Source organism: Falco biarmicus, chromosome 7 (genome assembly GCF_023638135.1).
Source record: "Falco biarmicus isolate bFalBia1 chromosome 7, bFalBia1.pri, whole genome shotgun sequence".
NCBI lineage: Eukaryota > Metazoa > Chordata > Aves > Falconiformes > Falconidae > Falco > Falco biarmicus.
The window spans coordinates 9,485,119-9,547,037 of NC_079294.1; the positions used below are offsets into that span (position 1 = coordinate 9,485,119).

Sequence of the window (61,919 nt, forward strand, 5' to 3'; positions counted from 1 at the left end):
CCCGGGATGCTGTCCCCTGGGATGCTGTCCCCCGGGGCTGAGGGGGCTGGAAACCCCCTGCCAGGGTCCCGGCGGCGGGGGCTGGCAGGGGCAACGGGCTGGGTGGACGGGCAGGGGGTGCCCGGGTGGGCGCGGGACAGCGCACCCGGGAGGGGCGGGCAGGACCCGGGGCAGCCCCAGCACTCCCCGCCCGCTGGGGATGCACCGGCCACCGGCCGGTACCGAGCAGCCCCGGGGCGGCCGGGGTGGGGAACTGGCGGCGGGGCTCCGCCGCGCGCGGGGGACACCGAGCGGCCCCGCTGCCGCCGGGGCCGGGCACCTGCTCCCGCCCCGCGGCGGGGCCGGGGCGGGCGGGGGCGGGGCGCGGCGGCGGCGGTGAAATACGGCGGCGGAGCGGGGCGCGCTCCCATGGCCCGGCGGCGGCGGAGGCGGCACGGCGGGGCCGGTGGCCTGGCGGCGGCGGGGCGGCATGCCGGGGCGGTAGCGGCGGAGTCGGTGCCGGCGGAGTCGGTGCCGGCGGAGTCGGTGCCGGGAGCGGCGATGCGGCTGCTCGGTGCCTTCCTGCGGCTGCTGGTGGCCGGGACGCTGGGCGCGCCCCCCGCCCCGGTGAGAGCCGGGGGGCGGGAGCGGGTCGGGGCGGACGCAGCCTGGCCCCCGCCGGTGCCGCTGCCCGGGGCGCCGGTGGCTGCCGGGGCGGCTCTTCCAGGCGCTGGGTGAGGGGCCGGCGGCGGGACCCCCCGCTCCGTGCCGCCAGCGCCCGCCTTTCCCTCCCTGTAGGTCCCGGAGGCGCGGGGGACGGCCAGCGCGGAGCCGCCCGGTGAGTTGGCAGCGGGCGGCCGCCGGTGCCCCGCTGGGAGGGGGCGGCAGCCGATGGGGGGGCTCCGCACCCCCGGGGCCGCTATCCCCGCGGTGATGCTCGGGGGGGGGCGGGCAGGGGGGAGCTGTGCCGGGGCGCGGAGCAGCCTGTTCCCCTCGGCCCCGAGCGGAGCGCAGCCCTGCCCCGGTCTTGCCGCTCCTCCGGTGCCTGGGGGGGGGTCCCGGGCAGGAACACCCCGCTTCGGCTGCCCTCTGCTCTCCCCGCGATGAGACCCGAGGGGACGGTGTCCCCCGCGCTGCGGGGTGGGCTCCGGCGCCCGCCGGGGAGGGCAGGGGAGCGGCGGGGGGCGGCGGCAAAGCTGGGGTTCTGTGGAGAAGGGGCAGGAGCTGGCGGGCAGCTGGAGAACGAGCCCGTCGGTGTGGATGACACCCTGTACCCGTGCGGTGATGGACTTGCGGGGAGTACGAGGGGGTCCCCTGCATCCCTGTGCCCCCGTGAGGGATGTAGGACCCCGCCACGGCTGCTGCACCTGCCCCAGCGCGGGGCAGGGGGGGGGGGGGGGCTGGGCTCAGCCTCTCCGGGCTGGGTCCTTACAGCCCCCTACCCCGGGATCTTGCAGTTCTGACCTTTCGGGAGATCTGGAATCGTAGTTTCTGCCGGCCTCTGGAGCAGCTGGTGGACGTCATTACCGAGTTCCCCAACGAAGTGGAGTACATTTTCAGACCCTCCTGCGTCTCCCTGCAGCGCTGCGGTGGCTGCTGTGGGGACGAGGGTCTCCGCTGCGTCCCTGTGGAGACGAGCAAGGTCACCATGCAGGTAAGCACTGCTCCTGTGGGGCTGTGGCCGCACTGGGGAGGCGGTGGGCTCCTCGCCAAGCACCGGCAGGGTCAACTTGCAGCTCCACATCCTCCAGCCATCGTAGCAGCGTGGGAAACATGGGAGGGGGCTCGCTCGCAACTGCTGAAACACATGCCAAACCAGGAGGGTCCCTCTGCCTGTTCTTTGGGCTTGTCCTTGAGGCCAGGTGACATCCCTGGTGGTACTGGCCTTGCTCCCTGTTCCCTGCCCTCTCCTCTCTGCATGGTCCATCTCGCTGCCTGCTGTCACCTTTTCAGACCTTCCCTGCCCTGCGGTGGGGCTAGGAGTGCCCGGGTTGCCCGTGACTCTGCTTGCCGGGGCAGAGTGGGAGCTGCCTCTTGGTTGCAGGGAGCAGCAAGGTTCTTGTCTGACAGGAGATGCCCGTGGTGGTGATGACAGTAAATGTGTGCTGGGGGCACGGTGAGCATGAAGGGCTGCTTTTCCAGTCCCCACTGTAGGAGCAGTGCGAGGTGGGGTGGGAGATGCCGGGCTGCCAACAAGCTGCTGGTTGGCTCTGCCCCATGTGCCAGGCAGCCATTGTCCTCACACTGCAGCCCTTGTGCCGCGCTGCTGGAGATCAACCCGCTGCAGCAGCAGCGAAAAGCTCTGTTTTGCTGTGGGTGATGGACTAGAGAGTGCCTGCAATAAATCACCGGTGATTTTGATCCCTTGGGGGCTGAAAATGTGTTGGAATCTCCAAAAAAATTTTTGACTGAGGTGGAGCAAGAGCCTGACATCAAGGGCAGGTAGCTCTCCCAGTGCAGGTCTGCCTCCACCGGAGGGATCCCACTGCCATGTGCGGGGTGGCAGTGCCAGGCACCACTGTGGGGGCTAGGGTGGATCACACCGATGATGAACATACCCTGTGAAGCCCCTGGATGTCCAACCCGAACTCCAGGCTGGGCTGTGGACTGACATGTGACAGGGCAAATCCTGCACCCTGGGGCTGGGGTGGCATGGTGCTACTGAATCCAGGCTCTGTGCTGTGGGAAAGGGAGCCAGGAGGAGGTAGCAGCACCAGGAATGGTCTGGAAAACGTGACTAGGGGGATATTTCCATCAGAGAAGGGAGGAGTGCAAAGTGGTCAAATACGTGAAAGCTCTCCACGAAGGCAGAGGCAGAAAAAAAATCTCCTCTAAGGCTGGGAAATCCCGAGACCGTGGGCCTTAAATTCCAGCCCTGAAGACACGGGGCAGCACTGGCAGAGCCTCCCAAGCTGCCGGGGCAGCCGGGCCTGGCTGGCGCTGTCTGCGTGCGGAGGTGGCGTCTCCGCTGCCGGAGGTCCCGAGGAACAGGTTAGACACGCGTCTGCCCGAGAGGCTGGGGTGGCGAGGCAGTGCCGTGGGAGCCCTTCCAGCCCCCTCCTGCCGCCGGCCGGGAAGTAACCTTTGCTCCTCTTTCAGCTCCTGAAGATAAAGCCAAATGGGGAGGCACCCTACGTGGAGATGGCGTTCACCGAGCACAAGCAGTGCGAGTGCAGGTAGGGACCCCCAGGCTCATCTTGCACCCCTGTGACCCCGCCAGCTTGCCTTGCACATGGGGCAAGGATGCCCTGGGGACACCCCGACCTGCTGGGACACCCCTCAACACATCCACCCGCTATCTCTGGACGGGGGGTTGCCAGTGCTTATGGCTGACACTGCCTCCGCAGCCCGCTCCCCGCAGCCAGTGGGCTGCGCAGCATTGTGCAGCCCGGGCTGGAGCTGCTGCGGCAGCCTGGCTCTGCGAGCAGGGATGTCTGTGACCCCCATCCCTGCGGCTGCCTTGGCATGCCTGGTGTGGGCTCCTCTGGCTGGAGGAGCTGCCTGTGGGTAGTGGAGCAGGGCTGGTGGCTCTGAGGCAGGCGTTTGGTGTGGGACAGCATGCCCAAGGTGGTGCCTTAGCAGAGAGCTCCATGGCTCGGCGTACCTAAGCGTGACTGTGGCCTGAAGGGGAAGCTGAAGGGCTGGGCCTGGGGCTTCCATTTGAGGGGGGCTGCCCAGCTGGGGCTGGGGAGCAGGGGCTTACATCCAAGCTGACAAATGACAATTTAAAACATGCAGTGTCAACCTGGCGTGGATATGCAGCACTGGCCTGGGATGGATGCACAGCACCAAACTGCCACAGACTTCTCGCATGTCGTTAACCCCTCCAGGGTGCTCATGTTGGCCCAGAATTGATGAGAGCTTGGGCAGGGGCCTCAGCCTGGGGGCTGTGGTGCTGTGGGAGCAGGGGGTGGCTCCAGTGGGTGCTGCCCACAGCCTGTCCCTGCCACAGAGCCTCTCCAGCACCAATGGCGGGGGGGTCCTGGCATTCGCTCTCCATCATAACCCAAGGGCAATGCAGTATTGCGAAAACTGGGGACTGAGTGTCCTGCTGGGCAGCTGTTAGACAGGATCCTTGCCTGGAAGAAAAGCCTGAGGATCCCTGGGTCGGTATTCCCCTGCAGTTGTAAGAGCGGCTGTGCTGGAGCAGACCCAAGGCCCATCCAGCTCTGTACCATCTCTGGAGCATCTGTTGGTGGATGCAGAAGGGGGAGCGGGAAGAAGCACATGTGTTACTTCCCCCTGCTCCACTTCCAGCTATTTTCCGTGCAGGGAATTTCCTGAGCCTGTTGTGGTTTTCCCACCCAGGGTAACTCCCAGGAGGTCTACACGCGCTTGTGCAGGCTGCCTTTGAGTCTATGTAAAGTTCTTGCTTTCGTAGCACCTTTTGGCTTCTCCTGAAGTGGCCCTCCACACCTTTACATCGCTCCCCTTTGAAGTTTAGCGTAGGCACGGTGGATGTCCTGGCCTTGGCCCCTGTAGGGGATGCTTAAGCCAAGTATGTCATGGCTGCTGTCTGAGAACCACCGCTGAGACTTTGCAGCAAATCCCACGTGTTACTCAGGACTTTGCATCTTGTTTAACCAGCTGAGCTATGAAAGCTGTCACTGAGAGCAGCTGAAACTGAACCTCTGCTTCCCGGCCTCATGGGCAAAATGTCACATCCCCAGGGGAGTCACCAAAGCTGACCATCCCCTGCTCCTTTGCTGGCTCTGCCTTCTCCCTGCCTGCTGCAATCGGCTCCTACTGGAGGAGTTGATAATGTGGGGAAAAGTCATATCGGGTCTGTTTTAAGCATGAGTGGTAGATTGTGTTGCGCACTGGGGCATCTCAAGGAACCACCTCCAGCAGCTCGACAGACAGTGTTGCCCAAGTAACCGCTTCACTTTGTCCTTTTCCCACCCTGCAGGCCCCGCCAGGACCTGATGAGGTTGGGAAGGTAAGCGGTGTTGGGGGCAGCGTTACCAGCTGGGGTTGTGGGTGTCACCTCCCACCCATCAGCCTCTCCTGTGGTACTTTCCTTTCCAAGGAGGAGGTCCAAGGGCAGAGGTAAGAGAAGACAAGACAAGAAGAGACGTAAAGACTGTGAACTGTAAGTGAGCAGGGGCAGGTATAGGTGGTGGCTGGGGACTCATTTCTTTGGGATGAGCAGCTTCATTAAGCCTTTAGGTTTTTACTGACACTGTGAGCAGTGAGGGGCAGAGACAGGAGGACGGAGGGGACAGTGGGCGGCTGTGGGGAAATGGGCCTCTTACTGGAGGCTCAATAGGTGCTCCGTAGCCTCCACAGCTCAAGGCTGGCCAGCCCCACCCGGGGTGGGGATGGATGGAACGGGTGACTGGATGGTGTGTAGCTCTATTGCCATCACAGACCACGCTGGGTTTCCTGGATCTGTGAATTTCCAGATTCAACCTCATCTTGCTGCTAGCCGTGTCCTTCCTGCTGTCCTTGACTGGCTGTTATTTGGGTTACTCTGCCCTTTCCCTTCTTACGTTTAGCTGACTCTCCCAAACCGCCTGCAGTAACGGCGCAGGCTGGACGCTTACTGCGGACGCTTTGGGGTATGGTGCCCATGCCTGGCACTTTAGTGTTGCATGTCCCCATTTTGTCTGAATCCCACTGCTCAGGGCTCAGCCCCGTTGCCCTCACTCCTCCCCATGAAGGTGCTGCCTGCGGTCCCTACCCCTGCAGGGTGTCAGGGGGGCCAGGCACAAAGGGACTTAGGGCAGAGCAGGTGAGCCTGGAAGTCCGAGTGTCCCCCCAGTGCTGGCAGTGCTCACCCCATGCCCTGCTCTCTTTGCAGATGTGGCACACCACGCAGGTAGCCTCCGCTCTGCCCCCGGCCTTGCTCCTGCCCCCTGGGTTTGAGCTGGCTGCGTTTTCCCCTGGCTTGGGGGACTTGTGGAGCCATGCCCCACCAGGCAGCGGTGGGGAGCAGGACTCTGGTGGGGAAGAGCTGATGGGACCCTTGCTTGGCTCTGGTGGGAATGCAGTCTGGAACAGAGGACTCCCTTGCACCATTAGCAACAGGACAAAAGGACCTGTGATCAGGCTTGGGGCTGAAGATGAGGACCTCGAGCAGCGTGCTGGTGTTTGAGGGCATCCTGGGGGCAATGAGGAGCGGAGCTGGTGGACATGCTGCTGGAGCTGGCTGGGGACAGCGTGATGTGGGGGGCGAGCGGAGACTGCTCCAGAGGGCTGCAGCTGCACAATTGCTCTGTCGTGCCAGCGCCCTGCAGCTGGGGAGGAAGGAAACCTGGGACAGGCGAGGCTGCAGGGCTGCGTCCCTCCCAGCCTTGGCACAGGGCAGCCCAGGAGGGTGCCAGGGAGCTTGCCTGGGAAGCTCTCCTGCTGGGGAAGGAGAGAGAATTGGGGTTGCCAGAGCTCCTCGCGTACTCACAGCCACATCCCAGCCTTGCCGTGCTCAATAAAACCTGGTGGTCAGATACTGGAGCTGGCAGCGTGAGCACTCCTGTCTGCTTTCCAGCAGCCGCAGGCAGGGCTCTTCCCCCTGGGCACCCACCCAGGCTGGGGGAGGGCACTCCTGTGGTGGCCCAGGGCTTGTCCCCAGCAACAGCTCCTGCAGTACCCAAGAGGCTGCCCTTGGTGCGGTGCTGGAGATGGGCAACCAGCAGGTCAGGACCAAGCTGCTCCCCAGGCTAGAGGCTACCCATGTGCTGGAGCTCAGGAGGGTACTGGGAGACCCTTGGGGAACTGCCCTTCTCCTCCACACCGTGGTGTGTGGGCTGGTACCTCTCCCCATTGACCATCCCCATCCCGCACTCCCCTCAATCCAAACGTCTGCCTCTCACTGTCCTGTGGCTTTCCTTCTCCCTGGCTGGGCTGATTGCAAGGCTGGAGGGGGTGCAGGCTGCCCGTGAGCCTTCACACCCACCAAGGGCTCATTCACCCAGAGTGGGGCCCTGTCTCTTACTGGGACCATCCTGGGGTGTGTAGGGGGGGGTGGTGGCTCTCACTGAGGTGGCTGTGGGTGCTGCTGTTCCCTGCTTTCACCACACAGCCAGGTCTGTGCCCATGCCCGGGGGCGCAGCCCCAGCCCCCGTGTCTGCAGACCTGCAGCGGTTCCCCTGGGGCTCTCCATCCCCCCTTCCCCACTGCAGCGGAGCTGGGGCTGGCTGCCAAGTGCATCCTGTGCTGCTCTGCTGTGCAAGCCATGCCCCGAAGCGGTGCACACAACTGCAAGCCTGAAGGGCAAACTGGACACCCCTGGCATGGGGTTAAAACAGAATCAAGGGTTATACTTGAAAACTTCAAGCAAAAGGCTGGCGGGTAAGATGTGCAAAGGCTTCAACATTGCCATCAGATGAGGTGACCTGCTGTTTATCCTGCACTGAGGAACAAGAGTGAAGCCTGAACGTAGCAGGTGTTGGGATCCAAGGCAGCTCCTCCCCACACCCGATGTGGCAGCCTGAAGCCAGGGCAGGCTCCCTCAGAGCCACAATGCTGGGCTGACACAGGGCCGTGGGGGCAGGGCAGGTCCTGTGGCAGTGGTACCCTGGCGGGGGAAGCCAGTGATGGGTGTTCAGGTGCTGTGAACCTCCACGCTGCCACCATACAGCACAGCATGGACTGGGTGAGTTGCACATGTGCAGCTGGGCATATCCTCCAGGAGCTTGCTGGATCCTTTTTGGACCCCATTTCCACTTCTGGCATCCCCAGTGTCCCGGGCCCGGCACAGCCTGTGTGGGCTCTGCCCCAACCATGCCCCACGAAGCTCCTCCTTGGCTGCCTCACGGGTGAGAGGGGGGCTCTCTGCTCCCCTTCCCACACTGCTCGGGGTCTGTGTGGGTCATGGGACACCCTAGCTGGGGTGGCCTGTCCTGGTCTGGGCAGGATCTCCCCATCCCCATGTGCTGCTTCAGCCTGGCTGGTTGCGCTGTGAGGCTAAGAACTGTGTGGAGTGCTTAAGGGATGTACGTGATGGTTTCTGTATTGTTTTTAACAGTAAAAATATCACCGTGGTAGTATTAAGCCTTTAAAAAGGAAGTTACGCAAACCCAAGAATGTTAATTAATAAAAATAAGTTGGTCAAGAGCTGTGAGTAGGGTTAAAAACAATTCAAACCAACTCCCACCCAGTGGCTTTTCCTACCAGTTCTTGGTGTCGGGCATCACCTCTTTGGCTGTTGCTCGGCACTGAGAGTTTTCAGTTTTTCACCAGAGCCGGTGGGGCTGGATGTCTGCGTCACACAGCCATGTGTGTTCCTTCTCCCCTGCACTGCCCGACCCCCCTGGGTGCTGCGTGCACCCTCATCCCCTGCTCCTCGCCTGGTGTGGGGTGGCGGGGTGGATGGTAAGGATGTGGGTGCCTGGGAGGGATGTGGCTGTCCTGCTGCGACAGCGATGAGGGGATCTGCTGGGGCAGGAGCAGGGGAAGGCACCACCGGCATGGAAGGTTTGGGAGCTGCATCTCCAGGTGTTGGGGCTCCCTCCAGCTCTGATATTTCACTGAGGCTTCACTGGTGAGAGAAACCCAATGAGCCCTGGCAGCCCCCCGGTGCTTCCCTGGGCTGTTGCAAGCATTATGTGCCCAGGAGAGAACTGGCTCCTGTCCCTGCCAGACAGGAGAGTCCTGGCAGTGCCCTGGCACCCTCCTCATCCCAGGGTGGCAGGGACTTCCAGCAGGACATTGCACCTCACGGTGACATAAGGGTCAGGCTGTGGGCCTGCTGCCCTGGTGGGGAGAGCAGGGCTCCTGGCTTGGGGCTTAGGGCCACCCCCCATGCTCCTTCCCAAGGGGACCAGCCGCTGTTTGCCTGTCCCTACTCTGTGCTGCTCCCAGTTGTGCCTTTTTTGGAGGCTTACATCAGTAGCTCCTGCCAGCCCTCCCTGGCCACAGCGGAAGTGTCCCTTGAGCACTGTGACAATGTCAGCTGCATCTACAGATCCCCATGTCCCCCAGGTACTGCAGAGCGGGGCTGTCGGAGGGGACAGGTTCACCGGGACAGCCCCCACTCCCAAAGCCAGCGGGGGCCAGAACAAACCCATGCTGGTCCTCCAGGGATAGACAGCAAACGTGCCCTGGCCCTGGTGCTCCCAAATCCCCCATCTTTTCCCCGCCTGTGTGCCCGTTGCAGATGGACAGCTGTCTCAGGGGAGCAGCATGCCGCGGGGTTATCGGTGTCCATGCGCTCCCTGTCTCGCAGCCTTACGGAGCAAAGGTTTGTTTAATAAGGCTTTAGGAGCCAGAGCTGCAGCCAGCTGCTTTAGAAGGAGACTTATAGGGGAGACAAAACATAAGCTGGGCTCCAGGCTACGCTAGGAACAAAAACATCAATTATTCGGGGGGAGGTACCTACAAAGGTGATGTGGAGATCAGCCCAGAGATGTAGCACTGTGGCTGACGAGGCCCTGACCTTAAAGCTTTGCTGGTAGCCTCCAGCTTCCCCAGTTCTGGGATGCCAGTGGAGCGCTGCCTCCTAGCACCTTCTCCCTGCTCATGCCAGCGCAGGTCTCCTGCCTGTCTCTGTTCAGATGAAGGTGCTCCAAGGTCCTAACCTCTTCCTTGTGACATACAAGATTTTGCATCCTCAGGTGTGATTTTTCTGCGTGTTGGAGCCAGCGGTGTTTGCAGTCTCAGGGTGTTTTAAGCTTTTGCCATCTCTCATGCATCTATTTTAGGCTGTGAGAAAAAGGGCAGCTCTCACTCCCCTCCCTGTTGTCAGTGCTGGTCTCACTTTGGAAGTTCTTACTTCTTGACAAGGGCTACAAGCTCTTCAGCAGGTTAATCTAAAAATAGCCCCCCAAATTTAACATCCTCCAGGCAGCACTGGCATGGGAATCTGGAAGCCCACAGGTAAGGGCTGCTGTGCCTCAGGGCTGGTGCACGTGCTCTCCCTGCCCTTGCAAGGCTTTTCCTTCCAGTTCTTGGGGCACTTCTTGCCAATGCCTTTGGCTCACTCTCTTCTGCGCCTGCCCCTTGTCCCCTCTGCCTTGCTGGCCCCGCAGTGTGGCTGCTCGGGGACTGCCCAAAGCCAGCCCTGCTCAGCTCTGCAAAGCACCACTGGGGGGTCCCAGGAGGATGTTAACCCCCCATCATCTATCTCCTCCCTTCCCATCCAGAGGGGACGCAGCTTTAACTGGGAAGGGCTGGGGCCAGCCCATGGCGAGTCCTGGCTCCAGCAGGGGCTGAGCACTGTCACCATCCAGGCCGGGGTGGCTGCGGTGGCAGGGCACAGGGCCAGCACCTGTCACAGTGAAACTGCCTTTCAGAAACGGTTCCTGTTGCAACGGGACATGCCCATCTCTTGGGAAGGGATGGGCAAAGATGCAGGTGCCTCCTTCTTCCCAACCAGTCTCAGCACAGTCTTTCTTGGGGCACCACTGGGATTTCATTCCAGCTTTCCGCCCTTTGCAGGTCCCCTGCCACCACCCCAGTGAGGTGGTTATTTGGATCCGGACCGACGATCCCATGGATGGACGTAGCAAACCACGTGGCCTGAGCCTGGCTGAGCATTCCTGATTCAGCACGTCTCCTTCGCTGATTACTGCGGTGATCCAGCAGACCTGGCCTTCGCTGATTACTGTGGTGATCCAGCAGACCTGGCCTTCGCTGATTACTGCGGTGATCCAGCAGACCTGGCCTTCGCTGATTACTGTGGTGATCCAGCAGACCTGGCCTTCGCTGATTACTGCGGTGATCCAGCAGACCTGGCCTTCGCTGATTACTGTGGTGATCCAGCAGACCTGGCCTTCGCTGATTACTGCGGTGATCCAGCAGACCTGGCCTTCGCTGATTACTGCGGTGATCCAGCAGACCTGGCCTTCGCTGATTACTGCGGTGATCCAGCAGACCTGGCCTTCCAAGAAAAAGCCAGACCAGGAACGCACGCTTCTAGGTTGAGCCAGACACTCGTACTTCCCACGTATAAAGCATTTGCTATCTAATCCCAAGCCTGGGATCTTGGCTGCGCTGGCGTTTCGCAGCACCTGAACGCGTTCCTGCTGGCATTCCTGGCTCCATATGTTTGAAACAAGCGTGTAAACCCAAACGGGTCTGTGAGCGCTGGCGAAAGGGCTGGCAGGGAGCCCAGGGCTGGGGGCAGCGGCACAGGGAGAGCGGGTGGGTGGGAGAGCAGGTGGGTGGGTGGGAGAGCGAGGACCACCCGGGTGGGAGCGCCTTTCCACAGGCAGAGGCAAAGCCTATTTAAAACACGGCTAATTACGTGGCACGGGAGCAAGGAAATAGGGTAGCAAAGGCAGAACTTAATGAATGGGAGCTTTATTAGTTAAGGGTAATTAATGGTGACTAATGATGATGATAACGCGAGCAGAGCAACGGTGCTTATAGAGCGATGAAGACCCTGCGGTGGGGTGGGACCCCCGTCGGGGATCCCCCTCCCCCCCCGGCCGGGACCTCCCTCCTTGGTGGTGCGGGACCCCCTCCCCCGGCGGGGACACTCTTCCTCTGGCCGGGACGCCCCCGCGGTGGTCCGGAGCCCCCCTCCCCCCGCCGGGACACCCCCGCTCGGCGGTCCGGGTCCCCCTCCCCAGGCGCAGCCCCCTGCGGGGGGCGGGACGATGATCTCATCCGCAGCCAATCGGCGGCGCCCCGGCGGCCCCACCGCCCCGGGGGCGAGCGGCGGCGGCACGCGGCCCCGGCGCGGCCCCGCCCCTCCCCGCGCGCCGCATCCGGCGGCACCGGGGGATGCTGCCGGCGGCGCTCGCCCGGGTGCGCGCCCGCGGCGGGGGCGGCGGCGGGGGGCGGGGCAGGGGGGCCGTGCCGCTCAGCGGCGCCCGGTTACCGGCCGGCGAAGGGCCGGGGCGTGCGGCGCGCCTCACCCGCGCGTCCCGCTGTCCGCCGGCGGCGCGGGGCGGCGCGGGGCCATGAGCCGGCCGGAGGCCGAGCCGTGCTCCCGGGCGCTGGCGCAGGCCCGCGTCTACCTGGGGCAGCTGCGGGGCCGCGTGGCGCCGGCGGGCCCCGAGGGCGGCGGGCGCCGGGACTACCTGGTGGAGGCGGCGCGGCAGCTGCGCCTGGCGCTGGAGCGGGACGTCAGCGAGGACTACGAGGAGGCCTTCAACCACTACCAGAACGGCGTGGACGTGCTGCTGCGCGGCGTGCAGGGTGCGGGGCTCTCCGGGGGCGCGGGGCTCTCCGGGGGCGCGGGGCGGGGCAGCGAGGGGCCCGGGGCGTCCCCGCCGGGGGGCGGTGAAGGCGAGCGGGGCATCCCTCCCTGGGGGCAGCCAGGGGACTAGGGCATCTGTCTGAGGAGAATGACAAGGGGACCAGGGCATCCCTCCCGGGGAGCAGCGATGGGACCGGGTTATCCCTCTGAGGAGCGTGACAAGGGGGCTGGGGCGTGACAAGGGGGCTGGGGCGTCCCTTCAGGGATTGCAGGCAGGGGGCCAGTGCCATCCCTACTGGCAGAAGACCGAGGGGACTGGAGCATCCCTCTGGGCAGTATGGCCAGGGGACCAGGGCATCCCTCCTGTGAGCGTTGCAATGGGACCGGGGTGTCCCTCCAGGCATCGTGGCCAGGGGACCAGGGTGTCCCTCTAGGCAGCGTGGCAAGCCCCTCACACCCACCCTCTGTGCCCACTGCAGTTGACCCCAACAAGGAGCGTCGGGAGGCTGTGAAGCGGAAGATCACGCAGTACCTGAGGCGCGCGGAGGAAATCTTCAACTGCCACCTCCAGCGGGCTGCAGGGGATGGCAACCCCACTACCACGGTGAGGGGCTGGTGTGGGGCGGCATGGGTGGGATGGCAGCGGATCTGTGGCACTGGGAAACCTGGGATGGACACGCACACACATAAAGCAGCCCCAGTGAGCCTCCTCAGCTGCCTCTGCCTGATGCCATGGTGAGGTGGTGTAGAGAAAATGGCAGATTCATGAGCTGCAGAGTGTCCCGGCGTGCTGGTGGCTGTGAGGGAGCTGGCAGCCCCTCGCCCTGCCGGGATCGAAGAGCTGAGGTGGGCCCCGCTTGCCTGGGGTGCAGCCAGCCCCCCTGGGATGAGGGGGGGGGCATGTTTAGCTTGCTGCTGCTGCAGTGAAAATGGCTGCATTTGGCGGGACTGAAGGCACTGGGGGAGACCACCTTGTTAAAAATGTCATCTGCCACATCGTTCCTTCCCACCTGGATGGAAACCAAAGATGATGGCTGCTTGCTGCATTGTGGGAAGGAGGTGGTTAATGAAGGGAGAAGGGATTGAGGCAGGGCAGGGTCAGAGCCTGATGAGAAAGACAGGGGAGAAAGACAACTATCTTCTATACAGATCCCCTTGGTGTTGAAGCAGTCCGGGTCCAAATTTTGGAGTGATTTTACCCATTCTGCAGGTGCAAGCTTTCCCCAAAAAACTCAGAAATCCAGGAGCTGGCCAGGAAAATGGTTCAACTGATGTTAGGAGTCAAGCACAGCTGTTGGAACATTGTCTCTGGATGCTGACCGGCCTGGCAGTGTTGCCGCCTCTTTAAAATGTGGGGACTTCTGTCACCTGCTGTCATGGACGGTAGCATCTCCAGGTCCCTCATCTTCTCTCACCACCTTGCAGGGTTACAGCAGCCTGCGCTTCCGGCCGATCAGGACACTGAGCTCCGCAGTGGAGAACCTGAGACGGTGTAAGGTTGTGGGCGTGATCGATAAGGTAATAGAATGACTTGACCTGGAATGGGGTGGGGGTGTTTGTGAGGCTGGTGTGGGACCAAAGGGAGTGTAAGCTAGAGGGTCCTGGCAGCTGGGATGGGGGTGCCAGCCCCCAGCACACCCACCAAGAAATGTGAGGGTATCCATCCACGCCACTCCCGCCAAGGAAAATTTGCAGGCAAGGATGCAAGACCCTTTAGTAGGAGTTAGTTGGGAAATCTGTTAATGTGCCCATTACTTCTTACCAGAGCTCGGAGGCTGATGCATTCAGTTCTTTCCCATGCATGGAATCGTGCCTGATGCTTAGGCACCGCGGTGGTGGACTCCTATGGATAATCTAGACTGCAGCAGAAGACAAGCTGTCTGGCTGAACCAGCTAATCAGTAGCTCACCATCTTGGAGCAAAGGTGCTAGGTTACCGTCTCCATACACGCACTGGCACACTGCTCTCCTCTGCTGTTCACACGTCTGAGTTTGGCAGGACTGGCGCGGTCCTCCTGTCCCTGCCGAGGCCCAGGTGGGCAGCCCGGCGCACCCCACCGAGCCCAGAAGGAGCAGTGCGAAACCCTTCTTTTGTGAGAGAAGCAAAAATGGTGTGGGAGTCACCTCCTGATTAACTTTCTGCTCCCTGGTTGCATGGCTATCTCATTACTAATAACCCGTGCTTTGTCGTTCAGGAGTAGGGGTTTGAGCACCACCAAACTCTTCGAGTTGGGTGGGAGTTTGTTGCAGATGCAGAGCTGAGTCCCTGCGGTCATTCCTGTAGGCTGTGTGTTGGGGTGGGAGCCATCACCGCTTCTGACCGGTGCTGTATATACTGTTTCCAGGTGCAGATTGTCCAGGATCCGGCCACTGGTGGGACCTTTATACTGAAGGTGGGTGTTTCCATCTGCCTGCTTCTCCCTGTTGTCCCAGAGCCTCCTTGTCCAAACAGATGGCTGGAGGACCAAAAAATAGCAGCTGACAGAGGTGTTGGAGGAAGTTCATTGTTCATAAAGTTTCTTTTGGCTGCCTCAGCCATCTTCCGTGATCAGAAGGGAAGTGGTTCTCCTCGGTCACCTCTCTCTGCCTTGTAATGCTGCAAGCCAAACCTTATGCCCATGTTAATCTGGGTCAACCCCTGAAACAAGGTTGTGGATGAGGTGTGCTCAGTACAAGTCCTAGGGCGTTTTCCAGCACCCTTGAACTAAAAATAAAGGAGTTTAATAATTGGACAAGGAGCCTGACAGGGAGAAGCATCAGCTCCAGAGGAGAGAGGGCTGGGATGGCAGGTTCCCGTCTGAAGGGAGTAGGGGTAGTTGTGGGGGGTGGACCAGCAGTGTCCTCTGGGTCCCACAGTGCAGGTGGGGAGTGGTCTGCCTTGGCAGAGCTTTGCAGAGCCCTGCCTCATCACAGCTGGCTGCTGGGGACTGACAGATCTCTCAGCATGAGCTGCAGGACTCTGCAGATAGGGAGCTCCATTGCAGGTGTTGCAGGGGAGCAGCCGTGGCGTGGGGCAGATGGCACCCTACTTTTCTGGCTGGCCTCCTGCCCAGTGCTAGGTTGCAGGGAGTCCAAGTCTCTACCACGCTGTAACACCCATCTGCCTGTACCTCCTCAGAGCCTCCCCAAATCCCATGTTGAGACCCGTGAGCGACAGACCATCATCCCTCATGGGGTCCCCTTCATGGTCAAGCTGTTGTGCTACTATGTGAGTGAGGACTCCATCTTCCTCCACCTGGAGCACGTGCAGGGTGAGTGGAGATGACATTGCCTCCTGTCCGTGGAGCATCCTGCTCTTATCCCCAGCCTCCCTTTCTTTGTAATCTCAAATATGTTTCTCCTGCTGCTTTGGAACTGCACTTTTAATAGTGACAGCACAAGCTGTCTTCTTCATGGAAGGGTGGTGGGTACCAAGGCTGGGAGACTTTGTAGAAGGAGCTGCTCGGCTGTACTGGGGATTCTGGAGGTCTGGTAAGAGCTGACTGGGGAAGTAACTTAGAAATGGGACCTGCGGAGACCTACAAGGGGAGAGAGGTTGTGGGTGTGTTTTATATGGAAACTGTCCTTAGGGACTAGAGTCCCATGGGAGGAAATGTCATGCCTTGATGTAAAGAAGTTGATGTGGCTCAGCATCTTGAAAAGAAAAAAACCTTCATTTTACTGACATTGTTTGACCATGACAAGAAGGTGATGGAGAAGAACCAAGTGAAGCAGTTCACCTGGATGTTGTAGAACAAAACTCCCTTGATAAGACCTTTGTAAAGCATTTTTTGTTTACAAAAGAAGAGGTCGCACTGGATTCTGAGACCAGACCGAAGAGAGGAGATGGAGAATTGGGGCATAAAGGGCAGGGAGCACATCGGGGTTCGGGTTCAACAAGGAGGCAAACTTAAGGCTTGTCCCAGATCCTGGTGAAGAAGTGTGACAAGGTGGAGGCTTGTCCTAAGGAGCTTCTTTGCTCTCTGCTGGTTGAGTGGATGTGTAGGAAGCTGCAGCTGGACTCCAGCAATGGCAAATGAAGGCTGATGTGTGTTGAGTCTCAAACGCCCTGTGTGTTGCTGTAGGGTGAATGTGCAGAAAGCAGGGAGCAGCTGAACATAGTGAGGCTGGGAAACCCTGGCGGGTGCTGCGGGCTCCAGGGCCTGCTGCGCTGGCTCCTCGCTGACCCATGGGCTCTGTGCCGTGCTGTGGGGGCTCTGTGGCATCTCTGTCATGCGGGGAGGAAAGGCTTTCAGGGGGAAGTGGGGGTGGGTTCAGGGGTCTATGAAGATGTGGCTCGCCTGTGACATGGAAGTGGCAGAGCTGAGATCAAGGCAACTGTGCAGAATGCGGAACAGGGCTCCTAAAAGAGGGTGGAATGAGCCTTTGGTGTGCTAGGTCCCGGGGAGGTGTGGTGTTGAGCACGGGTGTGCTTGCAGGGCTGGGGAGCATGCTGCATGGACTTGAGCTTTGCTGCAGGGGACGTTAATGATGCTCGGTCACGTCCCCAGCGTGTCAGCCTTGGCCTGTGCCTGAACGGGCTGTGTGTGCAGTGGGGGAGCCACGGATGCTTTCTGCCCCATCACTTGTTCTCTCTGCTTTCCAGGGGAGACGCTGTGGTCTCACCTCCGCTCCAAGTACTGTGTCCAGCAGGGATCTGCCGATTCAAACGCTGTTCAAGCCCTGAGGGACCGTGGCAGAGAGGATGGCGTGGGAAGCTCCCAGGGCAGCAGCCAAGTCTCCATCTTCTCTGCTTGCACAGGCAATGGCCTCCCAGGCTCTGCAACTCACCGAGTACTGGGAAACACTGATGCCTCGCCGCCTGGGGAGCAGTCCCCCAACCCCACGGACACCAGCTTAGGGAACCACTGCCAGCTTCGCCTTGCTCCCGCTGGCAGCGTAAGGGCTGCAGCCAGAGGGCAGGATCTGTGTGTGACACAGGCTGTGTCTGGCATCATGGACCATGTTCCGGCAGCATCAGCCAAAGCTCCTGGCCACCCTGCCAGCCAGGGCTTGGTCGTCTACCCCTGGGACGCTCTAACAGGTGGCGTGGGCTGCATATCGGCGAGAGCAGCCTCCCAGCAAGACCCCAGGCTTCCCCAGGGACCTGCCCCTCTACCAAAGACTGTGAGAGGAGGGGGCCAGCCAGGGGCAGGGGAGCCGCCGCCTCAGCAAGTGTCTGAGGTCCCCTGGGCTCAGCCCTGCCTGACCTCAGGTCAGAGACAGCTTCATGCAGGAGTTGCCCCATCCAGCTCTGCCAAGCCCGGTGGGCCTGACCCAGAAGCACGGGAGCCCTCGCGGGGAGCAAGGCTGACCTGTGGCCGGCTCAGCGAGCAGCCACCATCAGGACAGCGCAGGGCTTTGGCTTCCCAGGAGCACGGCCGGAGAGCGTGGGCTGTGAAGGAGGAGCAGGTGCAGCTGTGGGCAGCAGAAATCCTCCTGGCCTTAGAGGGACTTCACCAACAGGGCGTCTTGTGCCGGGACCTCAACCCCAGGAACCTGTTGCTTGATGCAGCTGGTAGGTAGTGCCCCAGGCTGCTGCCTTGAGGAGGAGGAGGATGGCCTTTTGGCTGGGAGACTGCCACTTGCCCCATTTCCAGGAGATGAGGACCTTCTAGAGTTTGCTTTGGGGGAGGGTGGGAGTCTGGAGGGGTTTGGATGTTGCTGATCCTGGAAGTGCAGTCTCAGCTGGGATTTCCAAGTGGTATTGCTAGAGATGGCTCTGCAGTGGGAGAGTCAGGGGCTGTAGCCACAGGAATGCATTGCCCCTGTTCCCCCGCAGGGGCTGTCTGCCTGGGAAGTCCCAGCATGGGGAAGCTGAGACCAGCTGAACTGTGCCTGAGGTTAGTGGGACTGCAGTTTTCCTCTGCTTGTAGTTACTGCCTGCTGGGGGATTCTGGAGCCGTCCCATCCCTCAAAGCCACGGCTACTGCTGTCAGTGCAAGCTGAATGCAAGTCTCTGCTCAGCTGGCAACATCTGGGTATCTCTGGAGAGGTACAAATTGCTTAGGAAAAGAAAAATGCAGAGAGCTTTGCAATGGGAAAGCTAACCTTCCCCCCCTTTAAAAACTGCTTCTTTCCTCACTACAGCCTGCACTGAGGTCTGTGAGCTTGGAGCCCACCTGACCAGTCTCACCAGCTGCGAGTGCCTGCTGGGCATCTCGCGCAAGCAGTGGGAGGCTGGGGGATGTGCAGTGCCTCAGCATTCAGGGCATGGCAGGGGCCCAGTGCCCTGGCTGTTGCCATTGCAGGGATGTGGCTTGGCTTTGTGCTGCAACCAAAGCCCCTAGCTTTGTCCTAACCTCCCTGCTTTTGGCTCTGGTGCTGCTCTGCAGGTCACGTCCGTCTCACCTTCTTTGGCCAGTGGACAGAGGTGGAGCCCCAATACTGCAGCCAGGCACGGGAAGAGCTGTACAGTGCCCCAGGTAAGGGATGCATCCCCTGCCTTCTGCCCACTGCCACCAACCGGGGAAGAGGGGGCTTCTGCAGGCAGCGAGATAGGCCCAGCGTGGTACAGCCACTGGTGCTCCCTGCCTCCCACTCTAATTAATACCTCTCTGGCTTTTTCTGCAGAAGTGGGGGGGATCGCAGAGCCCACCGAAGCAGCTGACTGTTGGAGCTTTGGCTCACTCTTGTATGAGTTGCTGACAGGAGTGGTAAGAGGCAGCGGAGCTGTGCAAGGAGGGGGGAGGCAGAGGTGACACTGTGGCACAAGGTCTCCCTGCCATGCCGGGGCTGGGACGGTACCTTGCCCCGCTGGCACCTCAGTGCTGTGCCAGGTTGCTTCAGGCTTGTGGTTTCTAGTGCCTGTGCACGGCCTCTGGGTCTTCAGTACACCAGGTTTTAAATCCTGCTGTACAGGGGGGCTGGGGTTGTGTGGCAATGATGGCTCAGCAGGGCCCTCCTACCCTTCTTGGTTCCTCCACTCACCATCTCCTTCTACCTCCTGCAGCCACTGTCCCTAAACCACCCTTCAGGGATTCAACCTCACACCCAGCTGCATCTGCCAGAAGGGCTTAGCCTGGCTGCCACATCGCTGCTCACCGAGGTGAGGGAGGACAGAGCGAGGCACTGCGGAAAGGCAGGGTCCAGCTGGGGTAGCTTTTCCAGTATCCCCATCCTGCTGCCCCGTCCCCTTTCTCCACAGCTCCTGCAGTACAACCCAAAGTGGCGTCTGGGCTCTGGAGGAGGTGGCATGGCGAAGCTGAAGTCCCACTCCTTCTTCAGCACCGTCCCGTGGAACAAGCTGGTGGGCTAGGCAGGCTGTCCTCCCTGCAGGGAGCTGGGCACAGAGCCACTGTCCTGGCACTAGCGACCCCGGGTGGCACTGGCAGCTCTGCCTGCTGGGGGGTTGCCTGCAAGGGCTGTCCCGGTGTGGGGTACGCATGAGGTTTTGCAGCCTGACGTGTTCTTCTGTCTCTGCTTGTGTTTGCTGGTGTCTCCAAGAGGAGGCTGCAGTCTGGGCCAGGCTGTCTTCTCTAGGTCCTCCCTGGTGGGAAAGGGAAGCCAGGTGCCCACCCCTGGGGTGAGGCTATGCTCCCCTTCTGGGGCATCCCTTGCTCAGCTTAGCGTCTCGCCTCGGGACTCCCTCCCTATGGTTTTTATCTCTGCTACTACCACAGCGACCCTCTCCCCTGTTATTTTTTTTTGTGGCTTCCAAGTGCATCTCCTCTGGGCCCCACCGGCTGGTGCCCAAGCCTGGGGTCTGTGCCCATCCCTGACTGCATGTGTGTGTGGGTAATGCCTGATGCAGGGGTGAGACAGGAGGGAGCCCTCTGCTCTTCTCCCCTCAGCCCTCTGAAATAAAATAAACCACTCATTATTGCTTGCAGAAGCGTCCTTTTGTATCTGAGCCAGGCCAGCCAGGCCTGGACCAAGCGTGCTGAGTGCGGGAGAGCCCCGGGGATGGCATCACCCACTGGCTGTCAGCACCCTGCAGCCAAAACCCAGAAGGTGGCACCGAGCTGCCTGCCCCACAGGTTCCTGGGGCTGCGTGGCCGCAGATCAGAGTTGAGAAAAACGCACAGAGTACCTGTGTTCTTCTTCCAGCCCTGATTTTTGTTGTTACCCGTTCTGGCCCCAGCCTCCCGTGCCTGGGTGCTCCTTTCTGCTGCAGGACGGCAGCCCGCTGCCCTCCCCGCTGTGCTTTGAGCGCAGTTGCCCCTGGTAGATCAAACAGCAAGCCGTTAACGGGATGAACGCTGAGAGCCAGCACAGACGGAAGAAGGGCAAAAGTAAAGACAAACCAGGATGGAAGAAAAGGCGTCTGCCAACAGCCTGAAGCAGCAGCTGCTGTGCTGATTTGTGCAAGTCAAAGCCCTAGGCTGAAGGATGAGCTAGCAATGGCAGCAGTGGAGTGCTGCATCTCCCCCCGGCGTGCTCGCAGCGCTCCCTCATCCCCAACGGTAAGGAATTACCGGCACCAGTGAAACTTCCCAGTGGCTAGCTGGTTCCAGCTCCTGCTTGCCACCGGCCGCTACCACCCTGCCTGCTCCTCGCTGCCTCCGGGTGCTTGTCCAGCAGAGGGGAGCAAAGCCTGGGAGAAACTCCTCTCCCACTCCAGCGAAGGTACCTGAAAGGCCGTGCAGGAGCAAGAGGGCTAACCAGGGAGCAGACCGCTAATTCCACGCAGCGCCTGGTGCTTTTCCACTCCAGGGCAGCCTTTCCTGGCTGCACCCACAGCCACCACAGCCTCCTAATCCTGTGTGATTGAGGGGAGGCTCAGCAGGACCCACCCTGTGGCCAAAGCCCCAGCAGGACACTGCCATGGGTGTCACCCAGGAGGGTCAAAAGGCAGCTTTAAGCACAGCAGCTGCACCGCCCTCCTACAGCAAGCCCCAGCAGGGCGGATTAAATAGAGCAGGCAGATTAAATAAGAGCAGTTGGCTAAACTGCATCATTTTAGGAGCTTGGCTGTACATTCCCAGTTGGAAGGCCCCATTTATTGCAGCCTCTGACAGAACATGGCCATTGCCCTTCCCCAGGTTCACGTACAAAGCCAAGGTGGGCCCCCCGTATCCTAAACCAGCGCAGAGCACTGGTGCTAGCAGCATTTTCTAATCAGAACTTTCTCTTTCAATGTACTTGTGCAAGAGTGGCTAGATTCTTTGCCCTTCCTATACAGCAAGGGAAGGGGTTTTTCCTCTCTTCCTCACCTACCTCAACCAGGGGCAGTCAGAAGCAAGCTGACTCCACGCACCAGTTTGTCCAGAGCTGCCAGGAAGATGCAGGAACCAGCACCAGGCACTGCTCTCACCAGCACGCAAGCTGTAAGTGGAACAGTTTTCTGTTAAAAGGGGCTGCTTTCTTCACTCATAGCCGGGAAAGGCAAACCATTCTCTGAAGTTGGTGTCGGAGCTGGAAAAACCCTGCCATGATCCAGGAACAATTTCATATTGTTCCAACCCAGACAGCTCCCTGGGGAAAGTCTCAGCACCACAGCCAACTTGCACTTGACAGTCCTTTGATCTTGCCTGCTTTCTCCCTCTGCAACCCCTAAGGGCTGTTTTCCCCACGTGCATGGTTTACAGCTCTCCCCTGTTCTATCAGGGACAAACCAACCCGGCTCCACACCGGTACTGTAACAGCCTCTCCCAAGTCCCCCTCTTGGCCATCATGCCACTTACCACACACTGGGATTTCCTCACCGTCTGCAACGCTTCTCTTGCTAGACCGAGAAACGGACCATTTCCAGCCCCCAAAACCTCATCTTTGCTGGGAACAGCCAACCCTGTGCCAAAGAGGGTTTGAGGACAGCAGTTCACAGCCAGAGAAGCCACAATTTAGACCCACCTGCGAAGGGCCCAGCTCCCATTCCCTTTCCTCTCACCACCAGGTGACAGGCTTCTCACACTACACTTAGCGACACTGCTGATGCCAGAGCCCTTGTCCAGGAGCTGCTGCCTGCCCCCTCAAACACACCCCCACCTCGCAGTTGTTGCCCATTTTTATTTCATTTAAAATCCGCTGTGTTAAATATTTTAGTTACAAGTTCTGTGTAGAGGGTAAGAGTAATAGAGTCTGCAGGCACTAGCAACCCCCTCACTCCCCAATACATGTGTGCGCTATCAGATTAAGGACTGCCCCCCTCCCCCCAAAACCAGCAGCCTTGGGCTGGGATATACATTGAAGACCTGGCCCTCCCCAGCTGTCTCCCCGCTGGTAGCGGGCCAAGCCCTCGCACGCAGGAAGCCAGCAGTCGGATCCACCATCAGTGAGCTGTGATTCAAGGACAGCTGCTGGGGGCTGGTTCTTGCCCCCGTGTCAGGCATGTAATGGTGAAAAGGGTTGTTCCCCCAGGAACAGTGCTACCTCCACAGAGGTCACGCGCTCTGCCCACCCGGACACGAACATTCATGCCACGGTGACCAGGCTGGAGAGACAATCATCTCCAAGGGAAAGCAGGGGAGCTTGCCGCTGCTGCATTCCTGTCTGTGGAGGGAGTGTAACTAGGGCACTGCTAGAGGCGTGACACCTACCTCAAGCCCTGCTCTGATCAAAATCTCTGCTGCAAGCAGCCTGGGGGGTCCCCAGACTGCCCTCGCAAAGCAGATGAGTGTGAAATATTTTTAAGCAAAACAGGGACAGAACAGTAGCCTTTCCTCTCCTCTCCCTCCCAGGAACCTCAGTGCTAGGAAATAAAGCTGAACCCGCCTTGGAGCGGCAGGGAAGGGTACCCTAGCCCAGCAGCAGCAAGCAGTTTCCAGTGGTATAGGACAAGCTAGAGGTGAGAGTTTGGTGCTGTGAGGGAGAGGATGCCATACAGACAGCTCCGGAAAGGCAGTGCCGTTCAGTGGTTGGCCCACCGCACAGCAATCCTCATGAGAAACTGAACCTTCGTTAAACAGAATAGGAAAGGAGGTAGGAGCTATCCCCACAACTCCCTCTGGGACAGCTCCAACCACAGCGGAGGGAGGGAGACTGGAATGACCCCTGCCAGTTCCTGAATGCCCTGCATTGCCCTTGCTGGTGCTGCGGCCCTGCTCTGGGTGGGTGCTGTGGGGGTGCGGCTGCCCTACAGGTCGAGCAGCAGCACGCGGGGATCCTCCACCGCTGCCTTGATCTTGCGCAGGAAAGTCACTGCCTCTCTGCCGTCAATCAGCCGGTGATCGTACGTCAGTGCCACAAACATCATGGGCCGCACCTCGATCTGAAGGAATAAGACCGGCATTAGCGAGCTCAGCTCTACTGCCTGCATGACGCCCTCCTGTGAAACTGAGGGAGACCCTGCCTTCTCCCTATCCTGAATCCAGGGTTCAGGCTCTCCTCGATGTGTCCTGCCTGGCAGGATGACCTACCCACTCACTCACTCAGGCACTGATCGCCACACAAGACTAGGTCCCTTTCTGGACCCGTTCTCTATCACAGAGGCTACAGCCCCCTCCTCTGCCCCACACCTAAGCAGATTATCCAGTTCTCCCCCTCACAAACAGGACAAGACCCCCTGCACACCTCAGGCAAGTACCGGTGCCAGAAAAGCTGCCTTACACCCATTAGTCTCTGCTCCCCCTTCACAGTAAAGCCTTTCAGAAGTTGACACCAACTCCCTAGAAAAAGCTTACGGGCTGTGGTCCTCACTCCACCGAGCCCTCCCCTCTGTTCACTGAAATCTGCTGCGCAGCTCCACCTACCTTGCCCCCGACAGCCACAGGCCTGTCGAAGATGGCATGCATGCCTAAGATGGCAGACTGGGGGGGGTTAATGATAGGTGTCCCAAAGAGTGACCCGAAAACCCCTCCATTGCTGATTGTGAAAGTGCCACCATCCATGTCTTCGATGGCCAGTTCATTCTTCCGTGCCTAGAAGAAAAAGTACGGTCTTAGAAAGCCCCACAGATCACAGAAGGCAAAGGACAAGTGTCTGGACATTCAGCCTCTCCAGGAATAAATGCTAATGGCAGGAGCTTCACTTACTGATCTGTTCAGCTGAAAACCAGCACAAATCACTTGCAAATGCACCCTGTCTTTAGATCTGAACATTTACTGGCATTGGGGAAGGATTCTCTTGCCTTCATTTCCAACTCCTGATTTTGTAGGAGACAGACACAGGGACTTCTACCCCAGGGCAGCTCTGCCTTGGCCTCTAAAGACAACGGTGAAGACACACCATGTCACTAATGCATAGGTTTTGGTCTTCTGGAAAGGCAACAAGTAGACAGGCCTGCCTGTAAGGCAGGAGCAGAGCCACAGATGTAACTGGATCACTCCCCACAGCACGACTCAAGTGTGTTAGAGGTCAGAGATGATGACACAGAGGGATTGAATCAATTCGTGCCTGTCCAGCACCCCCAGTTCTTCCCATTCCTCCCAACCTTTTCCAGAAAACCCTCCAACTTTCCTTACCTTCTCCCCCAACTCATAGATAGCACGTTCTATGTCAGCAAAGTTCATGTTTTCTACGTTCCTAACGACAGGGACCACAAGACCCTAGGGAGAAGCGAAATGCATGATCAGCAAACTCACTGCAGTGACACACAGGTAACTGTTACGGGGCAGGAGCCTGGCCTCAGCCCAGCAGAGTTCCTGCTGTCTCAGCACACAGCAGGTGGTTGGCAGAGCTGCCTCACACCCTGGCAGCCTGCCAGGAAATCTGCCAGGACACGCACCGAGGGCCAACACGGTAAATGAGACATCATCTTTGCCTTTGTAAGCCCGTCTCATAAAATAAACGTGGTCTGTCTGGATGCAGTTCCACATCTGTAAAAGCAGGTGAGACACTGGGCAGAGTTCAGCTGCCACCTCTTTCTCCGCAAGAATAGTGGAGTCTCTTTGTGCTGGACCTCTCCTAGACTTTGGGAGCAGTGTCAGAACCTCAGTCCTGGCCAAACCTCTGCCTCACAACAGACTCAACTAATTCAACAGCTGTATCTCCATCCCATACCCTCCCTGGACAGGAATATCTCTTTGAAGCAGCAATGTCATTTACAGAAATGGTGGAACAGCACAGCAGGGTTAGCCAAAGGACAGGACATGCAAAGCTTTTATTGTCTATGCCATATCCTCACAGGTGCACAAAAAAAAAAGGGTTTCCCTAACTTGGCCCTACTCATTAACCACTGAGATCTATAATAACCTTGTTACTATATCTCCTAGTACAGTGGCAGAATATTTTTGGTCCTCCATCTTCTCCCAAAACCCATCTCTGCAGTCCACAACGTATAAGATGTCTCACTTATAGATCAGTCTCATCAGGAAGTTTCTGCTGCAGTAGAGCTCAAAGCTGAGTTGGCTCCAAGTATATGACCATTCCAGACCTGAGGAAGCATGGCCAAAGCATCTGAGGTACCTACCCGGGGAGTTGCTACAGCGACACTGATGTCCACATAGTCCCTGTACACAATCTCTTTGGTCGTGTCATCAATCACTAGGAGAAAAAAAAAAGCTGTGTTACACACGCAGTACCCAGGATCAAGGGCTCAACAGGCCAGAAGTAGCCACCAAATCGTAACAACTTGCTCGTCTCTAGCTTAAACACAACTCCAGAGAAAAATAAGCCCTCGCTGCCCCTGTGGGAGAAGCATCAGCATAGGCAGAAAGGAAACACAGTCCAGATAGGTCAGTTCCCTTCACACATGCTCTTGGTTATCCTCCTCTTCTGGGTTTAAGCAAGCACCTCTGACAGCCCCAGGAACTGCACTGCACCTACAGCAGCCACCACTACAGCAGCCAGCAGGCTCTGCTTTCTGCAGGCTGGGGCCCCAGCCCCGCTCCTGGCAACCCCGGCATAACAGAGCCCCTCTTGGCAAGCTGTCCTCTGCCTACGTAAGTGGCATTAGCAAAACCAGCTGCAGCACACAGGACTGTCTTCCTTTTTCCTGTGTATTTGACTTGCTTATCCAAAGTATTAGCCCTGCCACTGACCTAGCAACCTGCTTTTCCCCACTCTGCCATGTTCACTGGTGAGACTCACCGGCAAGGGTCCCCACTCACCTGCATTCACAACGGGCTGGTCCTGCAGAGCAAAAGCTGCAGCTTTCACAAAAGCTGACATGAAACCTAGCTTCAGGTTGTGCTTTTTCAAAAAGGTATCCTTGTGTACAGCTCTCATCTCCCGGATGTTGCTACAAAACACATGACAACGCTGGTCAGCAGGGAGTCCAAGAAAACACCGCTCCCTCACTCTAGAACAGATTTCAGCACCAGCCCCAAAGACTGCAAACCAAGCGCCGAACACCTGGTCTGCTGAAAAATCCTTCGAATGTCACACCTGAAGTGGGCTGAAGGTGGCTCTAAGGCCCCTGCCAAAAGATCTAACAGGAACTGGTCCTGGACCGCAAACTCAACCTGCCAGGCACAAAAGCAAGATGGGGCATGGTGTATTTCCTGCTTCAGCCTGACATTGCCACCAATTCTCTGGGGACACCAATGCTGATACCAGTGTGGTACCACAGAGAGCAACTGCAGGTGTGCCTGGGCCAACCCCAGAGGGGTGAAAAAGCAGGAAATGCCAAGAGCAGAAAAGACGCACATGGTGATTTGAGGGAAAAAACTTCAATCGTTGTGCAAGTCCAGCACCTGCCACCACAACGATGCCTCAGTACTTAACTCACCGGCTTTGGGAGTTGAGTGAATATGAGAGAAATTTTCCCAGATGCTATGGCAGTGAGTGCCAGCCCACCTATAGTCCTCATCCAGACTAATCATGTTTCCCCACTGCTTCTATTTATCAGAACATAGGCCATTTATAAAGTCAACCAAGCTGTGGCTACAAGCTCTGGCTACACCAGGCTAATGCCAGATGCTGTAGAATTGCGTGGTCCATCCCTGCCCCCTCCAGGGACCTTGAGTCTTTGAAGAGACAGCTTCAGCTTGGGGCAGGTTCTCCATGGTTTAGAGTGTTTGTTTTCCCGTGATTAACCTTGTTTAGGGCTAGGATTACCACCCAAAGACATTAGTGCCTCCCAAGACACAAGGACTGCGGCAATAAGGATGAGGTCTGCTATGAAACCGGCTCATTATGGCTTCCTCCTTTCAGACGCTGACCCCCGTGGGAAGCAGGAGGCCCCAGCACAGGTCCTCAAGAGTCAACCTCACAGCAATCAATCCAAACCAGATTACCAGATGCAACGAGAGCCCGAGGCCAGCGTAAAGCGACACCTCAATGAGCCTCCGAGAGGAGATAAAGCTGCAGCACTTCCCCTCCAATCAAGACTATTTTGCCAGCCTTATTGTTCTGAGACCCAAATATTTACATGTTTTGTCTTTAAGGAGCAGAATAGGATTTCACAAAGCAATTTGATTTGGGCACAATTTCCCCTTAATGCACTGTAACATAAGCTGCCCGCCCTCCAAAGCCATTAGTGCGTTCAGTCCATGCAATCGCTTGAGTCAGAAGACCCCCACCTGCCCGAAGGGGATGCGGAAGGATGCTAGTCCGTCTCTGGAAATCTGCACCATCCCACAGCAAATGCCTCAGACCTATGTAAAACTCACCTGAAAGGCTGATGAGCCCTGGGGAACCACCTCACGGGAAGCTAAATAGGCCCACCTCCAAAAGCAGTAACTTGGTGGGGTGGCAGAAAGCAGATGCTACAACTTGCTGTCTTCTAATAGCCACTCTACAAGTGGTACCAGTCACACCTGGTCTTCTGCTCAACACCTATCAGTCCTCAACCAAGAACCACGCAGATGAGGAACCAGGCTGCCCCTTTTACAAGCAGCAGATGATTCCCAAGTAAGAACAGGCCATTAGGAAGTTATGCACCCCTCATATTGCAACACCAGCATGGTCCTGGTGAAGCTGCACAAACAGTGTGGTACACACCTAAGAAAGAGGTCCCAACAGATACGTTTGCCAATCTCTCTGAAGAGAATCAGCAAAGTCTTGACTGCTATTTCAAGATGACTGCCTGCATCTATTTCGACTCATAAAAGGAAAAAGAGATCTGGTCCTCACCTCATATCGATCTCGTTGAAAGTGGTCAGCATGGCACAAGTATTCTGAGCCTCTTTCAGCCGCTGAGCAATACGCTGACGCATCCTATTCATTTTCACCTGAAAATTAAAAAGATATAATCAGAAGCTGCCTCAAGCTCATCCAAGGGGCAAAATGCACAAAAAACTCAACAGGCCCTTCTTCTTGCTGTCTGGTTGACCAGTAAGATGCCTAGGGCCAAGGTTTTCACTCGTCTCTTTGAGGAGCATGACAGGCTGAGAAGTTGATATCACTACAGAGCTTCCCAGCTCAACACCCAGTTCACCTGAAAAGCAGTGCTGAAACGCATCACAGTATGACTGCTTCCAACCTATGTGTTTCTCAAGACCTCCAAACATGTGTAGGTTCCCAGCATGAGGCTAATGTGAGAAAAGCAAGATTGCTAAGAAGGCAGCTGCTCAACCGTGTTCTCTTATGAATGCACAAGGCAGCTGCAGCAGCCTCAGCCCTTTGCTGAGGGCTTGTGGACCAACCAAGAAGATCACACTGAGCTTTCTGTGCTCAGTCAGGAGAGCTCAAGACAAGACTTTTGCCTCAAAAAGACCTGTGTCAGATTGGACCTGGCTCTTCCTCCAGCCCCTAAATGTGTGCCTCCAAGCAGAGAATATCCCCATCTGTCACAGCCCCATTGAGCTGGGTGTGAACAGGTAGGTGCAGACACAGCCAGAAAATGCCAGAACAGATTGTCACTCAGCAACAGAAGCACTGGCAATGCCCCTGTTCCCACAGCTTACCCTATGCTCTGATCTGGCACCTTTGCTGGGCACTGTCTCCCCAGGAGGGGCTGCCGCTGGGGCTGCAGCTGGCTTCACCGCAGACACTGAGGGTAAAGAACACATCAGTCAAAAAGGGAAGCCAGGTCTTGATCGCGATGCCCCGAGTTAGAAAGCCCGTTTGAGCTCCTTGCTCAAGTAACACAGCGTGGAAGCAGCCTTGAACAGGGCTAGACGGGTTCCAGGCACAGCTGAGCTCGCCAGTCTGGAGCATGCAGGGCAATAATGTGGGGAGGCCTTCACCATACGCACCAAACTGTTTGCTGTCTTTAACCTTACACACTCTCCACAAGGAAGAAAGGCTTGAAAATAGGAGAATATGGCTGTTGCCTCACCTGGCTTGCTGTCAATGGGCTGAGCTGACACAGGTGGCACTGGTGGCATTGTAGTGGGAATTGGTGCTGCAGCAGGGGGAGGAGCAGCCGCAGCTACAGGTTCAGGGGCTGCAGGAGGAGGAGGGGCTGCTGCTGGTTTGGCCTTGGCAGGAGCAGCTGAAAGACAAGGAAGAACCATGGTAAGTTAACCCCCCAGCAGAGGGCCTTTATATTCTCAGCACTACTGAACTGACAGGAGCCACCACAAGAAGATCCTATGGTGAAAGTGTTTTACTAATCAACACCTTCGATCTCCTCATTGGTAGGAAACTGGATGCTGATGAGAACAGGGCAGGGAAGAAAGCTGTATCAGGGGAATTCTCAATTAATTTTAGCTTAGAGCTGCAGTCTCCTCCAGAGCGAGCAAAAGGAAAGTTCCCCCCCTTTTCTAATGGACAACAGCAGTATTTTCATCCAGCTAGAGAGGTAGATGGAGGAAACATATAAGCCCTCTCAGGATCCCTCTAAATGCCTTGCTTCCATCTTCAGAAAAACATCAGTGGAAACAGGAAGGCTCATGCAAGTTATATATGCCTGGCTCACCTCCAGTTTTCCTGAGTTTGAACAGAGGTGTCCCCCCTTCCACTTTGCCACCATCAGGTACCAGAAGGGCTTCAATCACACCAGCTGCTGGGGCTGGAACTTGCACTGATGTCTGCAAAAAGGAAAATCAGTGAAACTTCCCCAGACATTGGATGGAGAACAAGCGCCCAAGAGAAGATGCCAATATGCAGATACACACTGTCATTTGGCACAGACAGCGGCTCTGTCTCGCACCATTGGCACCAGTGTTCATATCCTCCACCAGGATTTTGTGCCAATACTTAGAAGTTTTAGGAGATGCTGGCAGTGTAACTTATAGCCTGACCTTCCTGCTCCAGGGTACAATCAAGAATTGACCCACTGCCAGCATCTTCCTGACAGCAACACCAGAAGCATAACTTGGCAGGGAACTTTAGCAAGAACTTCAAAGCTTAAGAGTCCTTTAAGGAGTGAGTAAACGTAAAGGCTAAATTTAACACAATCTGAAGACATCCTATGGCTCTGCAGATTTCTCCTCTGTTTAAACACAAACAGGTTTCAAAGCTTAAGCACCGGAATTGGAAGGAGTGGAACTGCAACTCCAACAAACATCAGCACCACTGATGCTTAACCAAATGTATGAGGAAGCAAGGGTTATCAAAGAATTCTCACTTAAGGCACATCCAGCTTTCACACTAGATGAGAAAAGCTTTTTTCCGTGAAGGGAGCAGGAGACACAGGCAGGGCCTGCAGGCTCTAGGAGCTCTTAGCAGGAGAGAAGCCATACAGGGTACCCACTACAGAACTAGAAGAAGTTTTGGTCCAGAAAACTCCTACCTTGTCTGTTTCAATCTCACACACCACTTCATCTTCTGCCACTGTGTCTCCAACAGCTGAACAATAGATATGAAGACCACTGTGAGGAGGTAGGTATGCTCCAGCCTCCCCTCTTAACCCACAGCAGTCTCCCCCACTAACCCAGTATTTTCTCACCCCAGCTCTCCAGAACTTCTAAAGAAAAGTCTAGCTCAATCAATCAAGCTATTGCACAGTCACAGTCTGTTTCCAGTTTAGACAACACCCTTCACCCAACATGACCCACGACAGAGAGGTGCCAAGGCTGTAACTGCAATCCTTACCCCTTAGGAGAACTGCAGTTAACTGCCTCATTTGTCACAGATCGAAAGGCACAGAGCAGGTTGTCTTGTCAGCCAGTGAACTACAATCCATCCCTGAGCTGTCCAGTGCAGCAGTAAAGGTGCTGAGAATTTCAGGGAAGAGGCAGCTGCTTACCTTTCTCCCACCTGACATCTCCTTCTGTGACTGACTCTGCAAAGGCTGGTGTGTTCACCGTAACCACATCATCCCCTGTGAGAGAGACAGACAGACGTGAATGCATTCAGAGCTCAAAACTTACAGCATTGCTTCATTCTTGTCTGCAGGACTCTACTTCGAGGGGGTAGGTCAACAGACATCAAATGTTGGCCTTCTTCCTTCAACGCTGATTAACATTTAAATGCCAGAGAAATTCCCATCTGGCTGAAAGTCACATTGTGACAGGAATGCCAGACAAAATCTTGAGGGCTGACATAAACCCTCAGCCATCCATCGAGGCAGGGCGGCAATGCGCCTAGACCATGGGTGGGAAGAGGTAGCTTCGGCTGTTGTCAGGACAGCAACAAGTAGCACACGAGCCATCCCACTGACTCCTGGCTTTTTACTTACTACGTAATGCAGTGGTTCTGAAGTAACGGACAGTGAAGACACTGGAGCTATTTACTCTGCAGAAAGAGAGAAAGAGATGAACACAGAAGGATGTTCCTCTGCAGGCTGCCAGCTCCAAGCCCAAGTACAGAATTTACATTTGCTTAACTGATCTGAAAGGCTGCTCAGCTGTTCTGATGTATTTGTTCCAAGGGACTCCTACTTACCCCTCAAGCTGCAGCAATCCCACTAAGAAAGGAAACATAACAGCTTACCATCACTAGTGCCCTCAGAAACTCAGTGAGAACTGACATTTATGGAGCTTTAATTTAGGGAGACAACCCAATGGAACCACTGTGGTTTAAATACTGATAAAAGGCTGACCTAGCCAGCCCACCCTATGGGTGGGTAACCATTTTTTACCTTCAGATCAGGACTGTTGCCCTCTACAGAAGTTGCTAGATTGCTCCAAAACCAAACGAAGAAAAAAAAACCCCAACAACAAAAGAGAAAGAACCATACATTGCCTATGGCAACGCATCCAGCTACTTCTCTCCACCATGTCCCTTCACAGGGAGCTGGCAACCCCAAGCATTCCAAAGGATTTTTTTGTACCTACTCACACATTTGGAAACCTGAAGCAAACATGCTTTAGCGTCTCCTCTAACACAGGCTACTTGGTGCAAACAGACCAGCGTTTCAGGCTTTTATGGATGCACTCTTAAGGTTATTTCCCCAAATACATTTCTACAAGACCACCCCAGCAATGTAAACCTTGCCATATGACAGCTCCCTAAGCCACTCCATTTCACCTATCAAAATCCTACCAGGAGGCCACCACATAGCAAACAAGACTTTTCATCAGATAATCAAAGGGTAGAGATCCATTTATCAGCAGTCTCCTCATCCCTGTCCTTCTCCTGCCTTGGTATCTGGTTCCAAACAAAGCTTATTTTATTTAAGCATGCCACAGCTCCTGACCTGCAAACCCCAGATTTTGTTAGGGCTAGCTCCACGCTCCCACAATATGCACGGGGATTTTATGACAGCCAACCATATTCTGCCTCCCAGCCCTCAAATCTTATCAGGACTAGAGCAGCCCCAACCTCTCCACATCACAGCTTTCCAGGGGATACTTACACAAGCTTCCTGCTGTTCATGTAAGCCAGTCCCTGGCTTCCAGCCACACCTGTGAATGAGAATGGTGTTACCCAGCCATCCGGTCCTCAAGTGTCCCTGTCAGGTAAAGGGTGCAGAGGACACCACTGTTCACCCTGAAAGAAGCTTGGGACTAAGTGGGGAACATAGCCACAGAGAGGCACCTCAGTGCCATCAAACCTGCCCAGAGCTTGCCAGTGGTCTTGTCTTCATCTAGATTTACAGAGGTGGTAAAACCAGTTCTCTCTTGACCTTAAAGCTAGTAAGGATAACTTTTGAAAAGGGCAAACAACGCAGTAGCTACCCCAGTCAGAACAAAACCAGGGAACAGCTACATGGGACACCTCCAGGACTGCTAAAACCTCAGTTGCTACTGCGTTACCCTCACGAACAGAAAGGGGTTCCTAACAGGAGCAAGGCATCAGTGCCCTAAGAGGCACCCCCAGGGAGCCTCACAGTCTCACGGAACGAAAACAGTGTAGGGCCAAACAGCAAGCCACCGGCACCCCTCTTCTCTGTCCAGCCCCTGTTCCAAAACTCACAGCAGGGAGGTACTTGCATCGCTTCTCAGTTTCACATATCCCAGTGTCCCCTTCCCTCACCGCTCACATGCCCTGACACTGCAATTTTTACTACAAACTGAACTCCTGTCCTTTGTCTCTTTCAGGGCACTGGGCAGTTTTCCAGACTGATCTTAAAAAGAGTCAGCATAGCAACTGAAGAACATAATTATCTCAGTTACACAATGCCAGAAGGAAGAACCATTTCCCCATTTGATTTTTTAGAAAAGCAATATAATTTTGATGCCATCCCCTACTAAAGAGCTGTTATTGGAACTCTAGAAACCGGAGAAGGTAAGCAGATTTAACTGGTTTCCCAAAGTGGACTCAGAAGTGAGTGATGTAACACTATATAAACACTGTACAGCTAGAAAAAACAGCTCTGGGAAAATCCAGTTTAAGCACCAAGGATGAATTCAGAGGCATACTAGATTTGACATGTCACTTAACATTCACCCATCATTTTCAAAGGAGTTTATTAGAGAGCTAGGCTCTGCAATAGCATGTGTTTCAGGCACTGCAATGCTTGAAATACACTGTGCTACTGCTGTGAAATCTTCACCAGAGCCCAATGGAATGGACAGCATGTACGTTAGGCAAGGGAGGCACTCACATGGAAACACAGCTCATTTCACCAACTGTTCCTTCGTGACTTGATTGACAGAAATACATTCCAATCAAACCTATTACCAACTTCCGTCATCAGCTCTGTTCTGTCTAGGTAGTTTGAAATGAAATAAAAGCATAAGACTCACCAGACAGAGAGCATCTTGCCAGAGTACAGTTCCCCTGTCAGAGAGAAGAGGAACTATCAGTATTGCCAAGCGATGGACCCACCCTAGAAGAACTTTGGTTTTCTCACGAGACCTGGATCAGAGAGAGACAGGACCCACCATTCCCATGCTCCAGACTGTTGGCGTGCTACTTTCCCATATTGTGCAAGAGCAGGAGATGGTGAGGGCATCTACACCCTCCTCTTTGCTTTGTCTGCTTCCAGGACGCTTTCCTGTAGAGTGACGTTAAACCTGATGCACGTGGTTTTCAGCTGTGGCTCCAGCTGCTTTGACCTTCCCATGCACAGTTTCCTCTTTAAGAAGGAACAGATTTCTAAAGACCAATTCACTAAAATTTGCTACAAATGAGGTCAAGGATAGCTACTGAATACAATAAAAAAACATCCCATGTTGTTTACTCCTACAGTCATGAACGCAGCATTTGGGGGGCTTTGTTTGTTTGTTTTAAGGCTATGGAGCCTTTGAACTCCAGAAGGTCAGAATTTCCCCCGATGGCAAAATTTCTACTGCCTTCAGCGAGCCAGGAATTCCACCTTCTGGTGACGTTTTGTACCCATGTAATCATTGACTGCACTTCTAGCTCAGCATAACATTCCTCAAAAAGACATTTTAAGGTATTCTAGTTACTTTCCCTATTGTTATCATACATTTCTCTAGCATCAAACCCGCAGATCTGGAGAACCTAAGAACTCTTTAAAAACTATAGGAAAATACCATGGTAAGCATGACAAAAGCACAGCTGACTGATTTGGAACAACAGCTACTCAAGAGCTCAAAACACCCCTACCCAGCAGCTAAGGTAAGAGGTAAAAATTAGATTTCATTCGCATTGTCAAGTGTCTGAAGGGACGTTTGTGTACAAGCCCTGATTTCGACTTCGCCGAAGCAAGTAGGATGGGATATAACTGATCTTAAATATCAAAATAATTTGTGGAGATGCGTGTGATATGACAACACAGAGATCAAGGACCAAAAAGATACTTAAGCTTGTCATACCATCTACAGGACTGAGTGCTGTAGCATGCAAAAATACATTCAGTGAACACTGCATATCATCAGAACTACTAACAGGCCTGGAATCGACCCACTGGCAGTTTAATTATCCAAATTTACTGATGGATTTGCCTTCTCTGATATTAAAGCATAGTCAACTCAGTGACCGATGGGCAGTTCAACATGGTTATGGTTAGCATGCTACGGATGCAGGCAGCTAGGCTGAGTCACTGCTAAGCCAGCCTGGGTCTGGCAGAGCTCGGGAGCCCCACCAGCGCCATGCAGCTACTGCTACCCTGCTTAATGGTCCACTACAGGGACCGATGATCCTGGACTAACGGTTCTGCAAAACTGGCTTCTAGCGGGGCCCACTGGAGTCCCTGCCCCAGGTCTGGCTGGGAAAGGGAAAGCAGGGAGGAGCACTGGACAGTCTTTGCAGAGTCATCGTGAACGCTACAACTCTTAATCTTGGTGCAGCACTGGCCCCCTGCTAACTCAGATCTAGTTTGTGTAGAGCTAGCCTCAAGCTGAGATCAGGAAGACAAACTTCAATGTAACCACACTTGGTCAAGAACCTAAAGCACCACAATCCTCAGCACATACATTAGCTCCTGTATTGATCAAATCCTTCCCACTTTCTAGTAATGTCCCAGATAATAGGAAGTCAAATGACAAATAAAATACCAAGCAACTTGAGCTCCCCTCTGACCATTAATTTCCTCCTGGGTGCTTTATAGAAAAGTGGTTAAAGGTATTCTTAACGTCCCAGACAATAACTTGTCAGGAAAGAACTTAGACTGAAGCAGAAACAGCCAATTTTATTTTCTCAGGACCAGTTTATTGTAAAGTTTAACACACACAAAAAAAAAAGTTTAGAAGGCCTGTCCTAAAATAAATTGTTGTGACAAAACACATCTGCATGAGGTGCAAAGTTTGTGTTCCACAACTGGTGCAAAATTAATGAAAAAATTGGTATCACTCTTCCCTTCTGTCTTTTAGGTTACAAAATGAGGGAAAGCGCTCTAATGTGAGGAGGAAGTCGCTCATACAAGATACTGAGATTCCTCTGTCCTGCATTCCGCAGAACCATTGCGTGTCATGCATCACCGGGAGATGCTTGACAAGGCTGTTGTTTCCTGTTCCCTTTTTCCCTGAAGGAACTGCTATGATTGCACCTGTTCCTGGTATCACCTTGTTAAATCTGCCTTCTGCCTGACCTTGGAGCTTCTTCAGTGAAAATGGAAACATTTAGGTTTTACCAGCTGACATTAGCACTTTGGATCACTTTAAAAAGGCAGCCTCCACTTGGAAAAGTAAATCCTGGTCTAATTAGCTAGTGACTCACAAACCAACTGATTAATTTTTCCCCCATGTTTCACATGACTTCTCAGAATTGTTTTTATAACTGTTGTAATCTCAAAATGACTCTAGCACAGTGTCCCAGGCCACACCTTTCAAGGAGCTGTCACCTTCCAGTAGGTCACTACACACTGAAATAAATTACAGAATAAATCAGCTGAAGTGACAGCCTGCATATTTTCACAAAACTTCTGCAACTGCGGGCACAGGGACCAGTTCAGGTAAGGACACCAAGTGAACAAGAGGCTACAGTTAATTACAACAGAGGCAAAAGAGAAGCCCAGTGCTGGGCAGCTCTGATGACAGGGACCACAGCAATCAGTCCTCCAGCCCCAGCTTCTTCTTCAAAGCAAAGAAGCTGCTGCTTTCAAAACAAGGATCAGTCCAAACCACTGCTACACACAAAAAACCCACTGCACATGTTTCATGGATTTTAACACAATTATATATAGCACAGCAGGACAGATGCTAAGATGAGATGGAGATAACAATACTGAGTGGTAAAGGATACTGTTACTAAGACGACAGGCTTGAGAACTCCTCCAGCATGTGGGGAGGATCAAACAGGGATGAAAAAGTTCTTACAAACTCTTCCCCACATAAACAGAAGGGCTTGATTCTCAAAGCACTGAATGCAACTCCTGATCAAACCATCTTTTTTCAGACTAGCTCTTCTCTGGACTTTTTCAGGTCATCCTTCAACAGCTGTACCCCCTCACCTCGAGTCTTACGTGCTCAGATGCAGGCTACTGATGCACATGCGTGACTTCTGCTTGATAGATTAATCCAAGACCTCTTCCTCTTTCACGAGATCATCAAAATCCAGCCAACCCTTCCCTACCCTCATTTCGTGCCGACTCCACTTTTCTCCCATTCAACCCTACACTTATGAATTTGGTACACGTCTATTGTTCTCACTTCTCCCATCAGAGGTTTGATGTCTGTTCAAAAAGCATGTATTACCCCCCTTAGTCAAAACTTACTTCCCATATACCTACACAAATGGAAATTAAACTACTACTACCACCTTGACTTCTCAACTCTTCCAGTACACCTAACAGCTAAAATTACCTCCCCTTCCCAGTCCTCAGCTATAATCTCTTGCAACCTCCTGATTTGCAGACTAGTTTTGTAACAGGTTTGAATATTCCATCTGGCTTTCCCCCCTGTTCTGTACAATTACACAGCACCACTGAGAGCTGACAAAACCTCAATATTGTTAAAATGCCACTTAAACTTATTTTAAACTGCACTATAATCAGTTTGCATGTACATATAACAAAATATAATATAGTTACAAATTGTTTATAGCACAGTTTCATATATACACAAAGTATTTATAAACACAAATCTGTCTGTAGCACCCAGAGACAAGCATTTAATACACAACAGCCCTAGGAGGAAGCATGACATAATTAAACGTTCAACATTACAATTAACTGTCAACACTTGCTTGCTTAGACTCACACAATGGCTAAAACCAGATGTCTTGCTCTAAGCCTTCAGCTGGTCATCTGGAAGTGAAGTGATCTTTTCCCACCTGTAGGTATGCATGTATATGTATATATACGCATGTGCATATATATGTACGCACGCAAAGCTAGGCACGTTTGCTATTTAAACGATGTGGCCACAAGTCAGCAAAGGCCAGAAGCCAGGTGGCTGTGAGCAGCCCTGCTGTGGGTGTGAGCAGCTGGCACTGGCTGTTAGCCCCTGCGAGCCCACGGCGGCCCGGCCCGGGGCCCCGCCGCTCGCATCGGTCCAACCACCGCTTTGAGAAATGGAGCCCAAGAACTAAATGAGGCAGCGGGCACCGCTGTATCGGCCAGTGCTGCACCGGGCTGACCCCAGCCGGGGAGGTGCGAGGCGAGTGGCGGCTGCCAACAGAGACCCCCAACGCCTCGGCCCAGCGCAGGAGCGGCGGTTTGCGGGAGCTCTGCCCGTCAGCCAGCCCTGCCCGTTGCCGCCGCTGCCCTTCCCTACGGGCCGGGCTCGGCCCGGCGCGGGGCGGAACGCGGCCCCCGGCGGCGCGGAGCCCGAGGAGGGGCAGCGCCGCGCTCGCCCCGGCCCCCGCCCCGGGGGCGCCGCCCCCCCCGCCCCCCCCCCCGCGGGGCGGCGGCCGGGAGGGGAAGGGGGGGGACGCGTCCCGGTGCCCTTGGCGCCGCCGTCCTCGCCCGCCCAGCCGCCGCCCCTCCCTCCTCCCTCTTCGCGGCCGGTGCCCGCAGCGGGCAGTACCTGCCGGAGGGCGCGCAGCGAGCGGCCCAGCGCCCGGCCGAGGCAGCGGGACCGCCACAGCAGCAGCATCGCGGTGGCGGCGGCGGCGGCGGGAGGAGCCGGAGGGCGGACACCGGAAGCAGGCCCGGCGCGAGCCGGAAGTGCGTAGGGCCGGACCAACCTCTCCGGAACGGCGGGAGCGGGGCCAGAGGGCCGGCACCACCGCGGGCGGGGGGGGGGGGGGGAGCGAGGGCAAGGGCAGGCTTAAGGCAGGGCTGTGGGGCAGGGACAGGCTGGGGACGGGGCTGTGGGGTGAAGATAGGCCTAAGGCAGGGGCTGTGGGGCGGGGGCAGGCTGGTGACAAGGCTGTGGGGCAGGGACAGGCCTAAGGCAGGGGCTGTGGGGCAAGGGCAGGCTGGGGACGGGGCTGTGGGGTGAGGACAGGCCTAAGGCAGGGGCTGTGGGGCAGGGCAAGGCTGCAGATAGGCTGTGGTAGCTCAAGAGCCTCCTTTGAACCTGAGATGTCTGCCACAGCCCCGCATGGGACCCCGTGGCAGGCAGATGGTTCAGTCACGCCTTGTGTCCTGGTTGTGCCTACCTTTGTGCAGCCCTGCCTGTCCACGTGCTGTACTGGCCCCAGCACAAGCGGACACAGGGGCTTTCACATTACAAGTTATGTTACCTGTAAGTTATGTTACCTACAGTTCCTGGTATGTGAATGGACACCCGGTAACCAGCGGGTGCTGTTTCATGACGCTTTATTGAACCAACTCTGGATTGCTGCAGGACAGCTGTACCAGTGGTTTTCCTTCTCGCCTTGACAAAATCATGGGGTCGGCCTCAGGTAGGATGACACGGTCACTGGCATTAGCCAGTGGGATGTTGCATGGCTGGAAATGGGCAAGGAGGCCCTCTCACCATGACAAACATGCACGAGTCCACAAGTAAGCCCCGTTCCTCGAATGCCATCTGTATATTGAAAACATTTGAAAATCCCCCAGCTAGCTTCTGTTTTCTGCCTGCTTCCAGGTGGGGGACCGCTGGTGGAAGAAAACTCAAGGAACCCATTTGCAGAATATGAGAATTAGCTTGGGATAGTCATAAAAGGCTGTCTGGCAGCCAGACAGCTCTCAAAGAGGCCAAGTTTAGGTTATGCACGTGTCCTCAATTTAGCCATTGCTTAATAATATATGAATGGTAAACTGCAACCTTCAAAATAGTCTCCTCATATAAATTTTCAATGAACATCCTTGGGATCATTTTCAATGTAAGAGGTTGGATAAAATTCAACAGGGGATAGTCTCTGTGGCTTTGAGGTTGAACTGACTGCTTTAATAAAAGGCAAGTGAGCCCGAAAGACCTCTCTGCCAGGGATTTCTCTGCGATCTGTTGTCTGAGGGCTGATATCTTTGAGTAAGACCACTTGATGCCAACTGCTTTTAACCACAGCCTCCTGTACCAAATGAATACACCAAACATCACCACGTTCAAGGAAGTATATGGAGGCAAAGGAGGCTAAGCCCCAGGAGCGGCACACGTAGTAGGCTTTGTCCACCTGTCCCATGGCTTCTACACAAAGCTCACAACCCTGCGTGCCCCTGGGGCAGGTGGGTTTGTCCTGGGGCCGGGGACCGGCTGCGCTCAGCTCAGAGCACAGCTCCGGCAGTGTCTCTAAAACACCCTGTTGTAAGCAAGGGACTTGGTGTTGCTGCTTTTCCTGTCTTGTTCCCTTTCCTGGCCATATCCTCCACCGCAGACCTCTAGGCCAGCCGAAATGCCTCTGTCCCGCCGTGGCAGGGATGCTGCAAGTGCCTGGGCGCTTTCCCTGGAAGCTGGGCAGCACCGGGAACCCCTGGGCGGCTCTTCACTTGCCTGGGGCACCGCTTGGCCTCTAACCGCGTGGATTTGCATCATCCCACCAACAGTTCAGCATCCCGAACGCTGGCTGGGGGTTTCCAGATGGAATTCTGGCGGGGGGAACGGCCCTCTGCCCACCCGGGCAGCCTGCAGCTCGCCCCCTTCCCCGCCCGAGCCGGGGTCTATTAGCAGCAGGCGGCTGCCCGGCCCCCGGGCTGGCCCTGACCTCCCGGGCACAATCTGCATATTCAGGAGCCGTTCCCAGCCGGTTGGCCACCTCCCGCCTCCCCGCTCCCGCTTTAAATGACCGAGCGCGGCGGGAGGAGGCGCCGCCGCGCCCCCGGCCCCGCACGCTGCTCCCGGCCGCCTCCGCCCGCGGAGCGCCGGTGAGCGGGGCCAGGCTCGGCCCGGGGGTCCCCTGCTCTGGGCAGGGGGTGCAGCGGCCGGGGAAGGCTCGGAGAGGGGGGTCCGCGGTGCCGGGGGGCGACAGGCGGCTGTCCTGCCCAGGAGCCCCCCTGGGGTAGCTGCCGCGGGGGAGGACGCGCTCCCTTCTGAGCATCTGCGTCTCGTTACTTGGTCTTTTTCTTCAGGTAAGAGGAGCCTCGGCTGCTTTGTAGTGCTTTGGAAGGTGCTACGGTGACGGCTGGTGGGAAGGGAACCGAGGCACCGTCTGCTGTGCCAGCGGGGGCAGTTGGCTGGGGGCAGCAGCTGCCGGCGCTGGCGAGGCTGCGGTGGGGAGCGGAGGGCACCCACGTTGGGCTGCCATGGCCTGAGACCACAGGCTCTGCTCCCACCTTCCAGATCTCCAGCAGAAAGATGCTGGAAGCCTTAGGCAAGCTGAGAGCTTCTGGCCAGCTCTGAGGCGATGTGTGGGCAAGGGGTGTATCACCCCGGCTTTCTGGGATGCCTCAGCGGAGGGGCTGGGTGAGCTCCCTGACCTTGCAGTTGAGCTCAGGGGAGGTGAGAAATTGTGACCAAGGGCCAAAAGAAGGCATTTCTGTAATTAACCAAGCGAGGTAGCAGGACCGGCTGTCTCATGCCCACACCACTCAGAAAGGCTTGAGGGTGGATGAAACCTGCGACCGCATTGCATTTGTTGTGTGGCTTTGTTGGAAGTGGCCGGCAGGCTGGGAGGCGGCTGCGGGCATGGTGAAGCCTGTTGCACCAGGTGATGCCATGAGCTGCTGGCACCCCGGCCTGGCGCTGGCCATCAGTAAGCCAAGCAGTTTGAATGCCCCCATGGCAGACTGTTAGGAAAAGGAAAGTCTACTAGTTGGGAGTGGTGGGGAGACAACAAGGGAGAGCAACAAGTAGTGTTGGACAACCCAGAAAATACTTGGGTTTGTCAAGACTAGAGCTCTACAAAAGGTAGAGCTCTCCCAGATACCCGCCTGGAATACAGGGCTGTTCAAAGAAAGGCACCCTGCTTATAAAGCAGTGAGAAGAAACTAATTTTCTACACTGTTCATTAGCCTGGGGGACTCGCCGTGGAGCAGATAATCACGGGGACAGGAGACTGATGGATATGAAAATGATCAGCTATTTCTGGGTATAGCAAAAGAATCTCAGACACTTTAAAGGTGTCTGGAAGAGACACAAACTGTCCTACTTCAGGGATGCAAACCCACTGCTAATTAATGTGGATGAGGAAGAAGCATCCCACAGGGGTGGTTACTTTGTAATTGCCCAGAATACGAGCTTTTGCACCTACTTTTTCAAAGCTGTCTGAGCGAGCAAACGAGAGGAGGGGGTGGACCCTTGCCTGGAGTCAGCGTAACAATTTTAAGCCTGGGGCTGCTGGGTCAGTAGTTTTTCTCTTCCCGGGTAATCCCCATCCCTTTCATTCAGTGTTTTGCCAAGTGCTTAGGAGCCCCGTGCTGTGTTAGCCTGAACATCCCCCTGTGCCCTGCTCGCAGCAGTTCACATCACACTTTCACCCTCGCTATGTCCCTTTCCACCAGCCTGTTTGTGCAACCCTGGCCCTGCAGTGCTGCCGCCCATCACCGTGCCCTCTGGGCTGCTGGATGCTGGCAGAAGCAGACAGCAGCCGTGCCCTGGCTGAGCTGCTGTGTGCCGTGAGTGCCTTCAGCAGGGATGTCCCTCTGCTCTGCCAGCACCCAGGAGCACCCAAAACCACCTTTGCCCAGGCATGTGTGGCAGGGGACTCTGTCTGGTGCTCACCACTCTGAGTCCAGAGCCCCAGGGGGAGTTTTCCCAAATGCTCTGGGCACATCCCAAAATGGGCTGCTGGGCACATCTAAGGGCTCAACATGTTAAATGTAGCCTGGGCATAATGAATGCCGGGTTGGCAGGTGGGAGCTGTGACAGTGTCCAGAGCATTGCTGCTGTTGTGTGACAGCCGACAACCTGCTCACAGGTTTTGCAGTGGCTGGAGGTTCCTGCCTGGGTCATTCCCTGGTGCAGTAGGTTTTGCAGAGGAGCAGGGATGCCCTGCAAATGTGGAAGGAAAAATCTCTGGCCGTGTGCATGGAAAGCTGCTGTATGAGGTCCTGCCCACTGATGTTTCTTGCTCTTTCTCTAGCTCCACACCGCTAGCAGTCTGAAACATCAGACACGCAGGAAGCCTGCCAGTCTGTCACTGGAAATGATCCCCAACCAGCTGAGGGTCAGCTCTCCGGTGTCGAGGCAGGAAGGAGAGATGATGGATGGCAGGACTGGCTCTGAGCAGGACAGAGACCGTGCTGCTTCAGGACACGGCCAGCGGCTGAAGTCAGAGCCCTGTTTCCAGACCGACTCTCTCTTGCCTTCCCCCAGTGCAACCCTGATCTCACAGCTCCTCAGCCACCCAGCGGCTGGCAGGAGCCTGGATCCCACCATCCTTTTCCCTTCCTCTCAGGCAGTGGCCCTGCCGCAGGACCACGAGTGTGGTGCATCTGCTGGAGAAGGAGCACAAGCCCTGGCATTCCCCAGGACCCTGGCTCCCGTGCCCTGTGCTGGTGACAGGGACCAGCTCTCCGACCAGCACCTACGGGACCAGCTCTCTGACCAGCACCTCCGAGCCAAGCGGGCCAGGGTGGAGAGCATCATCCAAGGCATGAGCCTCCCACCAACCCCTCAGGCATTTGACACCAGCCTGGAGGCAGCTTTTGGGCATCAGAGGGAGAGGGGTGGCGAGGTGCCCCGGGAGAGCAAGAGGAAGCCGAGGGTGCCCCAGCAGGGTGCAGGGGTGGCTGGGCGAGTGGTCCCTGCGGGAGGCAGCCTCCATGCCGAGGACTGCCAGCAGCTGAAGGAGCAGCTTTGCTATTTAGAGCAGCAGCTGAAGCAGCTTCAGGAGAAGTTCTCCCAGGTCTGTGATTCTGGGGACAATGCCCAATCCCAGGAAGGTGCTGAGAAAGTGCATCCACTGCCTGGAAAGCCTGGAGACAGACAGGACAAGGACAGTGCCACTGCCACCAGTGACTCACATGAAGTGCCTCTCTGGAGGAGCGTCCTCGATGTGCATGGGCCAGAGGAGGACAAGGACAGAGGTGACACAGGTGGCCTGCCCTTGGCAGTGAGGGTCCTCTCGCAGGCGCTGAAGCATGAGCTGGCTGGGGTGATGTCCCAGGTGGTGGACTCTGTCCTGAAGACCATCTGGCCGAAGACAGCCAGTCACCTTCTGCAGCAGCACCGCAGCCTCCCAGTGCCAGAGCCAGATGCCAAGAGAGAGTCTTTTCCTGCTGGGAAATGCAGAAAGCCACTTGCTAAGCCATCTCCTGTGAACACACCAGGCTTGCTGAGCTCACCCCGGGCTGAGGCCCTGTCAGGAGCTTCAGGGAAGAGCCCAGGCTCTCATGCTGGCTCTCTCAGTTCAAAGGGGGCCAGAAAACCCTCTCAGATACCCAGCATGGGTTATTCACTGGGCTCAGCTGCCCCTGTCCAGGACAGCCAGCTGCTGAGCCAGCTGCTGGGCTATGGCCAGCGCAGCCTCTGGGGCAGCAGCTCTTATGGGAGCCCCTCTGCTCCAGAGAGGGGTCCTCTGGAGCCCCTCGACTTGCACTGGGGAACCGTCAAACTGAGGTCGTCGGTTGTGAGACAGCAGCAGCAGCATCCCTTGCCCTTGAGCCCTGCTGACATGGAGAGCCTGGCGCTGCTGCCGGCTGGCAGCGATGGCCGCGGGGAGCTGCAGGTTGTGATGGATGGGGCACCCTTCACCTCCACCCATATATCCTTTGGGGGCAGCTGGAGAGGTCCCTGGGCTTGGCTGGAGGTAAAGATGTCCCTGGGCTTCGGTGTGTTCCCCTTGTCCTCTGGAGCCACAGCGCGGCACAGCCCCTGCTGGTCTCCCCAGGGCCAGGGTCCCTGCTGCTGCACAGAGAGCTACTAAGGGGTGAGCAGGAGAGGTGTCCTGAGCTGTGGAGGGCCATTGCTGCTCCTCAGGGTTGGTTAGATGCTATAGTGTAGCTGGGGGTGAAAGTTGGGAGCTCCCAAGCCTGCTCTTAGGCCATCCCGGCAGTCCCAGCACCCTATGCCAGGAACGAGTGCCTCATGGAAATCTCTGTTCCCACCGGCCTGGGAAACGCTGTGGGGAGCAGCAGCTTCCCTGGGGATGCCAAAGGGAAAAGCCAGTGGCTGCCCAGCCAGGGCTGAACCCCCTACACCTTCCTGCCAGGCCGTGGTGGGGGCTTCCTGTGGGCACCAGGCACGTGTGCTCAGGGATGTGCCGAGCCGGTGGGGCTGCTGCGTGCAGGCTTTCCTTGACCCCGAGGCAGATGCAGGAGGCACTGACACCCGGACACCTGAAGAAGGCCAAGCTGATGTTTTTCTTCACCCGCTACCCCAGCTCCACTCTCCTGAAGACCTACTTCCTCGATGTGCAGGTAAAACGGCAGCGCCTGGTGCTGCTGCCAGGCAGGACTCCCGTGCGGCATGGCACCCAGCACCTTCCCCGCCAGGGAACCACGGGGAAGGGGATGCGTTGGTGTGCCCTCCACCTCGCTGGCAGGAGCAGGGGGATGGCACCTGCTTCAGCATGGGCTGCCCTGGAGTGGGTGCTTAGGGCTGTGGCAGACCTGGGCTGCCAGATCTTTGCTTTGTGCAATCAAGGTGCATTTGGGATTAAAGCGCATCACAAACGTGCCTCCCCACCGCGAGGTGGTTGGGATCTGAGTCTCAGCGGTGAGAGGTGCCACAGACTCCCCCACGTCGTCGTGGTCCTGGCTGGCATTTTTGCAGCCCTGGGGCAGGGCTGGGTGCGCGGCTGGGCTTGCAGAGGCTCCAAGCTGGCATGACACCTGCCCTCTGGCTCTCCCCCTCGGCAGTTCAGCCGCTGCATCACCTCCCAGCTCATCAAGTGGTTCAGCAACTTCCGTGAGTTTTACTACATCCAGGTGGAGAAGTTTGCCCGGCAGGCCCTGCTGGAGGGCGTCATGGATGCTGGCACCCTCCGGGTCTCCCGGGACTCAGAGCTTTTCCGCGCCCTCAACATGCACTATAACAAGGGGAATGACTTTGAGGTGAGGAGGGGGAGCTGGGGGGCAAGGGTGGTGGGGCAGTGGGGTTTCGAGGGTGAGGGGGAGCTGGGGACCTGGTGGTGCCGTGGGTGATGCCTGTCTCACTGCAGGTGCCCGGGCGGTTCCTGGAGGTGGCCAGCCTCACACTGCAGGAGTTCTTCAGCGCTGTCAGGGCGGGCAAGGATGCCGACCCCTCCTGGAAGAAACCTATTTACAAAATCATTTCCAAACTGGACAGTGACATCCCAGAAGGGTTCAAAGCTGCCGACTGCTCCCAGGAACTGCTCCGCAGCTGAGACTCTGTGAAAGCAGCCCTGAGTCCTGTGTGCAGCCACCATGTGCTACGCACCCCATGGGCACTCTGTACAGCATCCATTATCCTGAGTATTTTCTCTCTGGCCTATAAGACAGCTCCTTGGGTGAGGTCTGTCACATCCCTCAGGTGCTGGGACTTTATGGTGTGTGTGTTTTATTCGTCTGCTCAAAGATGGTGGGGTCTTGGTGGGGACCCTTGCGGGGGAGGGACAGAGATGAAGCCATCAGGTTGGAGCCTGGGAAATCGCCTTGCCCCAGCTCTCCCCATGACCCTGGGTGAGCCACCTTCCTTCTCCAAAGGGCCACAGCTCAGGGCAAACAGGCTTTCTGTTTATAAAGCAGGCAGAGGTCCTAGCAGTGGGCAAAGTTTTCTTGGTGCAGCAAACTAGTGGATGTGCCCAGTCCAACAGCACACCTCGGTTTCTGTCCAGATACAACAAGCCCGTGTCCAAAGAAAACAGCTGGTGAATTCCAGCGTTTCAAGCACCCCGAGGGGATAGTTGACCCTGTCTGGGAGATGTAAAACCAGTGTTTGTTGTAGCCAGCATGACCAACACTCCCCCCCTCCCTCCCCTGTGCTGGTCTGCAAGAGCTCCCCCCCCCCCCCCCCGTGCAGCTGCATGCTGTGGCCAAGCCGGTGAGCGTGTGCCACTGGAAGCAGCCCCGGAGCCACCGTCCAGCAGCAGCGTTACCCGCGGGGCTGGGGGGGAGCAGGGCATGCAGCCGGCACCCCTCGCCCCCCCCAGCCAGCCCCCATCAGCCCAGCGCCGGGGAGGAGGGCAGCACGATGAACACCCACCTATGTCCCTGTATGCTGTGCTTCTGTGGGCAAAGCTGCCCCAAACATTGCTGCAACCTGCCCGTGGTGAAAGAGGAGCAAATTATCTGGGACCTGACAGTCCCAGTGAGTTTTAGCACAAGCTGGTGAGGAGCTGGGCCCTGAGGTCTGCAGCCCCATTGGCGTAGGGGTGTAAATGCAAGGAGGTTTCTTCTCCCTGTGACCAAGACTCAGTGGCTGCTTTTCCACCTGATGGACCGTGGCAAAGCGTTGCGTGTTAAGAGTGCTGCCGTCCTGGCAGAGGTGGTGGGGAGGGAAAAAGCTGTGAGGAGGAGGGAGGTTCTGGGAGAGGCACGGCAAGGGGCCTCTGGGAGGGCAGCGATGCATAGCTGTGGATGAACAATGACGTCCCTGTGCAAAACACTGAGAGAGAAGAGGATTGGGAGGAGGCCAAGATGCTGGATGTGCTGCCAGGTGCCGGCTGGGTACTAGAGCCCAGTGAGTGACACAGGAGAGGGAAATCGCAGCTCCAGCGTCAGACGAGTGCACAGGGTGCGTCTGCAGGGGTAAGGAAGCACGTGGTAACATCAGGGCAGGATGGGGTCTCCAAAATAGGGGCAATTTTACAGCAGTTCCCCCATCCCAAGTGCCGCTAGCCAGATTTCCTGCTTCTGTTTGTATGCTCATTTCTTGAGGTTTGTATATTTTGCAACCCCAACACCAAATTTACTCAATCTGTTTTTAAATAAATGCAGTTTGTTACCCCTTTACATCCCTAGAGACCACTTGATAACTTCTGCTCTAAAGCGTTACCCTGGGAATTTCTGGCCTTTTCGTTGGGAAAAGAATGACACTTCAGCAAAAGGGTTTATTCCTCCTGCCAGCATCCCTGCAGGGCTGAGCGGCCCCCACTAACTGATGTGCTCGTTTAAACACACAACTGCACCCCAATGCCTTGGGGTCAGTCTGAGCCCAAGTGGAACTTGGGGGGATCAGGAAGCAGGGGCTGGAGGCAGACAGAGCCATATCCCAAAGCTTACAGGTGCTGGACTCAAACGTACAGCATCGGGGAAGCACAGTTGGTGGCATCATGGACAGGTTATTGCCGCTCCTGCAGGCAATAACCACCTCAGAGCTGAAGTAACACGCCGGGTAGGCAAAACCTCTGCTGCTGGGAAAGGAAACGATGGCCTGGCCCAGGGAATCAGTAAATTCTTTAGGCCATAGCTAAACAGTGAGGGTACCCAAGGTACAGGTTTACTGAAGACGTCCTGCTGAAATAAAGCTTTTACGCCGAGTCCCTGGGGGAAGCAGTTTCTTGCTTCCTCTGATAACGTGTGTTTATAATGTCAGTAAAGCAGCAGGTGGGGGGCTTAGGGCAAGGCCAAACCTGTGACCACAAGTCACAGAGTCACAGAGTGGCTGAGGGTGGCAGGGACCTCTGCAGGTCCAATCCCATGTTCAAACAGTTGCCCAAGACCATGTCCAGATGGTTTTTGAGTGTCTCCCAGGAGGGAGACTCCACAACCCAGCCATTAATGAAGATGTTGAACGGGATGGGACCCAGTGTTCAGAGCAATATCTGTGCTCCAGTGTTTGCCATGTAACTGCAAAGGAGCAGGAGCTACAGAGCTGGTTTACACTGGCTTTTATGAAGCGTGGACCACAACGTGAAATGCATGAAAGCGTGACCACAACAAACAGCATCTCACTTCAGTTATCCTTTGCCAGTGATGAGGCCTTGCCACTTGTATCCACAGGTTGAATTCCCAGGCAGAATTCCCATCCAACAGGAACAGGAAAAAAAAGCAGGACTAGAGGGACTCTGTGAAGGATGCAGGACCACAGGGTGCTTGTCTGGCTGGCACCTTCCCCAGCAACTTTTCAACCCCTGTCCACCTTCAGCCAAGTGTGACCGAGAACACAGAGCTGTCAAGGATGCAGAGGGAGCGTATACCCACCTTTTGCTCACTTCGTGCTCCCCCTGCAAGCCAGGCTCTTTTTCTGGGGAGCCTGGGGTGCAGCTGCCTCCTTCGGGGATGCTCGGCTGCCCGTGGCCAGGGAGGCTGCACCTGGGTGGGCACAGCTCTGGTGTGCGGCACTGAAGTGGGGCGAGCTGAATCACAGCCCTGCGCTCCTGCGAGAGCCTTGGAAAGCAGCAGATGGCTGGCACAGAAGGAAGGGGGGACTCGCACCACCTTCCCTGCAGCGAGGTCGCAGGAGCACCAACATAGAGAAGGCAGCACACCTGCTGGGACACAGGGAGAGCTGGCGTTGCTCTAGGGGCAATGGAGCCCGAAGCCTAAGGGAAACTATGAATTAAGAAATTAGCGTTTTACTGGTTGTGCCACGCAGGGTACACCTGTAATTTCAGTTACATTCTAGCAGTGCCCAAGGTACAGCAGCTAGTTTTCAAACAAAATCTAACAGGGGAGATTGAGAGCCGATGCCCAGGCTGTGACTGCTGTCATGACCCTCGGGCTTGGGTGGACTCTTGCTTAACCATTTCCCACTAATTACCCAAGAAAGCAATGTGAGTAGCACATGCACCTACTGCTGACTCAATTTCATCTTAAAAAAAAACCCCAAACCCAAAAAGCATTTCCTTCCCTCTATCCAAATTTCTGTGGCATACGCAAAAAGCCCACAGCCGCCTGCACCTGTCTCCTCTGGGACCAATTCCTTGGGGCTATCCTTTTGCATTTCCAGTTACATTCATAACCCATGCAAAGCAACGCACCCCATCGATACAGCTAAACAGCAGCAAAGACTGCTAAGCACTACATATTGCTGTTCCCTGCCTCCAGACTGCTGGCATCTCGCAGCAGCCAAAAGAGGGAGATGTGACCCCACTGACTAAGTTGCTGAGGTTCTGAGAGCACTTCCATACTCATCTATGTTATTACTTAGCATAAGAACCCTTATTACTCAAGTACAGCTAATTAGAGCTTGAAGTTCTTAGTGAATGTGCATCCAGTGTGCCAAAATAGCTTGGGGGGGAAACTCTGACAAACGATAAAATATCTCTAGTTTTTCTTGACTCCTAATGACTTGGACCTGTCTGCAGGGACTGAACCAGCCCTAGAAGCTCCCAGCTCGAGCAGATGTTCTTGGAAGGCACCTTCCCTCATATACGCAGCTCAGATGAGTATTTGGCATCAGTGCAGCTCTCTGCAGGTTAGCGTACCCTGGTGAGCCAGTGGCCTGTGCTCACAAAGCCTCAGCAGCATTTGCTGTCCCATTACATGCCTTGGAAGGATGGATTAATCCAGGTTACAGTACAAATACCACATCTGCGAGATCTGACATCACTTTTCAGCTGGAGAAGACACCCTTTCCTCTGCACCTGGTGTGTTCAGCTGCCCTATGCTGCAGACCCAGGGCCACGCCAGGAGAAGGAGAAGCTATGCACAGAGAGACTGTGGAGACAGTCTCAAGGATGAAACACCCTGTGGGGTCCCCCAGGACAGACTGGTATCTCCAGCTGGCAGCAAAAGGGGTTTTTTTTTGGTTTTTTTTTTGGTTTTTTTTTGCACACCGTGAAATATCACACTGGCACGGAGCCATGGACCAGGGGATGGGAGCTGGGCAGCGGGACTGTGCAAGCTGCTTCCAGCAGCAGCTAGCTGAGCTGCTCTCCACTTATGCAATAAAAATACCACTTTGATGAGATGGTGGCAATGCAGCCACACAGAGAGGGCTGCACTCTGCCTTCAGGGGCGCCCCGGCTTGCCAGCCTGCCTGCAGCAGCTCAGGTGCAAGCACTAAACCCTGGGCGCAGGGACACACAGGGTGGAAAAGGGAGATTTCTTGCTGGGAGCTGTGCCCCAACCAGGCAGCACTGGCCAGCACAGCGATATGGGGGCAGTCCTGTAGCCCAGGGGCTTTTGAGGGGGATATTTACTCTCGGCAAGGGTGCACAAAGGAGCGAGGAGAGGACGGACAGCCTCTGCTGAATGCTGAGCACAGGCCCAGCAGGTCGGCTGGGGGTAACGCTTGTCTTGGAGGGGAGGCAGCTGGGGTGGGGAAGCTGGGGGGCAGGCTGCCAGAGAACAAGCACATCTGTCCATGCACAGAGAAATACCAAACTAGTAAATCCGTTTTTAAAAGCAGGCCTCACCTAGAATGCTTGAGAATGGCTACTCAAGTAAAGCTAGCAAGAGCTGTGCCGTGGGTCTCAAGGAAAAGCAGATTTGGGTCAACATTCAACATGTGTGACAATACAGTCCATACTCATTCCTTCCAAGCTAACTGGACAGGCTGACAAGTGGCAGGTAAACTCTCATTATCATCAAGTCTCATGCCACGATTGGCTTTTTTTTTTTTTTTTTTTTTTTTTTTTTTAAGCAACATACAAACATTATGAAGACCTAAAATTTGAGCACTTTCCCTTTTGGCTGACTTTCAGCATATTTACAGTAAGCAATCACACCTACCATCAGCATCTGCAGTATTTCTTACAGGCTTCCCAGATTCCGTAATCCCGTTCTTAGCACTAGGCTTTTGATTAAAAGCTCATAGGGTAATTTTCGTCTTGTGAATTAGGATCAAACACCATTCTGGGTTTTTCTATTCCAATAAAACGGGCACTTGACAGACACTCTCTGTGACTATTTCCCATTACCTACCAAGCAACTCTTAATGACACAGCATTAAATCCAACTGGCACGAGCCCAGCACGGCAGCTTCCCTGCTGGCGTTTATTGCTCAGGCTTTTATTGTTTTCTCGCTAGTTGTTCTACTAGATTAACAAGGATCATTATTAAAAGTGCCAGCATGCACCCAACAGGATCAATCTTTTCTTATTGCAATCACGGAAAACAAGCAGCTTAAAGCAGGTGGTGAAGTGAAAAGCTGGGGGTACGAAAAACACAAGATAGAGGAAAAAACCTGAAACTTCAAAGAAAATATTTTACTGGATTTCCCAAAGCACGTATATATGTCATCCATAGCTTTACATAAAGAACAGAAATGATAAAAAAATACTTTTGTATTATTTTAAAAAACTAAGTGAAATACCTGACAACATATATGTGTATATATGTATCTATACATCTCTACATAAAACTCGTCCTCATTTGGTTCTCAGAGAGCACAGAATATTCAATTAATAATCCATTTCTGATTTCCAGGTCTATGAGTAAGAAACAGTAGAAATAAGTATAACTTTTGAAAACACCATGAATTCATGCTCCAGGGAGAGGCGAGGCCAGCCCTACCCAGCTCCGCACCTATCAAGTCCCTGTGGCTGGCAGCGCAACCCGGCTTCAAATAAAAACAATTACAAAGGCTGTTTTTAGATAAAACACTTTAGGAATAGTAGCTACAAAAAGGTAACGCTATACAAACTGTATCCTTAAAAGCCACAGCGCTCTCCTCTCCTGAGCAGCCATTACAGAGAGCAGGTATCACCCATCCATGCCCAGCGATGCTCCAGGCTGCGGCCGTCAGCATCACCCCAAGCAGCAGCAAAGCCGCGCTTCTCGGCTCCGGCAGAGGTTTTTTGTTGGTTTTTGTTGAAGTCCGTGCCCACGGCATGGCATTCCCAAGCCAGCACAGACCACCGGGGGTTTTTTACTCAGCACTGGGCTCTTCACACAACTGCCGGGTAGAGCCCCTGTGCAGACCCGGGGTCGCTGCTGCTGTCAGAGCGCAGGTAAAGCCCTTCACCGCCTTTTCCTCCGTCACGCTGTGACTTCGGACCACTGGTTCTGCAGCTATTTCTAACCCCTGAGCTTCAAAGCGATCTCACCTCCATTTCTGATTAAACTTTTAATGAGTGATGTTATCAAAAAGACCAGAGCAATCGTTGCAGGAACTGGCAGCATCTGGAAGCTGGAAACACCATCTCAGTCATGGTCCAGCCAGTGAAGGTGTCTGTATTCAGGGCACAGGATCGATCCTGGCTTCCCAAGGCTGTAACAAGCTAAACCACAGCAGGAGCATTTGATCTTGTGCCAAACATTGTTTTGAGAATTTCAGGGAGCTTTGATGAATTATTGAAATGTAAAGGAGCGACAATACTATACTCACCCACATTAGCATTTCACCAGAAACATGTCCGTTAACACTATACTTTACGATTTGTTCATGCAAGTATCTTCCATATCCGCAATGTAACCAGGATGCTGGTGGCCATGCTTTCTGCGTGTGGACGGTTACACCAGTAGGGGAAACAAAATCCTCGCAGATCCTGGGCTTACTCCTCAAGATGGTTGCATTTCGTATTTTAGAAGGGGTCACCTCGTGCAGGAAGGAATTATCTCAGCATCAGTGTTTCTTGAGCAGCTACTCTGGGGAAGACTGCAATGGCACAGAGCATCTCTTTGGTACCAAACAAATCATTGTCGTGCAAACTCTCAAACAGCTGAGGCAGCACTCCAGAATCCTGTATCTCCAGTTATCATAAGCTTGCTTTCATGAAACTGCACTGTGTATCTTAAAGACAGCATTTTCTTTCCTTTACATGCTCAGGAACACCAGCAGCCACTCTATTCCCTACCAACACCCTACAGTCTGCCTGCACCGACGCACTCCCAGTGAAGCCCACCATCGCCTCACGGCCTTGATTTACTCCGATCACCCCACCTCCGTCTGTGACCATTCACCCCCAGATTTATGAATCACAGGCCAACATTTATGTGAATATTTAGGGAATACCCTAACGTCAAAACTCAAGATACTTTCCTTAACAAATACCAAATATGAAGGCCTCAGTCAGTCAGTAGACTGGCAGGTACCATCAGATCTTAAGTCTCTTAACACTACCGTTAGCCTGCCATGCCAACCACAGCCAGCCACCAGCCTCAGCACCATGCAGCTGCTCCTGCTGCAGAAGTTGTTCTCTGGCAAGCGGTGGCAGTAGCAATCCTTTGCAGAGCAGCTCCTCTCTGCAAATGAGGCTGGAACCAGTGTGGAAAGCGTTCCTCAGGCACTGACATCACCTGAAAGCAGCGTGTAATGTCCCAAAAGTCTTTTCAGAAAAATCTACCGGCCCTTGCATTGCCCCCGCAACATGCTCCGGTGATCCAAGGATCTTGCTGGTTCAGCGGTTGGCAAAACTCAGTTCACCGTCTCACAAAGCTTCTCCTATAAGCCTTCTGGTGCCAGTTCAATTTTCTTATTCAGTTTGTTATTGAGCAGCTATGTGTTTGCAAGAATTCAGTGGCTTTTTCCACTGGAAATAAACCATAGAGTTACGAGCCCCACGCCCAAAACATAACAACGCACGCTGGAAGCTGAAGTTGAGAAAGGATTCTCAGATATACAAAACAACAATTAAGTGAGCTGGGGGAGAGGAATGTGGAGAGGATAGATAAATGCAATTATTGTAGATGTTACTGATATCATGCAGGTGCAAAACAGAAATCCGTAAAGTTAATGGAGTAATGACAAGGTAAATATGGCATTACAAAAAAAAAAATAATCAGGTCCTACATGTGAAAGATCTACATACAATAAATAGCCCTAAATCCTGGTACAAACAAAGGAGCACCGAGATTAACAGGGAGGAAGGTTTTACGCAGATGCCTCTCCAAGATCTGTTTTCCCCATAAGACATTTAAACAGAACTGTAGCATTGGGAAAATCCCCTGCCATGACAACGCAGTTCGGCACGGTTCAGGCCTTAGCACACAGGTGTGTTATCAATACATACAACCGCAGCACAGCTTTGGACACTTGGTGTGCCTCAGCACGTGAATGCACACCACACACAGTTCAGAATTACACGCGATTCATCCACCATTCCACGTTAAGGCGTAGCATCCCCCCCAGCTCATCTGCAAAATAGAAGAGCACTGACTCATGAGGATAAACCCCTAGACAAAAATAAAGTTAATTAGTCTATGAGAAGTTATAAGGTGATTTCTGAGAAGCATCACTGAAGACATGCATCTTTGTGCCACTCCCTCTCTGGTAACAGGGCTTATCTGCTCCACATTAACTGCTCAGAACTTGGCTCAGAGGCATCCTGGGCGCAGGACGGAATCCCTGTGTGCATAGGGTTCAAGGGCAACATGTCAGTGACGCTGCTGGAGGTACGCTGCTGCTTCCAAAGGCAAAACTGCTCTTGAAATAAACCAAACTCTGTGACAACACCAGCAAAAAAAACCCAGCCACACACAAAAAAATCCCAGTTAGTAACACTGTAAGTCAAAAAATGGTGCCCAATTCCTACTGAGCATTCTTCTCCCTGAGATCACAAAAAGCAGAATTTCACGTAATATCCTGTTTTCAAAACCTGTGTCTTTTATCAGTTAGAAAGTCAGCAAAGAAAAAAAAAAAGACCATAACACTGAACGCTGAATTCAAATTCTTGCTTTTTTGCAATGTTTTTCTACCCTTTTATGCTTTCCAAAATTACCTAGAACACTGTCCAGTCTTGATTTTGCTTCAAATTTATATCCTTTTTGCCAGGGAAGATGCCGACCAGGTGTGCATTTGTAAAATATTTTAATAACATTAATGACTTTAAACTCAATGGCAACTTTAGCGTCATTATTTTCAGAGGTCTTCCTTCTCCACAGCTGGCGTATCAAAGGTAGGGAACAATGAAACCAGTAATATAAAAATCAATAAAAAGAAAGCAACGTACATATTGTAGAAAGTGAACAGTGTTTCTACAGTACACAGACTCCATCTGTACATTCAGCTATACTGAACTCTTTACTCACCAGGTCTATACAACTTGACACAAGCACAGAAGGGAATAACAGTAAAAAAAAAAAAAAAAATCACAGCAAAGACTGAAATTTGAAAAATAGCAGTGCAGAAGGCTTTGGAGGTCACATACAGGTCTTAAATCCCTGCTGGACTGGACTAATCCAGTCTGGAGAACTGAACGTAAATGAAACTGATCTCAGCATCACACTTTTAAGTTTTCTATGATCTACATGAGAGATGCATTACACATTTGTTTATGACCTGCGCTAGAAAATGCAGAAAAAAAGGTTAATTAGGTTAATTAACACCAGGAGATAAGTACATTATTTGTCTCTCCTGTACGTTGAGGCTAACAAGTAGCTTCCACTGTTAAAAATAGATTTCCCTCATCTTAACGCATGTAGCCAAGGACAAATTAAGATAAAAGGAAATGACACAATAGTCTAGAAAAGGAAAATCTCTTGTACTGCAAGAGATAAGCTATACATCTTTATCTCAGAAAGGTAAATCTCCTAAAATGGAATAACTAATATACCAAAGTCTCAGCCTAAAGCATTCATCTAAATAAGACTTATACAGAACTGCTGAGAAAAGAGTATTTTCCAAGGCCATGACATTTGAAATCAATCCTGCTGTGAACACACACACCCAGACAGAGAACACACACAAATCACATTCCTGCAAAAATGTAGTCACCTCATCACCAACCCCGGACCTGACGCCAGTTGCACAGATTTATAAGGAAATATATATTTCTGAAGTTGTTTCACTAGGAATGGTGAACAACTGTCCATGAACAAGAAGGCAGCACCCTTGGGTTTCTGTTTACAGAACTCAGCACCAAAAAGGTCAGACGCTGAGAAGAAACGTCTGAATGAACACAGAAATTCCACAATACTCCTGGAGAGCCCACCTCTAGGAGAACACTCAGCTCGAATGGACACTGCCGAGGAACTCGCCTCCGACACCCTGACTGTGCCGGCTGCCACTGCGGCAGAATATGGAGCGGAGGACAGCATGAGAGAAATCCCCTGGGCAACTGTGGCTTTTCAATTGAAATTCAAGGCTATGATTTAGATGCAGAATCCAAGCAACTATCCAAGCAGAGTGCAAAGTGACAACATGGTATGGTCAGCATTTCTGCATTTAGCAAAACATAAATCGTGCCAGTCCGTTTCTAGATAGTCCCTTCAATGCAGCACGGGGCAAGTCCAGCTTAGGGACAAGGGACAGATGGAAATCCACAGGACTGAGAATATCTTCTACAAGCCAGTGCCGGGCACAATGACAAAGGAGGCAATGGAGAAATATTTATCACTGAAGGTGGTACCACTCATTTTACTGAGGAAAATCTAGCTTTTTAGTCAGATTTTTATTCTGCTCCAAGTTAATCTTCAAATAGGAGGTACAGACATGCACTGTTAGCATACTAGTAGCAGTGCAGCATACTCACCGTGTTAGTGTCTTCCCCCTAAGAGATTTGTAAGTAAATTGCTTAAAGGGTATCTGAATATTATTCTCAAGCTATATCTGAAACATATATACTGCAATGAGACTGTAACAGACGGGCTTTCAAGTAAAAACGAGGAAGTTTATACCCAAGTTTACTTCAGGGCCATCCCTTCAGCCTTACGTCAGATTCTCTCTGCTTGCTGGGAGAAGGGAAAGGAGATACAAATCATTATATTCCTAATAAAGGAACATGTAGATTGTGGACTTATTGGAAAAGGGTATTCACATTCCTCCTTGACTATAAAGTACCTTCTACAAAATGTGCAGTAATTGTATCATATATCATGCAAACCTGTTTGAGCTGTTCACAGCAGAGCTTCAAGTAAGTTTCTTTGTGAGAGATCTTGGTAGCATCTCTGATCAAGCTGAAGTTCTGAGATTTCTTAGTCAGAGTGAAGCCAGTGGGTTCTTCAATTAGAAGTATCTTTAGTGCTTTGGTTTGGATATTTATCCTTAGGTTTCTTCATTCCAAGAGGAAAAAAGAAAAGATTCAATAAAAAACCCTGGAAGGCTTCAGAAGAACTATTTCTTGCTACAATATATTTAAAGACTCTACAATCCAAAAGCAGCTACTAGCAAGTTAAATCTCATTCTCCATCAGATGTTGGTAGTTGTCAAGCTTTCAAGCAGGGTATAGAAAGACTATTTAATTTTGATGCCTCTTCTTAAGGCAGAGGAAAGATACTGTTCCATACTTGTGCAGCACGCAGGTTCAACGGAGCGCAAAACCTTGACTGTGGACCGCAAGTGATACTCCACACAATAGCGCAATGTTAATCCACTGAATTTTTTTCCATAGAAAAGTGGTGACTTTTTCTTTCGTGAAATATAACTTAAGAGTTTAAAACTGTATTGAGCAATATGAAACCACAACAATTTAATTATAGTGGAAACAATTTCAAGCTTTTGTTTTTTCTCCAATGTAATCCTCCCACGAAATCAAAGCTTTAGTGCCATCTGCTTGTCATTACCTGAAAAATATTGATTTCTGTGTGACTAATTTAAGAGTATAATGAGATCTGCTACCAGACAAGTTAATCTGTCCACGTCTTCTTCAAAAAGAATCTGGCAACTTTGGTTCAAAGGAAATGGAAAAACAAACACCTCAAACAATAGCAGTACAGACTCATTGCTGGCACAAGAGTTCTGAGCATCCACAGATGAGTAAGTTGAAACAGTATAGGTGTTTGTTGGTAAAGCTGTGTTTTCTACGCTCCAAACAGTAACACAGCATTCTCAAAAACCAGAAGCTACGTGTACAAAGGCTAGCAACAGTGGTCGAACAAAACTTTTATTACTACCTGCATCAGACTTACCAACAGAGAATAAAAAGATAATTTTTAAACACTGCTTAAGATACCTTGTCATCCACATATGGTGTAGTGCCAAATTAAAGTAATTGCCTGTATTACCTACCTGTCAAAACAAGTATTTAGGTTTTTGCATTTTAAGGCCATTTACATTCTGAAGCAGGCAAGAACTGCAGTTCTGTTCTCTTTCTGTGCTAATTCCCCAGAGAAAACTAACATCCTACAAGATTTAAACAGAAGAAATCTTGGTTTTTGAAAGATGCTTGTATTTTTTGGGGGGCAGTATTTCAGTTTACATGCAAACTGTTAGTGGCTTGTACTTTTAAAGAGAATTAAAACATACTTTCAAATCACCCTTAACAGGCTTTTTCAAGAGGAACTGCTTTCTAAATCAGTTTGCTCAACTGTACTTTTGACCTGCAGACAAAAAACGGTAGGGATTAATTTCAGATTCTCCTCCATAAATATATATGCAGCCAGTTGCTAAAGCAGATACCCCAGGCAGTGGAATTGCTAGCATATTCTAGTCACACAAGACAGATTCCAGCTCAGGTAATTAGAGTAAAACGAACTGAATTCCTATTTTTCATTTCTTTCACTTTGTTTTTTCTTCATTTAGATGGCGAGTTTTCACTTCTTAGGAGTTCTCAGGTTGGTGGTCCATGCCCCACCTCCTCGAGCACTACAGTTATGATTTCTCTCCAAAGACAGCAACATCACAGGAATTGGGAAAGTGGTGACAACCTTGTAGTCTTCATGTGCTCCCCTGAGAGTACTAACTGTACAAACACAGCAGCTTCATACATAAATATACTGGTCACAGCAGTCAGTTCAGATGCCATCCTAATAAAAAGTATCAGGAATTTCTTGTGTAAAGCTGAAGATCCATTCATACATGTGTATCTTCAACAGTCAGGGAAACAAACTTTGTCCCTTGTACACACATACAAGCGAAGCAGTATGGAGAAATATTTGAATGACTGATGCTCCAGAGCACAAGCCCTAGGGAAAGGCCTCCCCTCCCAAAGAGATTCCATGCTCGAGTTCCACATGTCCAAAAAATATTAGGAAAAAAATAATGAAACCATGCCATTTCCACCCATGCAGCTTTAAGGTTTTTCACATTCAGATCTTAAATCCTACAATCCAAAGAGACCAGAGCCTCCTGGCTAGAAACCTAACACAGAATGGAAAACGTGAACGACTTCAGAACACACTTATCTCTCCATTTCCAGTACTGTACTTTTTGTTAGGTAACCGGACTTGCGCTTACCTGGTTTAAGCAAAACCATGAATAAAAGAGCACATTTTGCTGCCAAACAGAATTAATCAGCTAGAAAGTCATAATCCACCTGAACAAAATCGCCAATTTTCCAACCTACATGCACACAGAAGATTTAAGGCTCCAGGTCCATTACCATCCAAATCTGGCAGTGGTAGAAAGGGACACCGAATTGCTGTAACACTCCCCTGGTAAGAATGAAACAAAACAGTTCCACCGTGAAGAAAAAAGTGATTAATCTTGAGCAGAATCCAGTAGAGTTACTTGGTGTTCCTTTAGCTGGTTGAAAGATTTTGACTCGCACCTGTAGGAACAGATGAGCAGGAGAAAACAATTTTGACTCAAGTTTTATGAGAGAATAAAAGATGGTTGCTCTAGACACCCAAAACAGAGAATTGTGCCATTCATATTTTGAATTTGAGGAATTTTCTGTTCTTTCTCATCATTTCTACTGTAAGAAACCCAAGTATAAACAGTCTTACACCACCACATTGTAGGAACTTGAATTTCTTTTTACCCCCTTATAGTTCACGCTGCACATGGGCAGATCTCAACTGAGATGGCCACATCTGCTGCTCAAATACGTTATCTCATAGTATCCAGGTTGTCCTGGTGCAGTTTGATCCCAAATTGTCAGTGGACTTCAGGTTCAGTATTGAGACCTCATTTTCCAGAAGTAATCTGGGAAACATTAAATAACAAAGAGAAGCATAATAAGAAGGAACCATGCACCCATCAGTATTTGACTTCCTGAAGACGCAGACCATGTGAACAGGTCCACAGGTTCCACAGGCAAAGATGCTTTCCCTTTTTAGTCCATGTACACCAAGTCACAATATTCCAAGAGAGTTCCTGGTTTTCAGTTCAGTCAACTCATGGTTAGCTAGCTGCATGCTGACAAAGACATTAAGAACTTCATAGCAAAACCCACAGTTTGCCTCCAACTCAGATAAACCACGTTTTCTTCAAGTCCCGAGAGTCCGTCCAATATTGTGTGGGCTTCCCAAATTTGGTTGCAGCAGTATTAGTAATAAAAGGGCACAATCTGCCAAGGGAAATTGTGTCTGAAGGGCATGAAACGATCCACCGTGACAGCTGCGTTAAATAAATGGACAAAGAATATTTTTTTCTTCTGGTAACAATAAATTTGTCTAGGTGGCAACAAGCTGTTCCACAGGCTGAATGACTTCATTTCTTTGGTAAGGATTCTCAGAGCATTCCAATGATGTTGAAATCTCAGATTGGGAAAACCTGACTTTGGCTGGTGAAGTCATGTTGTTCTCTCTCATTTAAAAGCACACTAATGACAGATTATTCTTCTGCAGGAAGCATACTTTCTGATGTGACTTGCAAATCACGATTCTTCATAATTTTTAACTATTCAATTGGATTGTATGTAGGCTTTTTGGGGATAAGTTAATATATTTGTTTCAGTGTAATATTACAACTCTACTTTTCCAATTCAATCCTTTCATAAAAGCCACTGCTGAAATCCTAATGAGGATCTCCACAGTATCTAAAGGATTGTTCAGAGACTAACAGGTTTCAGAAAATAGTTAAAACAATGCCTTACAAACAGACAGTAACAACCATGTATTTTGTTGACCAACAGAGGCGAGGAACAATTAATGGACAGGGTTCACAAAGCCGACTGAAGCAAAGTCCAAAAAATACCAAATCCTACCTGATGGGTGAAAGATACAACCCTAGCTTTTACCAGCACCAAATCTTCCCTTCTAAAGACTGGGAATTAATAATGCAAGTTAAGTCGTTTATCTATGTCAATGTAAAGATATAAGAAAAAAAAAGCCATGGCATTTCCAGAACTGACTTAACATTCTACGCTGCTTTCACTCTTTCACACCATAGTCAGACCACCATGCTTAATGAGCAATCCTACAGTCAAACAGCAGCAGCATGTCTTAGGTTACACACTCCCTTGCAAAAAGCATGTGTACTTCTACTGCAAGACAGTTTCAATATTCTTAAAAACAGCAGGCCATCTTGAGAAAAACTGAAGTGCCATGAGAAATCATAATTCACAGAAAATATTGTTTTAACAGTCAACTCTGCTCAAGAGGTAGCGGTTCCATCCTGCAGCAGCTGAAGATTTTTTCCGAGTTGTATTTTTAAATGTGATGCACTGCACAGAACAGTCCAACTTACGACTCAGCACAACTTAGAGTTAGCATGGTCAAAGACAGATCATTATCCAAGCGCTGGATGCACACTTTCCTATTTAGCCATCAAAGAAAGCGGGTATTCTTTCTGTTCAGTGCTGTGAAAGAATCTACTGCCAGTATCGGCGAGTAGATGATGAGT

The 61,919-nt window shown here is 53.4% G+C and overlaps 4 protein-coding genes across 7 annotated transcripts; 3 read left to right on the top strand and 1 right to left on the bottom strand.

Annotated features, from left to right (window-relative positions):
- Window positions 1-419: 419 nt before the first annotated feature.
- Window positions 420-8,034, top strand: PGF (placental growth factor). Of its 2 annotated transcripts, none has more exons than XM_056347582.1 (7): window positions 420-606; window positions 778-817; window positions 1,437-1,633; window positions 3,079-3,155; window positions 4,889-4,918; window positions 5,009-5,071; window positions 5,783-8,034. In XM_056347582.1, the coding sequence occupies exons 1-7, from the start codon at window positions 541-543 to the stop codon at window positions 5,802-5,804; spliced, it is 495 nt and encodes a 164-aa protein (XP_056203557.1). In that variant the 5' UTR covers window positions 420-540; the 3' UTR covers window positions 5,805-8,034. The 2 variants fall into 2 exon arrangements, with proteins under 2 accessions (XP_056203557.1, XP_056203558.1); XM_056347583.1 differs by having other exon boundaries at window positions 5,009-5,028.
- Window positions 8,035-11,576: 3,542 nt separating this feature from the next.
- On the top strand, window positions 11,577-19,876 carry RPS6KL1 (ribosomal protein S6 kinase like 1). Of its 3 annotated transcripts, none has more exons than XM_056346199.1 (10): window positions 11,577-12,063; window positions 12,544-12,668; window positions 13,490-13,582; window positions 14,409-14,456; window positions 15,182-15,314; window positions 16,649-17,560; window positions 17,825-17,885; window positions 18,378-18,467; window positions 18,616-18,698; window positions 18,995-19,090. In XM_056346199.1, the coding sequence occupies exons 1-9, from the start codon at window positions 11,826-11,828 to the stop codon at window positions 18,650-18,652; spliced, it is 1,737 nt and encodes a 578-aa protein (XP_056202174.1). In that variant the 5' UTR covers window positions 11,577-11,825; the 3' UTR covers window positions 18,653-18,698; window positions 18,995-19,090. The 3 variants fall into 3 exon arrangements, with proteins under 3 accessions (XP_056202174.1, XP_056202172.1, XP_056202175.1); XM_056346197.1 differs by lacking the exon at window positions 17,825-17,885 and adding an exon at window positions 19,190-19,876 and having other exon boundaries at window positions 11,581-12,063; XM_056346200.1 differs by lacking the exons at window positions 16,649-17,560; window positions 17,825-17,885 and adding an exon at window positions 19,190-19,876 and having other exon boundaries at window positions 11,581-12,063.
- A 2,100-nt stretch (window positions 19,877-21,976) lies between these two features.
- DLST (dihydrolipoamide S-succinyltransferase) lies at window positions 21,977-38,580 on the bottom strand. Its single transcript, XM_056346201.1, has 15 exons — window positions 38,448-38,580; window positions 33,822-33,855; window positions 32,489-32,537; window positions 31,370-31,425; window positions 30,938-31,012; window positions 30,482-30,537; window positions 29,666-29,777; window positions 29,084-29,239; window positions 28,710-28,795; window positions 27,937-28,034; window positions 25,971-26,101; window positions 25,331-25,404; window positions 24,384-24,467; window positions 23,673-23,840; window positions 21,977-23,191 (listed from the first exon to the last, which is right to left on the bottom strand). Exons 1-15 carry the CDS (start codon window positions 38,514-38,516, stop codon window positions 23,057-23,059), a joined length of 1,383 nt encoding a protein of 460 aa, XP_056202176.1. The 5' UTR covers window positions 38,517-38,580; the 3' UTR covers window positions 21,977-23,056.
- A 4,226-nt stretch (window positions 38,581-42,806) lies between these two features.
- PROX2 (prospero homeobox 2) lies at window positions 42,807-47,489 on the top strand. Its single transcript, XM_056346608.1, has 4 exons — window positions 42,807-44,448; window positions 44,996-45,103; window positions 45,545-45,739; window positions 45,847-47,489. Exons 1-4 carry the CDS (start codon window positions 42,889-42,891, stop codon window positions 46,030-46,032), a joined length of 2,049 nt encoding a protein of 682 aa, XP_056202583.1. The 5' UTR covers window positions 42,807-42,888; the 3' UTR covers window positions 46,033-47,489.
- Window positions 47,490-61,919: the final 14,430 nt, after the last annotated feature.

Coding starts and splice junctions, on each gene's coding strand:
- PGF (XM_056347582.1), top strand. CDS start 541: ATGCGGCTGCTCGGTGCCTTCCTGCGGCTGCTGGTGGCCGGGACGCTG. Junction 607..777: donor TGGGCGCGCCCCCCGCCCCG/GTGAGAGCCGGG, acceptor CCCTCCCTGTAG/GTCCCGGAGGCGCGGGGGAC. Junction 818..1,436: donor GGCCAGCGCGGAGCCGCCCG/GTGAGTTGGCAG, acceptor GGGATCTTGCAG/TTCTGACCTTTCGGGAGATC.
- RPS6KL1 (XM_056346197.1), top strand. CDS start 11,826: ATGAGCCGGCCGGAGGCCGAGCCGTGCTCCCGGGCGCTGGCGCAGGCC. Junction 18,699..18,994: donor ATGAGTTGCTGACAGGAGTG/GTAAGAGGCAGC, acceptor TACCTCCTGCAG/CCACTGTCCCTAAACCACCC. Junction 19,091..19,189: donor CCACATCGCTGCTCACCGAG/GTGAGGGAGGAC, acceptor CTTTCTCCACAG/CTCCTGCAGTACAACCCAAA.
- DLST (XM_056346201.1), bottom strand. CDS start 38,516: ATGCTGCTGCTGTGGCGGTCCCGCTGCCTCGGCCGGGCGCTGGGCCGC. Junction 30,538..30,937: donor AGATGTCAGGTGGGAGAAAG/GTAAGCAGCTGC, acceptor TCTATTGTTCAG/CTGTTGGAGACACAGTGGCA. Junction 24,468..25,330: donor TCGCTGTAGCAACTCCCCGG/GTAGGTACCTCA, acceptor GCTTCTCCCTAG/GGTCTTGTGGTCCCTGTCGT.
- PROX2 (XM_056346608.1), top strand. CDS start 42,889: ATGATCCCCAACCAGCTGAGGGTCAGCTCTCCGGTGTCGAGGCAGGAA. Junction 44,449..44,995: donor CACCCTTCACCTCCACCCAT/ATATCCTTTGGG, acceptor ACCCCGAGGCAG/ATGCAGGAGGCACTGACACC. Junction 45,740..45,846: donor ACAAGGGGAATGACTTTGAG/GTGAGGAGGGGG, acceptor GTCTCACTGCAG/GTGCCCGGGCGGTTCCTGGA.